The sequence below is a fragment of the Xyrauchen texanus genome, chromosome 28 (assembly GCF_025860055.1).
Source record: "Xyrauchen texanus isolate HMW12.3.18 chromosome 28, RBS_HiC_50CHRs, whole genome shotgun sequence".
Taxonomy (NCBI): domain Eukaryota; kingdom Metazoa; phylum Chordata; class Actinopteri; order Cypriniformes; family Catostomidae; genus Xyrauchen; species Xyrauchen texanus.
In genome coordinates this window covers 6,993,262-7,057,834 of record NC_068303.1, presented here as the reverse complement: position 1 = coordinate 7,057,834, position 64,573 = coordinate 6,993,262, and the positions used below count along the sequence as shown (strand labels likewise).

At 39.1% G+C, this 64,573-nt stretch overlaps 1 protein-coding gene across 1 annotated transcript; it reads right to left on the bottom strand.

Moving 5' to 3' along the window:
• Nucleotides 1–10,648: 10,648 nt before the first annotated feature.
• LOC127622443 (plasminogen-like) lies at nt 10,649–43,894 on the bottom strand. Its single transcript, XM_052096549.1, is given in 29 exon segments — nt 10,649–11,904; nt 12,739–12,884; nt 13,655–13,735; nt 13,738–13,760; nt 13,989–14,144; nt 14,284–14,361; nt 14,498–14,612; nt 16,325–16,455; nt 17,305–17,461; nt 17,599–17,723; nt 17,819–17,984; nt 18,065–18,183; nt 18,289–18,409; nt 18,860–18,999; nt 19,131–19,245; nt 20,383–20,489; nt 21,352–21,478; nt 28,995–29,161; nt 30,618–30,765; nt 30,908–31,032; nt 35,294–35,456; nt 35,542–35,660; nt 39,946–40,066; nt 40,159–40,298; nt 40,421–40,535; nt 41,368–41,474; nt 41,916–42,042; nt 43,698–43,727; nt 43,846–43,894. Coding segments are annotated over 29 exon segments (3,486 nt in total). The 3' UTR covers nt 10,649–11,736.
• Nucleotides 43,895–64,573: the final 20,679 nt, after the last annotated feature.

The following is a 64,573-nucleotide window of genomic DNA, read 5'->3' as shown; positions in this document are numbered from 1 at the left end:
ACTCGGGTGGCTGGAGTCTCTGATGATCCTCCGAGCTTTTTTCACACACCGCCTGTTATATATGTCCTGGAGGGAGGGAAGCTCACCTCCGATGATGTGTCTGGCAGTTCGCACCACCCTTTGCAGGGCTTTGCAGTTGTGGGCGGTGCTATTGCCGTACCAGGTGGTGATGCAGCCAGTCAGGATGCTCTCTACAGTACTGGTGTAGAACCGTGTGAGGATGTGGTGGTTCATTCCAAACTTCCTCAGCCGTCTCAGGAAGAAGAGGCGCTGGTGAGCCTTCTTCACAACGGCCTCAGTGTGGACGGACCATGTGATTCTTTATGTAGTAAAGAATCTGTTTAGCTTCTCCTGTAAGTCTCCTACCTTTTGTGTTTTACCCAGCCTGTTACGTGGCATTCAGTATCATTTGGAACAATATAATCCTTTTTTGGCAGGCAAGCAAGTGACACATTATCATTAATTATTGCAGGCCTGAAATGAGACACTCTTCATTGCGACTTTGCCGTCATGATCTTTCAGATTGTTTGTTTATATGGATTAGAATGCAATAATTTAAAGTTATAATTTTTGGAGAAAAAAATCTTAATGTCACAAGAATAAAGACAAAATTAGGAGATTAAATTACTATGCGATAACTCTCAAAATATTACGACTTTATTAAAAAAAAATTTTTATGTTTTCAAAAACTCTGTTATTTTACCCAAAGCAGATTTGTGGAGTCAAATAATATTAAATTATCCTTTTGTTTCATGAGATTTTGAGGTTATCAGCAATTGCTACAGTACAAGTGCTACAATTACAGACATCAAAAATAAACAACAGAAGACACTCTTACCTACCCATCTTGAGAAGAGGAATGTCAGCCTTGGATGGTCCCATAATAATCTTCTAAACATCTCATTCCTGTTTGGATGATTCCCTTGCATATTTGGTGTGGATTTCAAGAAAATTGCAAAGGCAGATGGACTCTGAGAACAATTATGGCTTTTGCTAATGGTAGATACACATTTAGCATTGAATCATTTATGGGAGTCAAGCAAAAAATAAATAAATAAATAATCTTTTTTTATCCCATTTTCTATAATATCTATTTTTATCCCATCCAATAGTAAGGTTAAAATTTAAAAACAGCTACTCACCTGCAGATAGGACCCACTGCACATTAAGTTCCACCACAGATATGTTGTTTGTTAGAGCTGTAAAAAAAAAAAAAAAAGGAGTGACATTAGGCTAATAACTGAACTTTTTGTTTTGTATGTAGATAATTAGTGCCTTAAACTGCGATCACACTGCCAGCTGATTTGTCACTGCATGTCGCCAGTGGCTGTCAGTTAGGTCGCTGTGGTTTGTATGGAGAAACCATACCATGTATCTAAACAGCACTGTTTCTTTACAATTAATATTATTATAATATTATCGTGGATCACGTGAGCTCTACCATCTTGTCTCGTATTGGCTGTCACTCCCGAAAGTCGCTCTTCATTTGCATAAAGTTAAAAATTTCTCAACTTTGCCGTGTCGCTAAACACTCCCACATCTGTTTGAAAACGGTCACTGTCACTCGAGTTGCTGGAAGTCGCCAGCTCTCATTGAAAATGAATGAGATGAGGTTATTTTGTTGCTGGCAGTGTGAACGCAGCTTTATGCATCATAACTGTAAATGAGCAAAGAGGCAGAGGGGGGAGTTTGTATGCCTTGGCCTGATACTGATCTGCCATGGCCAGGAGTGTGGTTTTCGAAACGCATCGTCCAACAATTTGCCCATAGCATCGTTTAGATATTATCGCTGGTTGTCCACGTTTCAGGCCCTGTGATGTAACATGCATGTTAGGGATATTTGATGGTTGAGCCCGTATAACAACAATTAGTGAATTAAACTTGTGAATTTCCATGCGGAGTCAACCTTTTCCAAGAGGAATATCAAAACTCTTTTCCACAGTCTGAAATCTGACAGTAACTCCACTTATATCGATCTGTTGTATAACACCATGCTCCATCTGCATCATTATCTGGATTTCTACATTGCTAACATGGTAACCAAGTAAACTATGTGAACGTGTTAGTTCCTTTAAAAAATATACTTAATTAAATTACAATTTAACTTAATTGAAAGATTACATTTGACTGCAGAGTAGGGTTGCACCTTCTGTGTGTAAGTTCTCACGTAAGGGTGGACCTAAAGTTCACACTAAGGGTTTAGTAACAACTAGTTAGTTTGTAAATAAAGCAGTTCTTCATTTGGTTGCACCACCTCTTCTTAAGGCAAGACTTAACTACTAGGTCATAAGCTCTCGGTAAGGTAATGTGTAGTTGCATAATATGACTTTACTGTATTGATCCAGCCTTCAAATTTGTACACAAAAGTGTTAAAAAGCCATGAACTTCAGTTTGATCTTGTTACGGTTGTTGTATAAACCTTGTTTGCTATTTGTGCAGTGCTCAAATATTTTGTAGCATGTAAATTGTGACTTAGTGCCCATTTACACCACAACTAGGCTAAGTTGTAACTTAGTCTATGTACAGCTCGTGCAACCGGCCCCAGGCCCTTGTCTCTGGGGTAAAACTGTAAGGATGGGCGGATCTATACTAAAGTATCGATACTTCCGATATTGATGTGGTATCAAGAATATCGATTTTCGCCTAAAAATATCGATTCAGAAGTTGTTTTTTTAAACTAGTGATCTTATTATTAAGATAACATGAATTAACGCATCTCATAAGCTTCGAAGAGGGAAAAAATAATTATATTAGCGAATTGTTGCATATGGCACCAGAACTATTTTTTCTTCCGCTGATCTTTGAAATGCTAAAATACACTAGCAGTCACAGCACTCATTCAAAGAGGAACAGTGCTTTCCCGAGGTAGTGACAGAAAAACAGCATCTGAAGTTATTCACACTAAGTAATGCCAAACCTAGACGTGACATGTATTATAATGTACTTGTGTGACCATTTTTACAGGTTTATTTAAATTCAGAGTTGTTAAAACATTGATAACGATTTTTAACCCTCCTTAATAAATGATACCCTTATGAAAACTACCAAAGGATTTACAGTAGTAATAATGTATTAACCATGACTAGTAACCACAGTTTTAATACAATTAATCATGGTTTTACTACAGTGTTTTTCTTTATTTTTTTTTTAATTTCAATTGTTTTGTTGTAAGGTGACCTTGGGTGGTTTGAAAGGCGCCTAAAAATTAAATGTATTATTATTTTATTATTATTAGCGTTACTGTAATAGTATCCATATTGTAACTTGGTTTTAATAATAGTAATATCTATGGTTAATTTTGTGGTTTTATATGTTGCTTATACTTACTGATTTTTAAAAGATAAACAAACCAGCCTAATAATTTAACAATTTAAGTAATAATTTAAGTTACTAATTTTATCCAAAGAATGCATAAAAAATACATTTATTAGAGGTATCAGTATTGTGTCTACACTTATATAGCGCTTTATTTATTAACCTCAGAGGTTACCAAAGCGCTTCACATTGTGTCCCAATCACCCATCCACGCTCACATTCATACACCAATGGCGGCAGAGCTGCCATGCAAGGTGCTAGCCTGCCATTGGGAGCAACTTGGGGTTCAGTGTCTTGCCCAAGGACACTTCGGCATGTGGAGTCATGTGGGCCGGGATTCGAACCGCCAACCCTGCGATTAGCAGCCAACCCGCTCTACCATCTGAGCCACAGCCGCCCCATTGATTGATATTGGTATTGATATCGGCGATACTGACATAAAAGTACTTGGTATTGGATCGAAAAGTAAATAAGTGGTATCGGCCATCCCTATAAAACTAACACGATGATGGGGGGATCATACAACGCCACGCTTGGCAGGTCACTCCCATTTTAGTTGTATACAAGTATGTGGGACCCAGGGGTTGCCAACCTCTTAAAAAAAAGACAGAAACCAAACACGTTGCAACTCACACACTCCCTTGGGCAATATTATGACACAGTTGGCTTTTTATATACTTGATTAGCTTGTATGTGGATGGTCTTGCTTCTGCAACTTGTGAAGGCTTTGTAGGAAGTGTAGGTTTGGGTGTGCCCAGTTTGCCGTCATACTGTTTAATGTTGTTCAATAACAAAAAGGAAACTTTTTTATGATGCATAGCTGTGTGTTTTGTGTCAGTGTTGAATAAACATGCATGTTATCACAGGGAATTTAAAAATTAAAGCACAGAATGCTGATAATTGTTGAAATCATTATGAATTGTTCATGAAATGTTCGCTTGTTCTCAGGGCCCCATAGTCTCGTCTGGGCCTTAGGTGGCCACCTGTACCGCCTTATTGGACGGGCCGGCCCTGGAAAACGGCAGTTTGCCAACTTTGGATACCAGGCTGGAGTGAGATTTTGATGTCATGGCCAGGGCCGCATTAATGAACAGGCAAATCATCGTTCAAGCCCAGGGGGCCCCGTGCCCCTGGCACCTTGATGTGTCCCTGAACATAAGTGTGCATACTTGATACTACTAGGCCTTCTATCTTTAATTTCTAACACCACAGCAAGACCTAATCCAATCCTACAAGGCAATTATTATTATTTGTTTTTATTTATTTATCTTATAAAAAAAATTAAACAGTGGTTTGTGCTATCTACCTTGTAACTGTTCACATAGCAAACCAAAGCTAAATGGCTTTGGTTTTACATCACATTAATTTGAACACTTGAATAATTTCCCACTGTATACACAGTGTTAGGGAGTTACGGAATACAAGTAACGGGATTACATATTTCAATTACAAAATATAAGTAACTGTATTCCACTACAGTTAAATTCTGATTGCATACACTTTTTGTTTTTTGATATTCATTTGTAGGTTAATTAGGAGTGGAAAGCGATTAAAAATACATAGGCAAAAAGGTCAATGAGAATGAAAGGGTGAAAAAATATTTATTTATTAGGCATGTTATGCCAGCAGAGAAGGCTTTGCTGGCCCTGAGAAATCCCGACTGGCACTGGCAGAGTTCAAAACAAGTGAAAAAATCTACCAGTGCTGAAGAAGTAATCCAAAGTATTTAGATTACATTACTGACCTTGAGTAATCTAACGGAATACATTAAAAATGACATTTTACAGCATGTAATCTGTAATCTGTAGTGGAATACATTTCAAAAGTTACCATCCCAACAATGACTGTATACAGAACATGTTCAGATATTTCAGATTGAAATGCTGCATTAAAAATGATAAACTGATGATTTTTTTTCTCACTAAAACAACCCAATGTCACAAAACATCAAGACACAAATAACTAATAAAAAAGAAGTTCATTCATGTTAATTGAATGTGTTCTTGACACGAACTTGAAAACCTTTCATAGGAAAAGTGTACTTTATGTTAACAAATTAAATTTAATTAAAATGATTCGTTAGTCACGAAACGCCTACTACGTAATGAGACCTTGTCCAAAAAGAATGATTCTTTATGGTAGATCGCGTAAACCCTGATATTTGAACATGATTCGACAGTAGAGGTCATTGTTGCCTCAATCATTGCAAATGTACAGTTCTATCCTTCTAATTCTAACTCATCTTGTGACCCAACAGACAATGATCTGCGACCACTGATATTTATCAGTGTCCGTGACCCACTTCTGGGTCGTGAGTGGTGACCCAGTGGTTGAGAAACCCTGCTTTAGTCATGTGTTTCAATATACTTTATTTTAATGTCAACATTGATGTGTTGATCATACTGTATTAAATCACCTGAAGGTTCATGTTGATGAAGGAGAAATGGGCATTTTTAGCAGCTGAGAATACTAGTGAGATTCTACTTGTCCTAGGAATTATATATATATATATATATATATATATATATATATATATATATATATATATATATATATATATATATATATATATATATATGTTTGTATGTGTGTGTGTGTGTGTGTGTGTGTGTGTGTACATTTGAAGCCAAAAGTTTACATACACCTTAGCCAAATACATTTAAACTCAGATTTTCACAATTCCTAACATTTAATCATAGAAAACATTCCCTGTCAGTTAGGATCACTACTTTATTTTAAGAAATAATTTCTGTCCATATTTCCACATTGATAGAGGGCCTAGAGTTCTACCAGCATGATGGGAGAAAACATGCAACCCCTTCATATTTTTACATCATGGAAATACACTTGTGATTTATGTTTCTGAATTTGGGAACAAAGACACCATTCAAAGATTAGACCATGCTTTCTCATGACTGTTAATTAAAATTAACTTGATGTCTCAGTGTAACTTTTAACGCACATTTAAACAATGTCATAAGCAGCTGTTTTGGTGAGCTCTTTTTGTTAGGAATAAAGAATAGAATATATTTTCCTTCCTCTTTGTATTTTTATGTTAAAATGGTTCAATGTTTCTCAAATGCAAATGACACCAAATAAAAGAGTTTGGTTGGAAGTAATCCCAAAGTAATCTGATTACATTACCCTCAAATGTAATCTGAGAGATTACATTAGTGATTGCAATTTTTTTTTAATGTTTTTAAAAAGCATGCATGCTCATGGTTGCCACATTGCAAAAATAAAGTATGATTGGCAGAATATTGTGCCTCTCCGGGAACCAGCACCTTATCGTGGTGGAGAGGTTTGTGTGCCCTTATGATCCTGAGGGTTGTGTTGTCTGGAGCCATGTGCTCCTGGTAGGGTCTCCCAAGGCAAAGTGGTCTCAGGTGAGGGGCCAGACTAAGAATGGTTCAAAAATGACTCATGGAAAAAACGGCAAGAGGAGGAGTTACCCTGCCCGGAGGAAGCCCGGGCCCCTGTCTGGAGCCAGGCCCAGATGGAGGGCTCGTCGGCGCAGCCTGGTGGCCGGGTTTGTCACGGAGCCCGCCGGGCACAGCCCGAAGAAGCAACGTGGAACCCCCTCTACATCCCTTGGGCCCACCACCCATTGGAGGAACCGCAGGAGTCGGGTGCGCTGCCATATGGGCGGCAGTGAAGGCCGTGGGCCTCGACGGACCAGACCCGGGCAGCAAAGGCTTGCTCTGGGGACGTGGAATGTCACCTCACTGGGGGAAGGAGCCGAACTAGTGAGGGAGGTGGAGCGCTACCAGTTGGATCTGGTGGGGCTTACATCGACGCACAGTTTTGGCTCTGGATCCATACTCCTGGATAGGGATGGACTCTATTCTTCTCTGGAGTTTCCCAGGGTGTGAGGCGACGGGCGGTGTGGGGATACTCACGAGTCCCCGGCTGACGCCACTACGCTGGAGTTTACCTCAGTGGATGAGAGGGTCGCCTCCCTATGCCTCACGGGTTGTGGGGAAAACTCTGACTGTTGTCTGTGCATATGCACCTAACAGCAGTTCAGAGTATTCGGCCTTCTTGGAGACCCTGAATGGAGTCCTGAATAGGGCCCCAGTAGGGGACTCCATAGTGATGCTGGGTGACTTCAACGCACACGTGGAAATGACAGGGACACCTGGAAAGGCGTGATTGGGAGGAATGGCCTCCCTGATCTGAACTCAAGTGGATGTTTGTTATTAGATTTCTGTGCTAGTCATGGATTATCTATAACAAACACCATGTTCGAACATAAGGATGCTCATAAGTGTACGTGGTACCAGAGCACCCTAGGCCGAAGGTCGATGATCGATTTTGTAATCGTGTCGCCGGATCTGAGGCCATATGTTTTGGACACTCGGGTAAAGAGAGGGGCAGAGCTGTCAACCGATCACCATCTGGTGGTGAGTTGGGTCAGGGGTGGGGAAAGACTCTGGACAGACCTGGGAAGCCCAAGCGAGTAGTGCGGGTGAACTGGGAACGCTTGGAGGAGGTCCCTGTCCGTGAGATCTTCAACTCACACCTCCGGGCGGAGCTTTTCAGGCAACCCTGCGGAGGTTGGGGACATTGAACCGGAGTGGGCAATGTTCAAAGCTTCCATTGCCGGCCGCGGTGGAGAGCTGCGGCCTCAAGGTTTTAGGTGCCGCAAGGGGTGGTAACCCTCGAACACCGTGGTGGACACTGGTGGTCAGGGAAGCCGTCCGACTGAAGAAAGAGGCCTTCCGGATTTGTTGTCCCGGAGGTCTCCGGAGGCAGTTGCAAGGTACCGGACGGGCCCGAAGTGCTGCGGCCTCGGCCGTGAGGGAGGCAAAGCAGTGGGTGTGGGAAAAGTTCGGAGAAGCCATGGAGAAGGACTTTCGGTCCGCACCAAAGTGCTTCTGGAAAACCGTCCGCCACCTTAGGAGGGGAAACGGGAACCATTCAAGCTGTATACAGCAAAGATGGGACGCTGTTGACCTCAACCGAGGAGGTTATTGGGCGGTGGAAGGAACACTTTGAAGAACTCCTAAATCCCAACACGCCCTCTATGGTAGAGGCAGAGCCGGAGGATGATGGGGGATCAGATTCTATTTCCCTGGGGAGGTCACTGAGGTAGTCAAACAACTCCGCGAGTGGCAAAGCCCCGGAATTGATGAGATCCGACCAGAAATGCTGAAAGCTCTGGATGTGGAGGGGGTGTCATGGATGACACGCCTCTTCAACATTGCGTGGAAATCTGGGACAGTACCTAAGGAGTGGCAGAACGGGGTGGTGGTTCCCTCTTCAAAAGGGGGATCAGAGAGTGTGTGCCAACTACAGGGGTATCACACTTCTCAGCCTCCCTGGTAAAGTTTACTCCAAGGTGCTGGAGAGGAGGGTTCGGCCAATTGTCGAACCTCAGATTGAAGAGGAACAATGCGGTTTTCGGCCCTGGTCGTGGAACGACGGACCAGATCTTTACTCTCGCAAGGATCCTGGAGGGGCCTGGGAGTATGCCCATCCGGTCTACATGTGTTTTGTGGATCTGGAGAAGGCGTATGACCGGGTCCCCGGGAGAGACTGTGGGAGGTGCTGCGGAGTACGGGGTGGGGGGTCCCTTCTTAGGGCTGATCCAATCCCTGTACGCCCAAAGCGAGGGCTGTGTCCGGGTCCTCAGCACAAAGTCGAGTTCATTCCATGTGGGGTTGGTCTCCGCCAAGGCTGCGCTTTGTCACCAATCCTGTTTGTGATATTCATGGACAGGATATCGAGGCGTAGTCGGGTGGGGAAGGTGTGCGGTTCGGTGGGCTGGGGATCTCATCGCTGCTTTTTGCAGATGATGTTGTCTTCATGTCATCATCGGTCCGTGACCTTCAGCTCTCACTGGATCGCTTGGCAGTCGAAGTGTGAAGCAGCTGGGATGAGGATTAGCACCTCTAAATCTGAGGCCATGGTTCTCAGCAGGAAACCGATGGAGTGCGTACTCCAGGTAGGGAATGAGGTTTTGCCCCAAGTGAAGGAGTTCAAGTACCTCGGGTCTTGTTCACGAGTGAGGGACAATGGAGCGGGAGGTTGGCCGGAGAATCGGGGCAGCAGGGGCGGTATTGCACTCGCTCTATCGCACCGTTGTCACGTAAAAGAGAGCTGAGCCGAAGGCAAAGCTCTCGATCTACCGGTCAATTTTCGTTCCTACCCTCACCTATGGTCATGAAGGTTGGGTCATGACCGAAAGAACTAGGTCAGCGAGTACAAGCGGCCGAAATGGGCTTCCTCAGAAGGGTGGCGGGCTTCTCCCTTAGAGATAGGGTGAGGAGCTCAGTCATCCGTGAGGAGCTCGGAGTAGAGCCGCTGCTCCTTTGCGTTGAAAGGAGTCAGTTGAGGTGGTTTGGGCATCTGGTAAGGATGCCCCTGGCCGCCTCCCTAGGGAGGTGTTTCAGGCACGCCCAGCTGGGAGGAGGCCTCGGGAAGACCCAGGACTAGGTGGAGAGATTACATCTCCACACTGGCCTGGGAACGCCTCGGGTCAGCCCAGTCAGAGCTGGTTAATGTGGCTCGGGATAGGGAAGTTTGGGGCCCCCTGCTGGAGCAGCTGCCCCCGCGACCCGACTTCGGATAAGCGGTTGAAGATGGATGGATGGATGGATGGATGGCAGAATATTTCAAAACTGTGCAAGTGTAAAGATCTGAATGGGGGATTGAATATATTTATATCTGGCAACCTCAACCACGTCTTAACCTAAATCTATGCGGCTTGGCTAATTGCCATTATTTTAAAGTCTGTTTTTTATTATAAATGTACAGTAGATAATTAAAATATTTAACTTGCATGATTTGTTCTAACTAATGCATGACAAAATTTATCTAAACGGGATGGTAAGGGTGCAACCAATGTGAAAACCCAATGTGGCAGCATAGCTTATGCTCCGCTCATGGAGTATTTGTGAATCAGCTGTTAAACAGGCAGGCAATTTTTACAACAAATTATTTGGAGATGTTGATGCGCAAGGAATAACGCATTGTATTTGTGTTCAAGTAAAACTAGGATAGGTTTGCCAACTGGCCCATATTATCTGAGATGTCCTGTATTTTCAAGAATAGGTCTTAGCAGGACAGTAATGGATGTTTTCAAATCTGTGGGCGTTTTCAAACCGGGATGGGTGTTTCTAAACCATCCAATGAAAGTAGGGAATCTCAGTGGTTTGAAAACACACACTGATCGGGAAAAGCCCATTTTTGTACTGCAGAGATATAAGTCTTTGTATTTTGGCAGCAAACCTGCTTAAGTGTCCCATCATGATCATGATACAACAAACATTTTAAAAATATGATAATAAATATATTTACTTAAAAAAAAAAAAAAAACTTGCAAGATATCTGTTAGTCATCATTTATTTTGATTAATCATATTTGTAGGCTATATGGTAAATTGTTCATTTTTGTTTTTTTGCAGAAAAAGACATTTACATGTATAAATCTTTGATACAAGTACACAAATCATTGGACATGCAGTAATTAAAAGTTGGGAAAAAAAATATTCTGCCGTTTTAGAGTGAACTTTTAAAAATATAGAATCACATGGGCAGATTACATTTATGCATTTGGCAGACGCTTTTATCCAAAGTGACTTACAGAGCACTTATTACAGGGACAATACCCCCGGAGCAACCTGGAGTTAAGTGCCTTGCTCAAGGACACAATGGTGGTGGCTGTGGGGATCGAACCAGCAACCTTCTGATTAACAGTTATGTGCTTAGACCACTACGCCACCACCAATCCATATAAAGATTAAATTAATCTCTAGCTTTATTGGCAAGAGACACTTAAACGTCATTGTTGATGCATTATTAGACACTATACAAATATGATATATATTGAATGCTGAAGTTTGATTAGCTGAAGTTTATCATCTCAAAACTATTATTTTCTCTAGCTGCAGTTCAGTCTCTACAAGTATATCTGGCTTGCTGAATGGCCACGTCCTTTTCTGTCTCTAACGGGGTATACGCTGGATCTCCCTCGCACAGTTTTGCTTTTGACACTGGTTCAGATGACAGTGAGTGAGCATTTTTGGGTGATGCGTAGAGATACGGCAGCTTGCCTGCCTCCCACATCTGCCTCGATGTGATAGATTTGTTTACTTTGAGATGTAAGGTGCACAGATATAGTGTCTGATCTATGCCTCAATGGAATTTGAATTTGCAAAATAAACCATATTTACTGGGGTAAGCCTCAAAATAGAACCCATCTAGCTTGTGCCTATGAGAAATGTAACTGTACAATGGGCAGATAATTTGTAAAGCATAGAATAGATTACCTCTATTAAGCAGGAATTATTAAGATATCACTTTTGAACAGGATTACTTAAAACAGCCTACATATCAAGATTTCATTCTTACACACCAGTTTTACAATTAAATTGCATTGTTAACCATATGCTTGTGTTTACGTTGAACATTTACATTCTCAATTTTCTTTCATGCTTTGTTCAATCCATTTGACAAACTTGGAGACACGGGTGTACAATCCTGGTTTAATGCCAATGGTCCTGGCACAGCCAATATCCAATGATGTCACTCCCTGGAGAACAAATTTGTTTTGCATTATGCAGACGAGAGGCCCACCACTCTCACCCTAAACAAGAGATGACAAGAGAGAACAGAAAAAACACTTGTATAAAGAACTGTAAGGTCTTACTATCATTGAAAATACAATACAAATCTAAGTATTTATAACCAAAACTTCTTAAAAAAGATGATTCCGTGTTTAGCTCTATTTAGTTGAGACAACGTTTTGCAGACATACTTTGCAATTTGAATCTCGCCAGCGTTGCATGTAGTCTTCCAACTGACCCGATTTACTTTCTTAATGCATGTTCCTGGTATTATTGTGCACAAGTCAACGGTACAGGTAATACCAAGGAAACATTTTTAGTCTTTGATTTTGTTCATCAAAATGTGTAACTTGCTCCACTTCTGAAATTATGCTATTTGCCTAACCCCTCCCCTCCAACTGCTTGGCTACATTCAGTATGGAATACCAACTTTTCACAAGCACTGTCTAATTTGGATAAAACGAGTTGTGTTTTAATAATAATATATTTTTAAAAGCAATCACATTGGGAGTGCTTCTATGATGCCTAGATTACATTTACATTTATGCATTTGGCAGACGCTTTTATCCAAAGCGACTTACAGAGCCCTTATTACAGGGACAATACCCACGGAGTAACCTGGAGTTAAGTGTCTTGCTCAAGGACACAATGGAGCGGTGGCTGTGGGGCTCAAACCAGTGTCATTCTGATTACCAGATTACCAGTTATGTGCTTAGACCACTACACCACCACTACTCCACAAAAGATTAGTAGTCACTGAATATAGAGATTCTATAGTCCTGTATAATCCATGGGTAGTGTTTTTGATTTTTAAGCAAATCTGTGGAAATGGATTTCACTATTAACTCCCTTACCTGACAACTGTTAATTCCACCATCTCTGAATCCTGCACACATCTCATGGTCCTGCACACGGCCATCTAAATAGAGTTGAAGGTTGCAAACTTTGTTCTCAATTACTTGGACGCTGGTTTCTTTCAGGTAAAAGGAATCACCAGTTTCTGAGAAACAGAAAAGCTTGAATCTTTGAAATCTTTTATCTTTAAAGGGTTAGTTCAAACAAAAGGAAAATTCTCTGATCATTTACTCAGACTCATTCCATCCCAGATGTGTATGATTTTCTTTCTTCTGCAGAACACAACAAAGATTTTTAGAAGCATACCTAAGCTCTGTAGGTCCGTACAATGCAAGTGAAAGGTGATCATGTCAGTAATCCAGTTGGTTTTGGGTAAGAACATACCAAAATGTAACTCCTTTTGATTACACTTCCACCACAAGGTCCACCTCTGTATAGCACCACAGAGGGCTCTGAGCATGAGTCAAGCACTAGGAAGTGTAATCAAGCTTGAAATCATAATCGTAAACCTAGAGACTGCAGTGGCAAGAATTTCTGTGAAAAAAGGAGTTACATTTTAGTCTTTTCTCAGCCAGAACCAACTGGATCACTACAGAAGACATTGATTAAACCACTGGAGTCAGATTGGATTATGTTTATCCAGACTTTATCTCCATTTTGGTGCTTCAAAGACCTGAAAACAATTTACTTTTATTATATGGACCAACAAAGCTGAAATATTCTTCTAAAAAACTTTATGTACATAAACTTTGTTCAGTAGAAATAAGAAAGTCATACACATATTAGATGGCATGAGGAAGAGTAAATGATGTGAGAATGTAAATTTTTGGGTGAACTATTCCTTTAAGTCTGTAGTCAGAAATGCTATTTAACAATATATTTGATTAAGAACCTGTTTTTCTCCTAAGCACCTACCCTGTGTGTTTTCCCAGCCTGTTACATGGCATTCAGTACCGCTGGGTACAATATAATCCTTTTCAGTAGGCAAGCAAGCGACACCGTATCATTTATTACTGCAGGCCTAAAATGAGGCACATTTTGAGTTTGCCATCTTAATGTCATCAATAAATGTTGTTAACATGATTTGCACTAGAAAGCTAGAATTGCTCTTAATTTTACACAGTGTAGAAGTAAAAAAAATACTTAATAAGTATTCCTTTGTTTTACAAGATTTTGAGGTAATTAGTGTTTAATTTTTCAATTGCTACAATTACAGACATCAGCAATGTACAACAGAAGACTATCTAACCTATCTAACTTGAGAAGAGCAATGTCAGCTCCGTCTGGTTCCATAATAATCTTAGAAACATCTCGTTCCTGCTTGAATGGTCCATCCGTATCTTTGGTGTGGATTCCAAGGAAGATCTTGATGAGAGATCGACTCTGAGACCAATCGTAGTCTTCTCTAATGATAGATACACATTTAACATTTCATCATTAATGAGACTAGAATATAACAGAAAAAAAGAAAGAAAACATCAATTGAAACCTTGCATTTTCTATTCTTAGGAAAGCCAAATGGTAAAAAAAAAAAAGCCACTCACCCCTTAATACAATGTGCTGCGGTTAGTACCCACTGTGCATCAATTAGCGTTCCACCACAGACATGTTGTTTGTAAGTGCTATGACAAAACATTACTGTTAATAACTGACAAAAGATGCCATAAATCAAATAACAATGTTATTGTTTGTATATAGAATTTATAATGTTTTATATCTGTAATTAATTATAAATGCAGATAATGGAAGTTTGCAGACCTTGTCCTGAGACTGATCTGCCATGGCCAGGAGTGTGGTTTGGAAATGCATCCCCAAACATTCCGGCCTAAGCAGAGTTTAGGTTTTATCGCTTGTTCTCCACATTTAAGGCCCTCTGATAAGAAGGAAATTAACGTGTCATGTATCTTACATAGCAAGAAAATTTCACTTATTGTGCAAGAATAATTGCACTTTGGAATTTCTATGACATTTCCAAGTGGAATATTTAGAATCTTTACCACAGTCTGGAATCTGACAATAATGCCACCTCTGATTTGGGTCTGTTGTAAAGCACCAAGGTCCATTCTCGTCATTATCTGGGTTACGGCATTGCTAACAGAATAACCCATTAAAACCTTGTTAAACCATGATATTTTGTTCTTTCAACTTATAATTCAACATAAACTAAGACCTACATTAGACTCCAGGCCCTTGTCTGGATGTGTCTCAGGGGTAAAACTGTTATGCCGATGAGGAGTCATAGAACTCCATTCTTGGCAGGTCACTCCCAATATAGTTGTAGACAGTGGCGGCTGCTGGTCTTTCAAAGAGGGGAAGCTCATTTTCGGCCTACATTATAAACTTATTTAAAAGTAAATTCTGCCCTACGTTCCTTTTCGAGAAAATGCACTGTGACTCTGTCGTACCAACTAGGCGTCTTTTCCAATGACTTGACCAGTGTCTTCTTAATGGCCAGCAGAGCTAGGCTGCTTAAACGATTTTTTGCACTAAATCAATCTTAGGTGTTGATCTGCCCTGCTGTTTAATTCTAATTTTTTCCTTGTAAGGAAGACTTTCAAATGGCTTCGCCAAAATCAGGTCGACAATATTAGCACCGTCTGCCATCGTGCGCAGTTTCACCCGTACGCCGCTAGCCTAGCCTACTGTATGTATGAATGAATGAATGAACGAACGAACGAGCGAGCGAAGCGAACGAGCGAACGAACGAAGCGAACGCTCTAAAACAAAATATATTAAACTTGGTAAAACTGAAACAAGGAATGTGGTGTATAATTGTGTGAAATGTATTATGCAAATTGACTAGCAATTTCGCCAAACAAATATAAAGAAATGGGTTGCAGCAGTTTGTCTTTCAACTACACTTGAGAAATTCGCGATGGGACTGAGCGCGAAATAGCTTCAGTGACGACTTCTAGTACAGATTCGCTGTCAATCAAAAGGAGATGCAGTCTTTCGACAGATCCTCCAATCATCACGCGGAAGCCCGGAGTCCGGGCCAGCCCACTCCTCATTCACCCCCAGAGACTCTGAGCGTCCGTGGGCGGGACATAATCGCAGCATTTATCCAATGACCGTCTATTTTCGGAGCACTGAAAAAAACTGTTCAGAGCAGCCCCATTGAAGTCAATGGACGCTCGGCTTCAACAGGGAAATGCACTGACGCTACGGGAATGTATGAGAAGTAAATCGAGTCAGCCGACCTGCTATATGTAATGTAGCTGATTCTGAACGAACTCGTCTTCGAGATGAACGTGTTCTAACGCATTTTTGGTCAATAAATTGTTTACACAATAGTACATATTTGACCATTATTTTTTTGACATTATAGGGGAAGCTGAGCTTCCCTTGCAGTCTTAAAGAAATACCCACTGGTTGTAGATATGGGACCCCTGTAATCTGCACCATTTCCAACCTTACAATCTTAAAAAAGAAACATTGCAACTCACATCCTCCCTTGGACAATATTATTGCACTGTTGGCATTTTATATAAATGATTAGCTTGTAACTTGAATCTCTTTTTAAAGAAGTCTTGGATTGCTCGGTTGGAGGAGATGCAAAGACTGATGTTCTGGAAGGAGGCTCACCTGTGAATATGCTGGGTTTGCTGTCACACCTCTCAATTTTGCAATACTCCCACCGAACAGACGGGTCAGTGGTGTAGCACCAAGGGGCTTTTGCACCATCTGGGTTCCTGCACAGGTTCCTCCTCAGATCTCTGCATAATGGTACAAAACCATAAAATCAGAGGGGAAAATTGCTCAAGATTATGCTTTTTATCTTTTTTTAAGATCACCACATAAATTCAAATACTGATTTATAATCTCTATGTGTGATTTCAAAATAAAAATAATAACAATAAAAAAAGCTTTAGGCCCCGTTTCCAACTTGTATTAAGCTTGAAAGAAGAAGAGAATTTAAGATTGTTTTAGGTGATCCAATCAAATGTGGTCAGCCCTAAATACAGGTCTAAACAGAGTCTAAACCATTTTGTGATCATATCACAAAAACCACAAATGAATGTGGTCAAAAACGCATGTGTCCACCTTTGAGGTGTAAACGCTAATCCGTCCTGTTTGCATCCCAGCAGCAGTGAAGCCCCACCCCTCACCTGTCAATCAACCACTGCGCTAAAACAAGAGTTTAAAATTTGCCGTTTATGAACGGCTTTACAAGGAAATAATCGTCCAATTGGAACATTTTAAAAATTACAAAGAAATGATTACGAGAGATTCACAGAGCTTCTTTAGTGTGTCTGATATCAACACAGATGACAAGCACAAACACCTGAAGCTACTTTAATACGTTTTTTTCACGCATTCTTTGTCTTTTCTAACTTTATTGTGCTTTAATATCCTGTAGTAACACAGTGACATAGTGACTGTCGTCAACGAAACCGAGACCCTCCCCTCCAAATCCAAACACAAGTGGTCACAGGAGACGCATTTAAGTGACCAAGTTTAAACAGTGATGTGTCTCAACTGACCACATGTGATCGGGTCACCTGAGATGCATCCTAATACCAGGTGGAAATGGGGCTTTAAAGGCATAAAGTGATTTGTCTTACGATCCTGGGAACTCCTCAGGTTTATAGAAAGGTTCATGAGGTTCTCTGGATGTCCAGAACTGGCATTGTTTTCCACTAATGGTCTCTGATATGGCACCACGGTATGAGCTTCCATCACCTTCATAACATTCCTTCCCCTCAGGAATAATGGGCTCATCTGGGAATCACATTTTTTTGTTACATATGGCACTTTTCACCAGTTGTAGTGGCACAGGAAATAAACAACAAAGAATAAAAAACAAAATTTAAATTTGACAAGTTTTTGAGTCATGTAATGACTTCTTTCAAACAGACCAGGTCCTGGCTGATCTCCGCAGGTGGGCACATTGCAGTACTCCCAGCGGGTGTCAGGGTCAGTGGTATAACACCAGGGACTTCTTTCATAATCAGGATTCCTGCAGTAATTCCCTTCAAGGTTTCTGGAATGGAAAGGTTCTTCTAGTTAAAGTCAAATGCATGGATACCTTAAAAGCAACCAAAACCAGTTTATCAAAACCGCTGCATCGATGCTTACGTGCATGGGTAGTTCACTGGAACTCTGCTGTGCGTGTGAGGAGATTGAGATGTCCAGTTCTGGCACGTTTTCCCCGATACCGTAACAGAAATAGTGCCGCTGTAGGTGCTGCCCCGTCCAGTCACACAGGTAAGCTCTGGTACAATCGTGGGTGCTTCACTTGCCTCTAGAAAAAATAACCAATAAATTATTAACTAATTATTTTATGCAAAACTTAGTTGTAGATTGACAAAAAAGGCAGTTTACGGCATAGAGGAATGGAGCAGTAATTCCAGCGGATGTCTGGATTGGTGGTGTAGCACCATGGTGTGAACTCTCCTTTTGAGGACCTACAATAGTTCTCCTCCAAATTCAGTTCAGGATGGCTAAAAAGAAATTTAAGTGTATACTTGAACACATTTGTAAATATATCAGTATTTCTGAAACATGCAATATCTTATTTGTGCAATAAGTCAGTGATAATGTCTCACTTTGAAGGAGAGTAACTGTGTTGATGGGGCCTCTGAGAGTCCCAGCGTTGGCAGATGTATCCACCTGCAGTGGTGAATTTCTTGCCTCTATACATTTCTCCATTGCATTGTATGCAATCCTCTGCAGATAATAAAGAGCAGATTCAAAAGCAGTGTCCGAAATAACATTTTTAGCCTAAGATCTTTTTTACGAGCCAGTCAAATTGCTTGCCGACGTTTTCATTTTATTTTATTTATTTATTATTTTTAGTTATTTTATTAGTCATTAGTTCAGGAATCGGACAACACTGGTAGCACTGTAGTTGTTGATTCTCTCTAAAAAAAAATTATAATAATAATTTAACAGTAATGTTTTTGGAAACCAGTTTTTGGAAACTGGTCACTCTTTATGTCTCACCCTCTACAATTTGTAGCATTGTTGCAGCACAGAAAAACACTGTATGAATATTTTAGTCCAGTTGTACCGGCATTTAGCACTTGGAGGGTCTTTATTTCAGACCCTGTTCAAGCGTATGATATCCGAACAAACTATGTGACACACGTGAACAGTTAAATGAACTGTTGAATGTACCTGTGCAATTTGTGATATCACAGTGCTCCCATCTTGTCTCTGGATCTGTAGTGTAGCACCAGGGACCCTCTATGTTTCCATTTGGGTTTCGACAAAAGTTGGACTCCAGGTCAGCTTCAGGATATTTCTTTGGTGTCTTTCTGTGAGATAATACTGTTGAGGTTAATAAGCGGTTTGATACAGTAATTCTGTTTTTCTTAATGCCGATTAATTTTTTATATAAATACAGTATCATAAATTAAAAGTCAGATTAGGACATGAGGACGTATACTTTGGCAAATGGGGGAAAGTTCCATCCCACCGCTGGCATGTTTTTCCTGATTTTGTTGTGGATTTTGTCCCTCTGTAATCTGTGCCAATGCCATTCACACATTCCCGTAAGTACACTGTATAAAGAAATCAATGCATGAACACAAGTCTAAAAACCAATCTTAACATTGATATTAAAACATAAATGCTTTTTTTACAAATGTACAAAAACTTTGTTTGGCCTGCAAGAGGTTTATTTTTTCTTGTTTTTGTTTTGATGCATCTGTAATTTTTCTCAAGTGTAATAATTTTTATTTCAAATGATAAGTATAATAATTTCCTCATTAATAGTTTTCATACATTCCTATGGTTCTTTACAGCAGTGGATCTCAATTAGTGGGTCACAACCCAAAATATATCCTTTTTTTTTCTTTTTGATGGATGGCAGCAGGGAGAAAGCAATAATTCATTTAAATAATAAATGAATCTAATGATGCACACTTAGGAACAGGGGCATCTCTAAGATTTGAAAACAGCAGGGGCTATATACTCACAAAGCACTTTATAAGAACACCTGCACACCTACTTATTCATACAATCATACATATACGGGTCAGGAGCTTCAGTTTATGTTCATATTAAACATCAGAATGGGAAAAAAATTTGATCTCGGTGATTTCAACTGTGGCATGATTTTTTGAGCCAGACAGGCTGCTTTGAGTATTTCTGTACTGCTGATCTACTGGGATTTTCATGCACAAAAGTCTCTAAAGTTTACTCAGAATGGTGGCAGTTCTGTGGACGGAAATACCTTGTTGATGAAGGAGGTTATGACAGAAAGACAGAAAGGCTACGGTAACAATGGTAACGGTGTACAATTGTAGTGAGCAGAATAGCATCTCAGAATGAACAGCACATCGAACTTTGAGGTGGATGGGCTACAACAGCAGAACACCATAGTGTTCCTAATAAAGTTCTCAGTTAGTGTATATACACAATTATTATATTATGTTATTTTCATCTTTTCTTCAAAATATAATCAAGTGTGTTTCTTCAAATGCTTGTGTCTAATGGAATTTCTAGTCATATGTCACTCCAAGTAGTCTTATGGGTCGGCCGCCACAGTGGCGGGTAGATGAGCAAAATTACCCACCACTACGCATTAAATACAAACATTTGGTGGGTTGGTGGGTATTGCTTGAAAAACCTGGTATTATTGTTCCCAAAATTTCAGGGGAGGATAGAGCAATAGTAGAATAAAATAAGACCCTTACCCCTTTTCTCATACAGGACAGTATTCCTTGTTTTTATGACCTCATCAGTCTTAGAGTTGGCAGGTAGTGTTGCACAATTCCAATTCCTCTTATTGTATGTAAATGACCTGCAAATACACACATGCATAGTATTTTTATTAATAATCTAAATAGTCATATAATTTCTTTAATATTATTTGTAGCAAAGAGTCTGGGCCCAGTTGCAAGTAACCCCTTGAGTTGAGAAAACCCTTAGTTATAATTTAGTTCAAAAGTTAGAAGTATTTTTTCAATAAGGGTTTTAACAAGGATTTTTGTGCAACCAGCTGCTGGTTCATAGTGCGGCTTATTCGGGCCACATTTAGACTGAAGGACCTGACTGACCGACATGTCAAGCGATCAGTCACTGTTTGTATTGTTCCAACGTGCCATCTGGGCTTATCCAAGTTATATTATACCACAATAATAAAAACAGAAAAGACACGAAACTAAATGGTGAAAGATACATAGAAACATCATGGTTACTGTTGTAACCTCCGTTCCCGAGGGAAGGAACAAGACGTTGTGTCAAATTAAGTGACACAAGGGACCTTACTGGACACCAAACATACCTCTGAACCTGAGAAAAGGCCAATGTCAAGTTGGCAGACAGAATTTGCTGTGGAGCCTGACCCCAGCACAGAGCACCTGTGACTCATAGTGGGTCTGGCCGTGAATTGCTCCACTGAATTCGCAGGCCAGAAGGCTAGGGAGGAAAACATCCAGAGAACGACACTTTGTGGCTAACCTGGGATAGAAGGCACACTGGATCAACTTGGTGAAGGGTGCTGTGTGCAAGCGGAACACCCAGTCGGTTATGCCGCATTACCGAGTTCTACCGGCTAGGACCTGACAAAACACTGGACGAGACTGACTCAACCCTGAGATTGTAAAATCTGGCGAAGGTATTGGGTGATGACCAGCCTATGTTAGATGTGGTGTGGACTGTACCTGCATGTAAAAGACATCTCATTGTTACATCTGGCAGCACATGTTTCTGCTGATTTCACAGTATACTGCCTGCTGGTGCTTTTCACTATCCATGCATCTTCAGTTTTAACATATGCCTTTAGAACATCTGTAGAATGTAAAAAACCATTGGAAATGGGGTAAGCTGAGTTTAAAAGAGTCAAAATACTCTGCACAATGACAATAAAAATAAATCGTAATCTTAAACACCATGAATCTGATTCCAAAAAATAAAAGTGACACATAATAACAGAAATTAAAAGATGAAAAAGTTATTTTAAATACACTGATCACCATTTTAAATCGTGATGTATGAAACAATTACATTAGGCAGGCATGGGAAAAGTAGTTTGGTACATAAAGCTACATCACGTTTAAAAAGGAATAATTCACCCAAAATGTAAATTCTCTCATCATTTACTCAAACTCATGCCATTCTGGATGTGTATGAATTTCTTTCTCCAGCAGAACACAAATTAATATATTTAGAAGAATATTTCAGCTCTTTTGGTCCATAGAATGAAAGTGAAAATATTGAAGCTCCACAAATCACATAATCCACATAAAAGTAGTCTAATCCATGTGCCTCCAGTGGTTTAATCCATGTCTTCAGAAGTGATATGATAGATGTGATGAGATCAATATTTAATTCCTTTTTACTATTATTTCTCCTCTCTGCTCAGTCAATCTGCACTTTAAATTTCACATTGTTCTTCTTGTGTTTTTGAAGATTCACATTCTTCATTCATATTGTCATCCACTGGGCAGAGAGAAAGATTTATAGCAAAAATCAACTTAAATATTGATCGGTTTCTCACCCACACCTGTCATATAATTTCTGAAGTCATGGATTAAACCACTGGAGTTGTATGTATTACTTTTATGATGCATTTATGTGCTTTTTGGAGCGTCAACGTTTTGGCACCCCTTCACTTACATTGAATGGACCTACAGAGCTGAAATATTCTTCTGAAAATCTACATTTGTGTTCTGAAGAAAGAAAGTCACAGACAGATGGCATGAGAGTGACTAAATTATAAATTAATGATAAATAAATAATTTCTTGAAGCACATGAGTGGCCACATTGTCCTGCTTTTGAGATGCAGTGTTCCACATTGATTTATTTCTTGTATTTTTAAGCCCAGGAATAGCTGTGTTCTCATTCTAATGCATGATGCACAATTTTCTGAGGTTTGTGACTGGTGGAATGTTCTGCTGAAGTATTGCTCTGCAAGTGTTGATATTTAAAAATGCTAGGCATAATTATAAATTATTTTATCATCTCTACTTACCTGGTAATGTATTTTACCAATTAACACACTCTCTACATCACGGGTCGGTATTCTTAAAAAAAACTAAAGATTTTTTTTATAAATATAGTAATTAAAAATGTCACTGTTTTATTCTATTACATTAATACTTTTAAAGCTACTAAAGTTATTCGGCCAAAAGTAGTGAGTGGTTTTCTTGTTTCCTTGTTATTGTTGTTTGATTAACAGTCTTTATATGACAACTCTACTAGACAGTGCTCAATTCAATTCCATGTACACTTCAAGTCTGACATTTTGATACAAATACACTTTTTGTCTCACTGTTTAATTTCACTTTAGACATAAACAACTGCATTTACATTAAATCTTCACCAAGACGGGCAATGGTGGAATTATTAAGTGTATTTGATCAAATAGCGCACAGCTACAGACGTCAGGAAATAAAAAGTCAATCTTTTATATTTTACCTAGTTCAACCAACCAGTGGTGCTCTTGCCATCGTCAATGATGTAATGAACACCCCTGTTCTCTCACAGCAGCCCAATAATCTCAGTGATAGTTCAGTTACAGGCTACATTATAGACACACAGAATCTAGTAAGCAGAAATATGAAATTGACCTCGATACTTCAAATTAAAGGCAGGATTAATGCTGATATCTGGCTTGAGCAAGTTAAACTCACATGACACTATCAAGCAATTGTCCCTTTTTATTGTGAAAATCCCTGCTGCTGGTTATGTTCAGATGTAAACTATGCTTGAGGCATTCTCCACATCCCTAACAGTTGGTACCAGATCTGCAGATGCTGTTCAAGTTTTTTTTACGTATGATTTGATCAAGACGTGCTTGCCCCGAATCAGTGGGAGAAACCTCCGCATGGCAAGGAGTACAGCCAACAACTCGAGGCAGTTGAGGTACCAACACAGGCGGGGCCCCATCCAAGAGCAAGCGGCTGCGTGCCCATAGCACACGGTGCCCCAACCCAGTTGAGAGGAGTCTGTGGTGACCCCGACACGTCTAGACACCTGCTGTAGGGGGACTCCTGTCAACAGAAATCAGAGGTCTGTACAAGGGTTGAAAGTCTGATGGCAAGAAGGGGTGATAATCACACGGTATGTGCCACAGCGCCATGCCCATCTCGGGACTCGAGTCTGAAGCCAGTGCCTGTTGCCATCCCCAAATCACCTCCATCTCCAGTCGGGTCGTCCTCAGTCCCATGGGAAGAAGGAGCAATGCGGGGGGCGGCTGGAGTGGCGTTCATTTTGAGAAACGAAAGCCGCGACCGCAACGTTGCCATGGTCATGTCCTCGCAGTAAGAACATGAGCCATTCACAAACACTGCCTCAGTGTGATCGCTACCCAGAGACACAAGGCCGTCGGATCTGGAGAGATTCTGGCCACATCCAGTAACTACACAGCGGCAGAAGGGCATCTTTAAAAGACGCCTCCTGACAAGGACGTTCAACATACGCTTGTGTATGTTGCTCTTTTACCAGAAAAAACTCTTTAAGAGGAGAATAAACTCATTTAGAGAAATCAACTCTTTTAGGAGAGTGCTGTCGAAGTGAAGAGAGGAGAAAGCCGTTGGAATGTGCCGTCAGATCGAACAGAAGCTAACTTGCAGAGGTGGGTGGAGCAGTTGTGACACACAGCTTGCTGATCACACAACCATTCAGCTCCGAAGAAAAAATCTGTCTGACAGAAGCTCGCCGGGATGAATATATTAGTTTAAATGCATCTACTCTCCCAGGTTACTGTAATAAACATGAGCCTCATCTCAAGGGTTGAGAAGGAGGTGTTGCTACTAGGACTGAAACGATTAGTCGATGTTATCAACAAGTCGACAATACATTTTTTTGACAAAAACTTTTTGATCTAATTTAATGTAACATGATATCACTTTAAACTCTATTGATGAGAGCAGCACTGCAGCTCACACTTGATTTAGGAGAGGAAGAATTATACAGCTCACAGTCCACATGCACTCTAAACTTTCCAAACAGCTTCAGGTGACGTAGATCGCAAAGTATGAGGGAATTATAATGCAAAAACACAAAGTGAGTATAGAAGCACTCTCGTTATGGAATAAATGGAGTTTATGCCGCTCCACTAAAGCAAAACTTGCATGTCTAGTGTCTTTAAAGGAAACACCCTGACATTCCATCTTAAATGCAGTTATATTTAATGCATTATAGCTTTATACAATTTTAAATAATATGGAAGCAGATCATGTAAATAACTACAAACTCCGAAACTGGCATTTTTTTGTGCGGTCAGCGCCTTTCTATGAGCGTGAATATCCCAATCTAAGGGGGAGAGACTGAAACTGCACCCGGCTGAGACACACTTTGTCATGGGGATGATCGTCCCTCGAGCACGCATGCTTAATGCAGCCAGATTATAATGTATTGGCTTGTGACTTATTGAATCATAATTGATGTGCTTTTCTTATCGTGAAGACAATTGGCAATACGTAGCTTTATTAATAAGAGAGAGTTTGTTTTTTGTGAATTAAAGGTGGATTGAAGTGAAGTAGTCTTCGCCCCATTATAAACTGCAACAAAATACGTTTATGTTTATTTGTTTTTGTTTTCCCATATAAATATGTACAATTATTTTAAAACAACATATATTTGTTTAGCAACTATACTGCAGATAGTTGTATGTGTAAACTAGGAATTGTCAAATCAAACAAAAGTTATGTATGGAGTGCCACAGGGATTGGATTTAGGGTCTCTGCTTTTCTCCTTATATATGCTTCCCCTGGGAGAAAGTTTCCACTGTTATGCAGATAATACCCAACTTTATATTTTTCTAAACCAGATGAAATTTCACAATTCTCCAAATTAGCATAGTGCATCAATGAAAACAAAGAATGGACCAGAAATGTACCAATTACTGGACCAAAAACCTCTAAAATGAAGCTGCTAAAATATAATTTGACTCTCGATGAATGTACTGTTACGTCATCTTCTACAGCAAAGAACTTAAGTGTTATATTTTATACCAATCAGTCCTTAGAAAATCAAATTACAAATGTGTATAGAACAGCATTCTTCCACCTCAAAAATATTGCTAAGTTATGACACTTGCTTTCTGTTGCTGATGCTGAAAACCTAATTCATACATTCATGACCTCAAGACTAGATTATTGTAATGCATTACAGTAGGATGGGAGGATGTCCAGCAAATTCAATAAATAAACTTCAATTTGTTCAAAAATGCAGCTACTAAAGTTCTGACTAGAACCAAGGAAATTATCATATTAGTCCAATTTTATCATTGTTACTTTGGCTACCTGTAAAAAAATGTATTAATTTTACAATTTTGTTAACTACATACAAAGTTTCAATGGTCTAGCTCCACAGTACTTAAGTGACCTTCTGTCATGCTGTATTCCATCACTTTCATTACGATCACAAAATTCTGGCCTGTTAATAGTTCCTAGAATATCAAAATCCACAAAAGGAGATGGATCCTTTTCCTATTTGGCTCCTAAACTATGGAATAGTCTCCCTAACACGGTTTCTCACTTCAGTTTAAGTCTAGACTAATGACTCAGGCATACACCTAATTTATCCTTCAATTCACAATTAGGCTGCTTTATTTAGGTCTACCGGAAACAGAAACATTTCTCAGAAACATTTCTTATAATCTGTAACTCTGCAATAAATTTAATGGAATCTACACTAATATTATTCTATTTGTTTCCCTGTCTCAACCTCGGGATTCATATCCCGAGGTTACCAGAGCAGCCAGATCCAGCTCAGTTCCTGCTAGGTGTCAGACTCCACTGCTACGTGTCACTGAGTGATGACAACAAACTACAGCCGGTGCCAGCCAGACATCACTTCAGCATTTTTCAATTGACTTCAGAGAATGAACTGATGCAACATCAACTGCCAGAACCTTGGATTTAGGATGGACCCCACCAAACCTCACCAAATTTTCCTGCCAGTTGAACTGCAATGCACCTCATTGATTTCTGCCTGCATCACCTTTGCCTATTGATGGACTACACTCTTGAAATGGAATGCATAGACTGTCAATATATTGCCAACAAAAACCTTAATCAGCCAACTAACAAAGGACAATGTATCAATGTGAACTTATGCTGTTAATCCAGTATGGACTTTAAAGACATTGGTCATTAATCTTCAGTTCATACAAAATCTTTGTTAAAACACTGAACCTTAACACTTGCAAACTCGGTTCCTGGAGGGCCACAGTCCAGCAGAGTTTAGCTCCAACCCTTTTAAACACACTTGAAGCAGCTAATAAAGGTCTTCAGGAGTGCTTGAAGATTACAAGGAGGCATTTTGGAGCAGGGCTGGAACTAAACTCTGCTGGGCTGCGGCCCTCCAGGAACAGAGTTTGACTTAGTTTACAAATTTTAAACCACAACTTGCACTGCACACAAATAATTTATATTGGCATTATATTCATGCTGTTTAGCCAGAGGGCCCCCACAGTGAGCCCAAGTTTATTTTTCTCCATTAACCAATGTAAGGGGGTTACGATGGGCAAGGAGGAGGCAAGAACCGGCTTGTCAATATAAATCATAATTTAATGAAAACTTAAACCAAATGCACAAACATAAACACACACACACGACGGACATGCCCGTAATTCTCTCTCTCTCGAACCATCGTCACCGGCCGCCTTTATCCCTTGCGTGCCCTATCAGGCCAATTGGGGACCGGGCATGCGACATTCTAGCCCGGCCCTGCCCCCCTCTGCTCCACACTCCTCCCGGCGTTACCTCAGGCCGGGGTGCCACCAGCATGACCTACACCCCCCCCCCCCCCTCTTTCCCTGGGGAGGGGCGTGCTTTGTGCCCAGTCAGGTCATCCCTGCCTTCCTCGACCTGGGAGGAGACAGGAGGGGTAAACAACAACAAAAAACACTAAATCGGCGAGGGAAAAAGGCCAACATGGTGCGAAAGAGAGAGAGAGGAGAGAGAGAAAAAGCTCACTCACCGGTTCTCTGATGTACCGTCGCGTGGTCCTTGAAAACTCCTCCACACTCCTCAGAGGACGACAGCCGCTCCTCTCCGGGCAAACCGGAGTCAAACCTCCAACCCCCAGCGGACAGAACGCCCCTCCGCTTTTCTGGCAGCACCTGGGGACATTCCTCCGCCCCTGGCAGCGGCCCTACCGCTCCAGGCGATTGGGGAGTTACTTCCCTCCTCTCCTCGTGGACGGCGGTCTTCCCTCGACCCCTCCGCATTTCTGGGGGACGGCAGGGCACTCCTCTGCCCCTGGCAGCGGCTCCATCGCTCCAGGAGGTCAGGGAATCCAGTCCCCACTCGCCCCGCGGACGGTGGCCGTTCCCGCATCCGGGCGGTCAGGCTACTCCGTCACCCGGCAGATGAAAGCGGCGCTCCCCTGGGTGGACGGCAGTGTCGAGGACTCTGCGACGGGCATCCCTCCTCCTTCCCGGGTTTTGGCACCAATGTAAGGGGGTTAAGATGGGCAAGGAGGAGGCGAGATCCGGCTTGTCAATATAAATCATAATTTAATGAAAACTTAAACCATAAACACACACACACACACACACACACACACACGACAGACATGCCCGTAATTCTCTCTCTCCCGAACCATCGTCACCGGCCACCTTTATCCCTCGTGTGCCCCATCAGGCCGATTGCGGACCGGTCATGCGACATTCTAGCCTGGCCCCGCCCCGCCCCCCTCCGCTCCACAACCAACATCTCATGTAGTTTTGTGTTCCGTGACACAGTCGCCTTCGGCTTGCACACTGGAGTTCTAAATACAATTAATATTTAATTATTTCTTTTTATACACAATTTAAAATATATTTAATCAAACTACACAATGATGACTCTAAGACTTTATAGATATTACAGTTACATTTTCTGTCAATGCATCATTTTCTGTAAAGCTGCATTGAAATGATGTGTGTTGTGAAAAGCGCTAAACAGATAAAAATTGATATTACACAAGCTAGGCTTTGAAGGCTGTATTATTGGTGCATTAGGACTAAACCTAAATCATTAATGAGATGAAATGTCTTGAAGAGGTGTTTACTTTGCTGGCTGTTAATTACTGCTGTCAACACAAAAACACTTTCCAAGAAGTTGCGTCTTTTAATTATTAAAAAATTGTGTCCCTCGTTAAAATCACCACTGCTAAATATATTAATGTTGTTGGATGACTAGTCAATTAGTCAGCCACCTTTGGCCGACCATGCCTAATTGGTATGGGAAGAACACTTTTTCTAAATAGTTTGATAGGTCACCCAAATATGGAAATTCTGTCATCATTAACCCACTTTATTAGCTTTCATTTAGAAATTAGATTAATGTATTATCTTGTATGTGCATAAACCTCTTTCTCCATCTTCTGAATAATCAGTAGGATCAGGTGTGGATATGCTGGGTTTGTCATTACACCGCTTAATGTTGCAATACTCCCACCGAACAGATGGGTCAGTGGTGTAGCACCAAGGGGCTTCTTTATTTAATGGGTTTCTGCACAGGTTCCCCCTCAAATCTCTGTATGACAAAATGACAAAATAATAATTAATAATTAAATCAGAAGCCAGAATGAATATAAGTGAAATCAGTTGCAACAGCTCTAGATGAGGCAGTCTGGCATAGACTTTCGAGATGACCACAAATACTGAAAATTTTGAATGTCTATCAGCCCTTTTCCATCGAAATGGCTATGTTTTAGTACCGAGTTTGTGCTTGGCTGGTTCATGGCTGGGGAAATCTGGAGCCTATCGCAAAATGGCAGTGCTTTTCCAATGACTTGAGAAAGGTAGTAGCGTGGTAGTTTTACGTAACTACCTCACCTGCTCAAAACAAACTTGCCGTGTCCCAGCGTTTGTGTACAGCTTTAACTCCTGTTTTTGTGGACATATTTAAACATACAGAGAACTGTAATCCAATGTTGTTTCCTTGCTCAGCAAGATTGCCAGAGACGACATCAAGATGACTGGTAATGTGATCACATATTTTGTATAAAAATGTTAATGTTGTTTAACTTGTACTATAACCTGTAACAGTGGAATTGTTATTATCATTGGAGTAGAAGATGGTTATATTAAAATTTTTGACATAGCAAATAATATTATGTTTACAACTTTATTGACAGTCCCACTGGTTTACTTAATAGATAGCTGCAATCTCCTTAAATAAGTGGGTAGAACTTACTGAACAAAAACAATGCACAAAATAAGATGAAAAGAGTGTAAGGAAAGCTAACAAAGTTGGCAAATGTAATAACTTACCAAGATCAGCTACAGAGGACACCGGCAATTCAGTGTTTGTCTCAAAACACCAACGAGTATCATTTCTTGCTGTATATCCTTGTAGACTTTTCTTGTCCTTTGTGATTGCTCTAGCTCATTTTGGATCACTGTAGAAGACCATATTGCAACTAGATTGCTCGTTTCGTCTGTGTTTCCTGAACGCTTTTGATGTCTGACATTTTTGTGGGTTTTTTATTGTTGTTGTTTTAGAGTGAAGAAGTACTCCTTGCTGCAGAAGGTAGCTAATGTTGTTTTTTGGGAAAACTTTACATTTACATTTATGCATTTGGCAGACGCTTTTATCCAATGCGAATTACAGAGCACCTATTACAGGGACAATCCCCCCAGAGCAACCTGGAGTTAAGTGCCTTGCTAAAGGACACAATGGTGGTGGCTGTGGGGATCGAACCGACAACCTTCTGCTTAACAGTTTGGTGCTTTGGCGCCACCGCCACTCGTGTTTACCTGTTGATGATACATTAACCCGACCTCCACTCCTTGACATAATCAGTTTCTGCGCAGGGATGAGCAAGCTTTTCTGGCTGGTGCAGAACCAGTTTTCTGCCCCAGAACAGCCTTTTCTTTTTCAAATTTGCAAAACCATGTCAGAGGAAAAGGGCTTTGTGTGTACCCAATTAACAAAAAAAAAAAAGATTTGACAACACATCACACAAAATAAAAGTGATATGCCTTACAATTCTGGGAATTCTCCAGGCACAAAATGAGGTACATTGGATGTCCAGAACTGGCATTGTTTTCCACTAATGGTCTCTGATACATCACCACGGTACGAGTTTCCATTACCTTCATAACATTCCTTGCTCTCAGTGATGATGGGCTCATCTGGGAATCACATATTTACATTACACATGGCACATTTAATAGTTGTAGTGGCACATTCAAATAAACAACAAAGAAAGAAAAACTAAATCATCATTTTATGTGATATGTTTTTTAGTCATGTAATAATTATTTTAAAACAGACCAGGTGTAGGCTTATCTCCACAGCTGGGCACAGCGCAGTTCTCCAAGCGGGTGTCAGGGTCTGTGGTAAAACACCAGGGACTTTCATTAAAATCAGGATTCCTGCAGTAATTCCCTTCAAGGCCTCTGGAATAGAAAGGTTCTTCTAGTTAATGGGGAAAGTGTTTATTTTTGTATTATTGAGCTTTTTTATTGTTCCGGTTTAAAAACAGAATTTTTAGCAACTAGGGCTGGGCGATAAGGCTAAAAAAAATTATACCTCGATTTTTTCAGCCAATTGATGATTTTCAATGTATATCTCAATAATTATGTATTTGCTCTGAAATAGCTCAAAAGAGGAACCATAATTTCACCCAAACTGTCACGTTCCTCTGTTGTCTGCCCTGTGTCATCATCACTGCCATTTTGTAAAAGAACTACTACTAAAGAACTACACTTCCCAGTATCCACCTGTCATCATCACTGCCATTTTGTTCATTGTTCTCACCTGTGTCCTATTTAGTCATCACTCCCTGTGTATTTAAGCCCTGCTTCTTGTTTTCTCCTTGTCTGTCATTGAATGTTGTTAGCCTGGTGTGTGTTCCCTGCCCGTTTTCCTCAGTCTTGTGTTCATTTCCCCATCGAGGGTTTTTCCTTTGTTCCCGTGTTTTCCATGTACCTGCCTTGTTTGTTCCTCAATAAAAGTTGAACTGCACTTGGATCCGCATCTCCTCGTCTGCCTTCGCTGCCCATTCGTAACACAAACAGTCATTGTAGATTCAATTTATTATAGGCATTGAATAAAAATCTATTTTAAATAGGCATGTTAACTCAGTTTTTCACTAAATGAACTCAAGGGAGAATGAGTTCTAATAATTTCCATTGATATGCATATTTATATTAAATATAATGTATAATGATACATAGTAGCTTTAAAAAAAAGCTATATTTACCTTCATTTATTTTTACTTAAACATATTTTGTGAATAAACAAGCTTTTATTTTGACATGTCACTTTAACCTGGAGCATTTATTTTGACATGGAAAGTGTTTTGTGTCATTCACAATGTTCTGCATCTGGTGAAACAATTTCATCTCTTCCTTTTCTGTTATACAGTTCCACCTTTGTAGATTTGTATCATAACATGTTTTGAATTGCTAATGTTTAAAACCTGCAGTACTTTTATTTCACAATGCACCCAGTCTGCTCTAAAAGAGCTAAAAACATGAGCCCCATGCATACACAGAGCAGTGCAACTTCTGAAGTGAATACAGACAGGTTTATCTGTCTTTCGCTGCAGCCTTTTGCAGTTTTATAATCTCATATTAGTCAACTGATGCTCTTTATGAAGCTAAATGACCAAATAAAAAGCATTTTAACATCATTGTGATATATAAACGATCTTGCTTAATTTCTTATCGTCATCAAAATCATCAAGATTATATCGTTAATATTCTATATATATATCCAACCCTAGAAGCAACGTCACAAAAATATAGATATATGTGTAACCGGCCCTGTTCGCCACGCTCCAAACAGGACTCGAACCGGCGTGGGAGGCGGGTGTGCTAACAAGGAGGCTAAAGGCTACACACTGCACAGCTATCTACCAGCTGGCTGCCCTTACATATGCATGAACTCTTGTTAAAATTGGTAGGACAGTACACATGTACGTTAGTAGATTCTGAGCATTTGTTCACATTATTCATGAGTAGAAATGCATCCAAATGAGGCGCTGCCTCATGCATGAGCTCACATCACAGTGGAAAATTCAAACTCATTCACAGATGACGAACAGCTTTTCCAGGCAGGCACAAGACTTCAGGCACTTGGGTAACAGTAATATGAGGTGCTTTTACCAAAACACCATGGTGATTTAATAGATGCATAAATAGGAGGAACCCATACACAAGAACATGCAGCTGAAATGATGCAGTGTTCCAGAAGTAGACGAAACGACGACAGCTGCCTCATTAGAGCTCTACTCTTTCTGTGCCGGTGGGTTGGCGGCGGCCAGGGAAGAGATGGCAGGAAAGGGGGGAACTCAGAAGCAGTCACAGGTAGTGCTAGCGGCTGGGGAACGGCCTCCATGACCTTCGAAGTGCCTCCAGGGCAGCTGCAGAAGTGAGGGCTGATGCCTCCTAGGGAGCTGCTGTGATGAGGGCAGGTGCCTCCAGGGGGCTACAGCAGTCCTCCTTCTATAAAGACACTTGGCTCATGGTGAACGCGAGGGAAAGCAGACAAAGAGGAGTTATCCGGTGTGTAGGTCCTTCCCCTGGGAAGGCCTCCATCACTATTAGCTGGCAAATGTGGTTCACAACTCCCCAATAGGGCTCCTCCGAGCTGTGAGGCCTGTTAATTCTGGCTAGGAATAGATGTTTGAGGAAACTCTCATGCAAGCACAGCTCCTTGGCTGCATTGAGGAGAGCCACGGCATACTCAGCAATGGATCAACCATCTTTGGGGCAGTCCAAAAATTTGGTGTTTGGTGTGCTTCTGGAAACTGACTCCTGACGGGAGCTGGGGCGGAGAAACAGACCCATATACCAAGTGCTGACTGTCTGCTTGGTTCAAAGTTTGCTGGATTCTTCTGTCAGGTTTTCAAAATCAAATCCCTTTATTGTCACTCAACCATATACACAAGTGCAACAGTGGGTGAAAGTCTTGGGTGCTGTTCCAAGCAACACAGCAGTATGACAATTACGATAAACATCTGATTTACACATAACAAAGTTTACACATCTGTTACACAACACAATATACACCTAATAATATAAAACTTTAAAGGGGTCATGACATGGTTTTTTTTATTGTATTATTATGTTCCCTTAGGTGCAATTATAGTATTAATATATATTTTTTTAAGAAAAACTTTTAAAATCTAGTGATTTATGACCTTTTCCCACCCTGTTTCTCATCCTCTGATTCAAACAGTCTGTTTTGGGGGCGTTTTCCATTTAAGACTTCAGTGTTAACGCCCACTGTTATGATTGGCTAACGTCAGTGCCTATGTATCAATTATTGACGCCCCCAGCCAGAACAATATGCAAGTAAACTAAGTAAAAACACTGTGATTATTCATAATGAATGAAATTGCGCTTTAAAAAGTAGTTTAAAGTTTAAAATAGATTACTTACAGTTTGCGCCGTCGTTGTTCCCAGAATAGTCGGCACGGACTTATCTTTGAGCAACAGTTTTCTGGCAAAGCCAGCATCATATTGAGATTTGTTCTCAAAACAGTCATCCTTAAAATGTACAGAACAAACGCTTAAGTTAACACTGCCGTGACTGGAACGTCCGCAAAAAATAAACTGCAACCATTTTTCCCTGACGCCTGGATCTTTCGGCAGCTTATTCAGAGGTTTTGTTTGACCACAGCCAGGAACAGCACATCTGTGTGGCATCGTAATTTTCCTGTGCACAAGTAGTCTCTGTCAGAGCTCGCTGTCCATCGACTGAACACTTGTGAGGCGCACGGTGATACGAAATGAGCGTAGTTGTCTTGCGCTTATAGCGTAGTTATCTTGTGCTGGAGGCGGTCATATGCAAACGCTGTTACGTCACTTCTAACCGACACGTCACTTCTAACCGACACGTCACTTCTAACCATGAATCCAGAACGAGCTGTATTTTGAGCTTGATTAAATAAATGATTCGTTTAGAATGGGGAGGACGTCTTAAAATATTAAACTTGCAGGACGTTTTAATGATACAAAGACCTCTTATATACCAAAAGATCAAGGCAAATTTGGTTTCTCATGTCATGACCCCTTTAAACTAAATAACCCAAGTGCAGACAGTAAAAATCTTTAAAATTTTAATGGGAAAAAAATACAAAAGCAAGATACAAAAGAGCAAAAAAAGGCCAAGACTGTTGCCAAAAGGTTAGTAAATGAAAACACCCATAAGAGGGCAAAACCAAAAAGAAAAACCAAAAAAAATTGCAAACAAAACTAACAAAAGGAAAAACAGAAGGAAATGGACCATAAAAAAAAAAATCTGAAAACAGTACCAAAGAAAATATCCAGATAGATATGGACAAAGGACAAGGAACAGCAAGAAATATTCTAGCACAGGACAGGTAAACATGAAGGACAAGGAACAGAGAGGAATAATTCAGCACAGGACAGAGTACAGCAGGGGAATTTAAATCAGGAGGCAAACGAGCAGGTGAGGTAAATAAACAGAAAAATTAGGGAAATGAGGGGGCGGGGTCAGGGAATGAAAAGGAAAGAAACAAGCAGGGCAGTGAGCATGATACACTACACAGCAGAAGAAAAAGAAACACAGTATAACAAGAGTGTCAGGATCCTGCCACTAAAGTGAAAAATAAAACGAGGCAGAGATGGTAGGATCATGACACAACATCCCTCAAAACCACTTTATCATAATAATATTGATGCTTACTTGCATGGGTAGTTCTCTGGAGTTCTGGAATGTGTGTGAGGATATTGAGATGCCCAGTTCTGGCAAGTTTTCCCTGATTCCGTCACAGAAATAGTTCCCCTGTAGGAGCTACCCCTTCCAGTCGCACAAGTAAGCTCTGGTACAATTGTGGGTGGTTCAGTTGCTACAAGAAAAATATGACCAATGAATGATTAACTAATTATCTTATTCACAACCTAGAAGTTCAAGGTGACAGAAATGTATCTTACTGCATCGAGGAATGGAGCAGTAACCCCAGCGAATGTTGGGGTTGGTGGTGTAGCACCAGGGACTGGGTTCTCCTTCTGAGTACCTACAGTAGTTCTCCTCCAAATACATCTCAGGATGACTATAAAAACACACTTCATCAAAATTTGTATTTGCCTGCATTCAGTAATAAGAACAAAATGTAAACATTTAAAGATTCTTGAGGCACCATTTGGGGTTCCTAAGATGCCACATTGGTGGCACATGCTAAGGAAATGCTAGGCACCCTTACAGTTCTATTAGAAACATTTTTTTAGCCTGCTAGCCTACTTAGCATTTTCTATTTTTAGCCTTCTAATCTTTAATCTCTGCTATTTTACTTATGTTACCACTTTTCTACTTTCATCTGTACGTGCATCCATTTATACCGCTGCGTTTTTCACACAGATTATTGTATTGATCTCAAATCTCTGATACTCAGGAACCTGTACAACAAAAATCTGTGGTAAGTCATGGAACCAACACGTTATCACTGCTGCATTGCATGCCACACGTTTATCATAGCTTCATGCATCACCAGTGATGAATTTGCATGTGATAAATGTAAAGAATTAACTAGGCAGGAGACGATTATTGAATTAGAGACACACATCCGAACGCTAGTGGAGGTCAGTGAGAAGGTGAAGCCGCTAGATACCTTTTCAGATGTGGGTAGTACAGTGAGCCATGCTCACACTTCGGTTCTGGCAGTAGAGCCCCTGCAGCTGGGCAAATAGGTGGCAACCAGGCCGCATAGTCATTGGACAAAATAGTCATTGGTTATGCTATGGCCCCTAGTTATAATCATCGATTAAATGAAAGTACGACACCATCATAAATACAGTAATATTCTTAGCTAAACTATTATTATAAAAATGAGTTAATAACATACCTGTAACAAAATGTTCATTGCAAATGTTGTGTTGGAAATTATCCAGCGGCGTAGCTCAACATTTTATTTAGCTTAACCAGACAATTGAAAGGTAAGAGATAACTTTTTGAGGATTGTTGGGTCAGCTAACTACAGGTTTGTTTTACTATTTGCACAGGTGTGACACCAGTGTTTTTGCAACCACTTCCGACTGTGATGTTGTCAAAGAATTGGTGTATACCCAATCTCCTGAAAGCGGTGTTTCCTGTAATCTTAGAACCTCTTTTCAGTGTTATTAACTCCTCGCTATAGTCAGGATTTAAGTCCCATCATAGTACAAAGACTACACTTATCAGAGTTGCAAATTACTTGCTCTTATTATGCGGCTGCATCTCTCTTCTAGTGCTATTAGATCTAAGTGATGCCTTCAGCACCATAGATGACAACATTCTCTTGGATAGGCTTAAGTATTATGTTGGCATTTGCAGACAGGCATTAGTATGGATAAGGTCCTATTTATTCAACCACTACCACTTTGTGTAAACGAGTAGAAGGAAAGTATGTAGTGCCAGAGGGCTCAGTATTAGGTCCTCTGCTTTTCTTCTTGTATATTTTTCCCCTGGGAGACATTATCAGAAACCACAGAACTAGTTTTCACTACCAATGACAATCAGCTTTATATTTCCTTGAGACTAGTGATAGACTGATTTGTTTGTAATGGCTGATGCTATATTTAGAGAGCAGGATGGCTGATATGCTGATATAATGCAGACACAAAGACAAAGATCCCCCATTTAGCCTTAACAGTCTGTAGGGGCAAGTGCTGTTAGCGAGCACCTATGATATAATGCAGACACACACACACACACACATATATATACATATATATATATATATACACACACACACACTGATCAGCCACAACATTAAAACCCCCTGCCTAATATTGTGTAGGTCCCCATGGTTCCGCCAAAACAACTCCAACCCGCATCTCAAAATAGCATTCTGAAATTATATTCTTCTCACCACAATTGTACAGAGCGGTTATCTGAGTTACCGTAGACTTTGTCAGTTCGGACCAGTCTGGCTATTCTCTGTTAACCTCTCTCATCAAGGACTTTCTGTCCACAGAACTGCCCCTCTCTGGATGTTTTTTGTTTTTGGCACCATTCTGAGTAAATTCTAGAGGTGTGTGAAAATCCCAGGAGATCAGCAGTTACAGAAATACTCAGACCAGCTCTTATCTGTTAATAGCTATGGTTTGTCTATATTTTTTGACATTACACATTTTAGCCTGCAGGTGGTGGCAAAAGATAATTTTTGTGTGTCATATGAACCAGTTAGGAGATGTGAAGTGAATCCGCATCAGCCGTTTACACACAACAGCTCTTTGTGATCGCTTACTACACTTACTACACTACACTACTAAAGATAGGGAATAGCTTTAAACGGCTTTAAACGAACATATTCAGCATTACGGTCTCATCACATCTGAGAGACACAACAGACTGATTAATTACAGGAGTGCTGTTTAAAATGGACATTGCGGTTTCTATATTGATCGACTATTGTGCACCGGCTACCTCGAAATAGGTAGAATTATCCCCGCTTGGATGCTATTTTTCCACTGAGAAAGCTGATCTTCAGAAAGCTGACAGCATCTCTGCTTGGGTGTGGCAACAGGTGATCGCACATGATCCATCTCTCTCTCTCTCTCTCTCTCTCATTCACATATACACACACACACACATCCATCGTTGTTTATACAAAAATGTGTTAGAAACAGCACAAGCCGTGAAACTATTTCTGAAGTGACAATTTTGAATTACTAATGGAGGCTTGGTCGTATCATTCAGATTCAACCAGCAACATCAGATTCTGATCGTCATGTAAGAACGTAGTTCCATGCACAAATGCATTTTTTATGACCATACATTTTTTTTTATTTAATTGTTGTGTATATAAGCAATATTGCACTCGCAATCGTGCAATAAGGCCCTAAATCAGCACTGCTGTGATTACCTACGGCCGAATCACAGCAGTGCTGATGTAGGGCCATATAGCACTCTTGCTCGTGTGATATTGCTTAAATATTAGGGATATTTCAAAAATATTGCATCGTACGATACGATGCTCACCATACAATACCATATGTATCATACGATACATAAACACATTACAGTGTATATAAAACCAAGCAACGCAATATTGAGAGCTGCGGATGAGTCTCCTCCCTGACACCGAGTGTGACATGCACAGCAAGACGCTCATAACTATCAAAAAACAGCTTATTCAAAAAGAAAAGTTAACATAAGAAACCAGCAATTACACTTTGAAATGTGAACAGCTTCGAGAACAACACTTGCACACATGTTATAAACCAGTAGTAATAACACCAGTAAAGTTTACATGCAAAGTGAAACCGGGGGAAGAGGGCAAAAAAAATACATGTGTGCCGATCGGTGTGCACAAACTGCTAAATAATACTGGAACCAGATGACAGGTTCCTCTCAAGTTTTTTTTTTCACCACTAAATAACATTGAAAGGATTTTTTCCTTGCTACAATCACTGCAACTTGTTCACAGGGGGCTTTCAGACAATGTCTACAGTGTAGACAAACTTCTTTTCTCAAGAAAAACATGAAAATTGTAAGTTCAGTATTAGTTTTTCTCAACAATTAAATAAAATAAATGCTGTGCAACTGTTTAAGGTACTTAGATCTCAGTTGTTTTGTTGCCAGTGTCAGACACTTTTGTGGCATTTATGATTTAAAAAACATTTATGTAGAATTCTTGAATAAGTTTGAGCGAAACCTTTGTGGGTGCTCGTATCGTAATGTATCGTGAACTTTGTGTATTGTTATATATATATATATATCACACATTGTAAATGGCATTTACATAAAATTACTAAAAATGTAATTAACTTTTAGAATAGTATTAACACTGTTAAAAAATGTGGAAATAAAATCTGTAAAAAAGGCTGTTTTAGACAGATAAAAAAATCTAAAGCTCAGTCACGGGCATAGAATTGGGAGGGACAGGGTGTAAAATGATCACTAAATTGACTTTTTAGTGCAATTTGTTTTTACAAACCTCAGGGAAGATAATAAAAAAATGTATTAAAAAAATAACTTCATAACTCCTTTAAACCACATAATGAGGATTTTTAAGACATTACAGCATAATGTTCTTTCACAGCATGATTTTCTGTAAAGCTGCTTTGAAATTATGGGTTTTGTGAAAAGCGCTATGCAAATAAAAATAACTTGACTTACTCTTAGATTCTGAAATAACTCTTAACAGCCTCTTCAGTAATCTCATCATAAGGGAAATGTTTCAAGGCACGTAATATTAAAGTTCCTTCCGTAAACAGCATATTAAGATTCTTTTAAAGGGTGCAATAAGGTTCTTCTGAGTGTTCTGCCAGTGTGGGATCTGAGGAACTCCAAATGGTGTTTACAATTGAAATATCTCATTTATGCTACATAGTCATAATATAGTCATAATGTCTCACTTTGAAGGAGAATAACCATGTTTGTGAGGTATCTGAGAATCCCAGCGTTGACACGTATAATCATGCTCAGTAAAGGAGATTTTGCCTCTATAGTTTTCTCCATTGCAGTGCATGCAATCCTCTGCAGAAAATCAAGAGCAGATTCAAGAATATGATGCAGTATCACACCCAACTATGCAACACACAGTTGTTTAAATGGACTGTTGAATGTACCTGTGCACTTTTGGATATCACAGGGCTCTATTCTTGTCTCTGGATCTGTTGTGTAGCACCAGGGACCCTGTTTGCTTCCCTTTGGATTTCGACAAAAGTTGGACTCCAGGTCAGCTTCTGGATGTGTCGTTGGTGTTATCCTGTGGGATGTTACAGCTGAGGTTAATGAGGTGTCTGATCCAGTATTGTTTCTGTCATTTCAAAAGCTATGTTCTCTTCACAATAAATACAGTATCATAAATGTAAAGTCAGATTAAGACACCTTGGCAAATGGGGGGAAATTTCCACCCAGCTTTGGCATTTTCTTCCTGATTTTGTTGTGGATTTTGTCCCTCTGTAGTCTGTTCCAATGCCATTCACACAATCCATTAGGTGCACTGTATGTAGAAATCAATGCATGAACACAAGTTTACAAACTTCTCTATAGACTGATACAACAACATACATTCCTAGGGCTCACTTCAGAAGTAGTTCTGACTTGGTGGGTTGTGACAGCAGGGGAAAAATCAATACTAATTATGAATAATGCTATTTAAATAATAAATTTAAACTTACCATATAACTAACAGTGCATATTTAGGATAGCAAAATAAAAGGCTCATCAGCTTTAAAATTGAGATAAAATAATTACCGCATCTTTTGTTCATAGCCTATATGCTCATTCAAACTCTATATTGGTTCAAATTCACCTGCCGCTTTGTAATATTGCTAATTCTAAAGCAATATTTGGCCCAGTGTTTATTTCGTGGTTCTGTAAATCTGGTAAATCACACTTCATGTCATGTTAACTTTGCAATTTTATATGTGAATTTAGCAAATTCAGCCTATACTGTTTGAATAACTACACTTCCTACACTTTGCTAGTCTTCTTTCTGGGGTCCACATTTTACAAAAGAAATTTTTTACAAAAAACTGCTTCAAGCAAATCACCCCAAATACTTGTTTTCATATAAACATTATAAACTAAACATAAAACACATAACAAAATTGAAACAACGAAATAAAGTACTTGAAATGCCAAGCATCAAAAATAAATAAATAAACAACAAGAGCAAAAGAAAATAATACGATTTACATCAATAATCCTGTGCTTTTGTGAGCATAACTTTGCATAGGACGTCATTTGATCTACGTATTATTTACTTTCGTTTTTGTCATTTTATTTTTGTTGATGTCTAATGAAATTGATTGGGCTATAAAGTCTCTTACCCTTTTTCTCATACAGGGTAACATCAGCTATTTCCAATACCTTGGCAGTCTTAGAGTTGGCATAAAATATAATACACAAAAGATTCCTGCTATTGTGTGTAAAGGACCTGCAAAGCACATACAAGTACACAGTCTTTCAATAATAGATTAATAGACTTTTGCAGCTCATACTGGCCGAGAACTGCCACATTTCAATAGCAGTTGTATTGTATTGTTTCTATGTTCAGTGTAATGGAAGGCTTATCTATATATTACACAACAATAATAGACACAGAAAGAGCATTCATGAATAGCAGAAAATGTGTAGAGACTCTCATAAAATGAAGTTCAGACTATTTCATTCATGATTTCACAGACAAACTTAAAAAAGGGTTTTAAGTTTAGTTTCAGTTAGTAAACAAACTGCACATGGGTGTCTGAGGCTGAGACTAGTGCAAATCACCATCTGCCATAGCTCCGTAACATTAGATCAGTCTATAAAAATACATTTGTGACTATATGACACAATGCATATTAATAAACTGTTTTAGCTGTGGTGTGAACTGCACCTGCATGTAAAGGACGTCTCTTCGATGCACCTGGTGGCACATTGTTCTGCTGTAACTACAAAATAGAACTTTCTGCGTATTGTCACTATCCTGACACCTTCAGTTTTAGTAAACTCCTTTAGAACATCTGTAGAATGTAAAAACCATCATAAAAGGAATAAGCTGAGTTTCAATTTACACAAATTAGTGGAGGAATCAGTTTCAAGTGTTGGATGTTGCTCTCTGCTATTTTCCTAGAATCGCTAAAACCATCAAAGCCCCACTGTATGATTTCTAAAATACAACCCCTGACAAAAATGATGGAATCATCAAATTTAGAGGATGTTCACCCAGCTTTTTTACTTCATAAAATGAAATGAAAAACAATATTCTCCATCAAGCTGGTTCCAACTTTCAAAAAGTTTTTTTGACTGTTGAGGTAATGATTGCCATCTCACCTGGTCCTTTACCTGACATGCAACCCCATATCATGAATGACTGGGGAAATTACATTTTCTTCTTTATATGTTCAATTAGAGCGGCTCCATACAAATGTTTCAACATCATCGCCTTGGCCAATGTAGATCTGTGATTCATCACTGAATTTCACTTTCATCTAATCATCCACACTCCATGATTGCTTCTCTTTAGTCTTGTTTTCTTCTGTTTAGGTGTTAGTGCTGGTTTTGTTTGGCTTTTCTATATGTAAATCCCATTTCATTTAGCTGATTTCTTACAGTTCTGTCACAAACATTGACTCCTTTTTCCGCCCATTTGTTTTTCATTTGTTTTGTTATGCATTTTCTATTTACAGGGCATATTGCTTTGAGTTTTCTATCCTGATGCTTTGACGTCTTTCTTGGTCTACCCGTATGTTTTCCTTTTATAACCTTTTATAACTTTGCCATTTTGTTTATACTTGCACCAAATTTTAGACACAGATAACTGTAAACAACCAACTTCTTTTGCCACACTCAGCATTGGATTTCCTTCTTTAAGGAGTTTTATAATCCTTTCCATTGTTTCAATTTACAACTCTCTTGTTGGGGCCATGTTTCCTTTCACGAAGCCAAGTCCTAATGCTGGTTAAGGTCTGTAAGCACTCTTGTTACGACAACAAGGGAATCGTGACAACTCTCTTTTAACTGCAGACTAATTTGCATTTTTAGATTGTGCCGGTATTTGTTTTAGAAATGTAAATGACAAATTTACAAACAAATATGCCATTCTTTAAAATGATGTCATTTAATTTGTTTGAGGGAAGATTCACAAAGCCAGAATGTTCAGCTATTAAACAAAAATGTATTTGTGTCATATCTGTGATTTGTTAATTTGCTACGAAGTAAAACCTCTAAGTGTGATGATTCCAAATTTTTTGCCAGGTGTTGTATAAACAAGTTCTGCATGTAGACACTCATACTAGGCAAACAGTCATACTGTATTACATTATGAGACTTGATCAACAAAACTCTCTGTATCAAAAGACTGCTAGGAATGGGATGAGCACCTTTTATTTTAAGAGATAGATCCCCCAAAAATGACAATTCTATCATTTACTCACCCTCATGGTGTTCCAAACCCTTATGACTTGCTTTCTTCCATGAGACACAAAAGGATATGTTGCATAAAATGTTAGTCTCCGTCAAGAATCACCTTCAATGCACTTTTCCCAAATACAATTAAAGTGAATGGAGACTTTATGCTAACATTCTGCCAAGTTAGTAAATGAGCCAAAATTTGTAATTTGGGGTAAACCATCCTTTTAATTTAGCAGATGACACCTCATTCCTAAAATCTTCTTACCTGTGCTTTCAGTCTGACCCCTTTGGAAACCTGGAGGTAAAAGAATTAATAATATATCAGAATAATTTAAATGATAGCAGAAAAAGACTAATAAGAAGAAGAATAAAAATAATAAAATAAGTATTATGAATTAATGTTCAATGAATACCTGTAAAAAAGAAAAGACAAACTAAAAGCGCTGCATTTTGAACATTCATGTTGGAGCTTTGACTAACTGAGTGGTCATGGACGTTCTTAATCTTTTATATGTCAGTAAAACAAACATTTAAGTGCGCTCAGTAATCAATAATTGTCCTTACATGGACAGGGACAATCAGTTATCAGTTAGTTCCGGTGTATTGAACTCACTATTACTGTATATGATCACATGATTTATCCAATTTAAACGTTTGTTTAGTGCCAAGTGGATTTTGCACTCAAATTGAAAAATTATTTGACCATGTGGGCCAGTGGTGGCTCAGAGGTTAAGGCTTGGGGTTACTGAATGAGAGGTCAGAGGTTCAAGCTCCAGCACTGACAAGATAACACTGTTGGGCCTTGAGCAATGCCCTTCACCCTATCTGCTCCAGTGGCACTGTTTCATGGCTGACCCTAGCTTAGTTGGGATATGTGAAAACAACTGCATTTCATTGACTCTGTACTCTGCACAAGTTGAATTTATTTATTTATTTATTTATTTATTTATTTATTTATTTATTTTCAAGCAAAAATAGTGTGACAACAGAAAAGATACACAATAATAATAACTTATACACTTATGCTTGAAAATGGAGTGGGAAGAAGTAAAACTTATTAAACCCCACCCCAGTCTATCAAAGAATTTATACAACCAAAAAATAGCTGCTTCCTTCATCAATAATCTCAAAGAGAAAATAATAATAATTTAAAAAAAAAAGAATAATAATAATAGCAATAATAATACCTCATTTAGAAACAGTGGTTGCACAAGTCAAAACCACACATTCATACCATACATATTAATAATATACAGATATTTCCACAGGTAACAATGATAATCAAATACCAACAATGGTAGACGAAATACCACAAGGGTACATAACAATGATTTTCAAATACCGACAATGGTAGATGGAATACCACAAGAGTACATAATGACGAACAACTACCAACAATGGTAGACGGAATACCACAAGGGTAACTAAATAATAACTAATCCAACAATCCACACAACATGAATACAATCAAAGCACAATGTCATTGTAATGGAACCAGACCTTTCGTTTGTAAAGACGTTTGAAATTGTGAATGCCTTGACACTGCTTTAATTCAAGCCCCAGATTATTCCACAAAGTAACCCCACAAACAGACATAGAAAAACTCCTCCTGGTGGAACCCGCCATTGGGACCACAAAGTTTCCTAATCCTCTCAAACTGTACGAATGCTCCTTATGAGAAAAATATTTTGAATGTTCACAGGTAATAAATAGTGATACGCTTTGAACATGAACTGTGCATTATATAATTTTACAAGATCCTGCATTTTTAATAGCTTGGATTTAAGAAAGAGTGGATTTGTGTGTTCGAAATAGGCGGCCTTGTGTATAATTCAGTATAGCTCTTTTCTGTAGCAAAAAAAGTGACTGTATTACATTTTTGTAATTATTGCCCCATACCTCAACACAGTAGGTTAAATATGGCTGTATTAAAGCACAATACAGGGTATGGAGTGCATTATAATCAAGAATATGCTTAACTCTACTTATTATGGCAAGGCTTTTGGAGACTTTAGTTGTAATATGTCTGATGTGGGCATTCCAACTTAGCTTGTTGTCTATCGTTACACCTAAAAATTTTATTTCCTGAACATTTTCAATGTGTACTCCGTCTATCTCAACCAGTTTCTGCGAATCAGCTTGATACTTTCCAAAAAACATCACTTTGGATTTATCTAGGTTTAAGGATAATTTGTTGCTTTCCATCCATTTTTTTAATTTACTTAGTTCTTTGTTTATAACGCTAATCAGTCGCTCCAAACTATCATTACTATAAAAAATATTTGTATCATCAGCGTACAATACACATTTAACCAATTGAGAAACATTGAAAATATCATCAATATATAAATTAAATAATTTGGGGCCCAATACTGACTCCTGCAGGACACCACAAGCAATGTCAAGACATCCAGAAGAGAGTTCACCCATTTGAACAAACTGTACTCTGTCGCTCAAATAACTTTTCACCCATTTCCCAGCAACCCCCGTATTCCATATAGTTCTAATTTCTTAAGTAATATATCATGATTAATGGTATCAAAAGCTTTTTTGAGATCTATAAAAATTCCTATTGCATGTTTTTTGTTTGTTAGAGCCTTCGATATTTCTTCTGTAGGCGTCAATTATGGCCATCGAAGTAGATCTATTGGGTCTGAACCCATATTGTCCTTCATTAATTAGCTTATGCTTATATGTAAAATTTCTAACCGTTTGTCAAAAACCTTTTCAAGGATTTTTGAAAACTGGGGAAGGAGAGAAATGGGTCTGTAATTAGTAAAGTGATTCCTATTTCCATTTTTGAACAATGGTATGACCTTAGCAATTTTCATTTTTCTTGGCACACAGCCGTTTTTAAGCTGACAGGTTACAGATATGTGTTAGAGGCTTTATGATACTTTTAATTGTCTTTTTTATTAGTACCATATCGATGGAGTGACAGTCTGTAGAGAACTTGTTTTTGGATTTTTGAACAATATTCATTATTTCACACTCACTGACAGGAGAGAGAAAAATAGTACGGTCATTCCTTACAGTGTTCAACTTCAATTCTTGGTTAGGAATTTTAGCTGCTAAATCAGGACCAACATTTACAAAGAAATTATTAAAATCATTTACTAATTTATTCATATCATTGTTTTCTCCATTAGAGTCATCAAAATATTCTTGATATTCCGTTATATTCGATCCTTGCTTAATGACACTATTTAATACTGCCCAGGTTCTTTTTATGTTAGATTTATTAGCAATTAATAGTTTTTCATAATAATGTTTTTTCAGCCATTCTCATTATAGCTGTCAATTTATTTTTGTACAGCTTGTATCTGTCCTCAGCATCTTTGGATTTTGATTTGACAAACAATTTATAGAGGTTATTTTTTTCTTACATGCATTCAGCAGGCCTTTGGAAATCCAGGGGCATTTTAGATTTTTTTCGGTTTACTAAATACTCTGAAGGGACAGTGCTTGTTGTACAAGGAAGTAAATATTTCTATAAAATGATTGTAAGCCACATCAGTCTGCATCTCTCCATGAATAGTATTCCAATCTTGTGACCTTATTTCTTCATTAAATGCATTAATAGCTTCCTCAGTTCAGTACTGTCTATAGTGCACATTACAAGTTTTAATATGTTTAGAAACATTACAGTCATATATAGTAAAGACTGGTAAGTGGTCAGTGATATCACAGATCAATAGCCCATTAACTGTTTTGTTTAAAAGGTTGTTAGTAAAGATGTTATCGATTAAAGTTGCACTGTGAGAGGTAATCCTACTAGGCTTTGTGATGGATGGAAATAAGGACATACTATACATCCTATCAACAAATTCACAGGTAGGTTTGTGGTTGTTTGAGTTCAAAAGGTCAATATTGAAGTCCCCACACACAAATAAGGGCTTATTTTTATCTTCAGAAAACAATTTCACCATCCATTCATTAAATAAGTCTACACTTGATCCAGGTGACCTATAGACACAGCTTATAATAATATTCTTTTGCTTTTCATTTTTTAGTTCAATAGTTACACACTCCAGGACATTATCAAGTGCTATTGACAGACTATTTACTATTGAGAAATGTATTGTTTTATGGACATACAGTGCAACGCCACCTCCCGTCTTGTTTTGTCTGTTAATGTAGTTGAGGACATAGTCATTTATTTCAAAGTTGATTCCTTTGTCATCTTTAAACCAAGTTTCGGATATTGCTATGACACTAAAAGGATGAATAAATGACTCTAAGTAATCACGTATTTCACTATAATTGGAGTACATACTTCGACTGTTGAAATGGACAATAGACAATTTACCCTTTGTAATCAAGTCAGTATTATACTGTGCATTAGTATAATACTTACAATTAATATTAGTAGAGGAAAAAAATTATTGTCCGGGTCAATGTCTGTTTCGGTGTCATGATTATTGAATTCTGTATAACTAAACATATTCAGGTCCAACAGTTGGAGTTCATGGACTCTCCTCAATAGTTCAGTATTAATGTCTTTTGGATTGGACATACTGTATAGTTATCATAGTTCAACTGTACGTCAAAAATTACCTTGATGTATTCACGTCGGCATAAGCGTTTACTCATTGCATTCACTGATACTTGTCCAATTCCTCCAAATGTCTCACGGTGAGAATCTTAGCTTCCTCCGCCGAGCCATTCAACTTAATAAGGATTTTACAATTGGTTACCCATGTATATTGGATTTTATGATGTTTCTTGAGGTCTCTTGCTTTCCAGGCTATTTCGGCATTCTTCTTTGTCAAGTGTTCGTTCAAGTAAACATTTGTTCCTTTGAGTTTACGTCCTTGCTTCAACAATGCTATCTTATTCTTCCTATTGACAAATCGAACAATGACAACGGGCTTGCTGTTGCTCTTCCTGGGTAGAGGGTGGCATGCTTCGATGTGATCCAGGTTTAGCTCCACTCCTTTACTCTGGAGAAAGCTTTCCACCTGTTGCTCCACCGAGCGTGACTCCAGCTCTGGCTCATCCCCATTGTCCCCAACCACTGCGCGTGCATACGAGCGTGGTTTGATCGGTAGACCAGTGATGACCAGGTCGTTCATCCGGGAGTACTGCTCGAGCTCGTTCACCCTCCACTCCAAATCCACAATCCGTTTGTCTTTGACTTCTATTTGGAGCCGTAGCATTTTCACCTCCTCCACTAGGGCCAAGAGGTTTTCCTGCTGCCTCCGGACAGTAGTTACTTCTTCGAACAAAAGATCGATGGACTTTTTTACGTCCTCGCTGTTTTCTGAAGCGTTTTTCCTCTGCCGACTCATACTGAGAATAAGGCGTTTGAATCAGAATTTGGAATCCGTAAATCATCAGTCCAAAGGTAATTAACAACAAACACTCAACGCCGTGAGAACACGCGTGCTTGATTCAGTGTGAGGAATGAATGAGTAGGCCTCATTCCTCATTCAGTATTAAAGTTTTAAATGTTTAAAAGTACAACAATATCGACATGAAAATTACACGTTATGATTCTGAGTATCTTCCAGTCATGATCACACACAGGCGATGTCCAGGTAAGCTGAAATCATGAATCTATCTATTAAGTTATTTTTTGTAAAACTGCACCAATAAAAAATAAAACAATAAAACAGGGGACGAACATAAAAAAAGATAGACAAAAATAAATTATTAATTTTAAAGCAATTTGTGAATTAAGTGAATTATTCACTGAGAGGCCAAGAGCCATTCTAAGCTTACTCAAGAATGGCTCAAATAAAACAACCTTAAGCAAATAAAAAAAAATTAAAAATTGGAAAATATACATTATAATTTTGGGGTTATCTGCTGTTTAGAATGAGCTGATATTGTTGAACATGTAAGTACAATCATTGACATGCTTGCTGTACTACCAACACAGCGAACTGTCCAAAGGTCGGCAAAAAGTTTAAGATGGTCTGTGCTCTTTGCAAGCACTTCTTTAATCTTTACAGAATACACATTTTCAAATGTTTTAAAATGATAAGTATAGTGTATGAATGTTTTTATTTCTTAAAAAAAAAAAAATACATTATATGAACCTAAGTGATCTTACCAAGGTCTAAATATTTTATGATTTTCATTTCAGTTAGTTCTGAGAAGATATGGTATTTTTTCCAGTGTTCCACTTTGTCCTTTCTAATCTGTAACCTGTTAGAACAAAATTATAGAATGGTTAATAACATCCATTTTTTTTATCTCAGTACTCTGTGCTAAAGGTGTGTGATGTGCTTGATGAATTTGAAACATTAAGTCGCAAGCCAGGACATTTGTGTTTTTTGCTAAATTTTTTGACACGATGCAATAAACCTTTTTTCTTAGTAGTGCCTACTGTATATTAGCCTATTTGCAGCCTGCTGTATTCTAATTTAAAGCACCCAACAAATCTGTAGGCGTATTCCAAACAGCACAATTCTGCACTATTCCAAGTCATTTTGTCTTGTAAATAGTTAGAGAAGTATGCACTTAAAAAAATGTATTAACATTTATGCATTTGGCAGATGCTTTTATCCAAAGCAACTTACAGTGCACTTATTACAGGGACAATCCCCCCGGAGCATCCTGGAGTTAAGTGTCTTGCTCAAGGACACAATGGTGGTGGCTGTGGGGATTGAACCAGCAACCTTCTGATTAGCAGTTCTGTGCTTTAGTCCACTATGCCACCACCACTCCCCTTTAAATGATAATAATAATAATTTTGATCATTTGTAAAATGATAAAACAAATGTCACTGTCTTAAACACATTTATTAGTTACACATTAGGCACATAAGTGACAGTGGTTAAGGCTTGGGGTTACTGAATGAGAGGTCAGGGGTTCAAGCCCCAGCACTGCCAAGATAACACTGTTGGGCCCTTGAGCAAGGCCCTTGAGCTTATCTGCTCCAGGGGCACTGATTCATGGCTCACCCTAGCTTAGTTGGGATATGCAAAAACAACTGCATTTCATTGGCTCTGCACAATTTGTAGAGTTGTATCTATTAAGTTACTTTTTATAAAATAGCACCAATAAAAAATAAAACAGGGGAAGAAAAATAATCAATTTTAAATCAAATTGATTTTATAAGATCTCTTCCCAATAAGTACTACATTGTGAACATATAGCAAAATGAGATAAATTCCCTGTCAGTCACAAATCAATAAGTTAACTATTCACTGAGACTCCAAGAGCCATTCTAAGCTTAATCAATACTCAAATAAAACAAATAGTCTTGTCTTGTAAATAGTTAGAAAAGTATGTTAACACTAAAAATGCAAGAAAAAGAAGTGTACTTGAAGTACCTGGATGATGCACTTCTTCAACCCTCAAAACGGAGTATGTAATGTGTGACACTTCATGCACTTCAGTGCTCGCAGCTTGCTATATGTAGTGGAAGAGGCAGAATTACTTGGCTGTGTTGCTGGTCTGACAAAACAATTGTAAACTCGTGACTGTGTGAATTAATTTTGCTATATCTTTTCATCATGATTCACCTGCATGCTTTCTGGTGCTTGAATCCAGTTTTGCAAAGAAACACTTCTTTTTTGTGAAGGTGTGGTACTGAAAACAATGTGCAATAATTTGAACATATACAATATGCATAGCATAATGTGATGACTGATATGCAGATCTGGTGTCATTTAACATTATGCATTTAAATGTCATGGTTACTTCAGTGTTATGATCTTTGTCTTATTTATATATAGGACTGAAATAGGCTGTAAGGGGGTTATGATGGGTAAGGAGGAGGCGAGAACCGGCTTGTCAATATAAATCATAATTTAATGAAAACTTAAACCAAAAGCACAAACATAAACACACACACGACGGACATGCCCGTAATTCTCTCTCTCTCGAACCGTCGTCACCGGACGCCTTTATCCCTCGCGCGCCCCATCAGGCCGATTGGGGACCGGGCGTGAGCATTCCAGCCCAGCCCCACCCCATTCCACATAGGCTTTATATGTACTGTATTTACATTTACATTCATTCATTTGGCAGATGCTTTTATCCAAAGTGACTTACAAAAGAGGAAAACATAAGTGAATCATCTTCAGGAGACAGTGGTACGATAAGTGCCATATTACAAAGTTTCACTAGCATCAGAATAGTATACAAAACATATACAAGTGCAACAAGTATTATTAATATATATAATTGTTTTTAATTATTATTATTTAATATACTGTAAATTGTAGAAGACAGCTTGCTTGATATATTATGTTCATGTAACGATGTGTAGCTGACAATGGCGAGGACGATGTGTAGGACCCAAGTGCAGATTTATTACCAAAACAATGATAATACAAGAAACCCTATCTATACCTGTGAACATGAACTAAACACGTGGACTAAACTAGACATAAACTTGAAACTAGACTATGACCAGGGGGCTGTTCCATAAACCAAGATTAGAGGAGTATAAGCCAGGCTTATTTCGGTTAGTCAGGCTTATTTTTGGTAGATTCGGTTTCATAAATCAAACTTAAAAAAAGTTCAAACTCAGTTACCCCAGCAACTTATGCTGGCAAATTAACCTGGTCCGGGGCAGGCTAACTGTCAGGCTAAGTCTGAGTTCAGGCTTAACGAGCATACCATTTATACTCACCTGCTGGTATTTCGATGTTATTTTATTTTACTTAACCACTATTAATAATTTTTTTTTTAAAATAAATAAGGAAATGTACTTTACTAATAAATTATAAGGTATAAATACACTAAGAAATGTTCAAAACTTGTGGGTTTAATTGGAGTTTGGTTAATGAGTTTGGTAATTAAAAGTATATAAAGCATTGCACTTCGCTTTTTTGCCAGTGGAACATTTTTGTACACAGTTGGAGATGCAGAGAATATCAGTAAAGCATCAGTTTGCCGCTCTGTACGAACTGTGTACCTTTCTTTAAAAAGACTACTCAATGTGTTCAATCACATTCCCTGGCCACAAAGCTATTCGTACCATTAAACATGCCTTTTATGGAATAGCTGGTAAGTTCAAATAACTATAAAACATGGAAATATTTCTTGACTGTTGATTTTACATGGGACATATTTAAAACAAACAAATAATTTTCCTAGGTTTCCCAAATGTTATCGGTGCATTGGACTGCACCCATGTGCATATTAAGTGTCCGTCTGGTCCACACGAAGCGGACTTTGTGAATAGGAAATCAGTACACAGCATCAATGTACAGGTACAGTTCCACTGAGATGATATTGAAGGCTATGCTCTAGCACTGAGTGTTCTGTACTAAGCTGGGCACCAGCTTTTAGTTCATTGCAATTAAAATGTAGTGACCTACAGGTTTAATTTATTCAGATTGCATCACAAATGTAGAGGCCAAATGGCCAGGCTCTGTGCATGACTCCAGAATCTTTAGAGCCTCATCTCTCTACCAGCAACTAGCAAGAGGTATGCTAGTAATCACTTAAATCGCAAAGTCTTAAAAAAAAAAAAAAAAAAACTATATTATACATCTATTCATTCAGTCTATGCAGGAGAATTCTCAGGAGTTTTGCTGGGAGACAAGGGATACCCATGCCTGCCTTACCTCTTGACTCCCCATCAGGAGCCCCAGACAGAGGCACAGCACCACTACAACATTGCCCATGCACGCACAAGAGGTTGTATAGAGATGGCATTTGTGCTGATAAAGTCAAGGTTTGTGCCTGAAGCACCTCAGAGTGACTCCACCTAGGGCATGTGACATTGTAGTTGCTTGTGTAGTGCTCCATAACATTGCTTGTCTGAGGAGAGAGAGGCAACCAAGGATTGTTGAAGAGGAAGACTGGGGCAATGAAGCAGTATTGGAAGAAAACGAAACAGGCAGACTTATACGAGACACGTATGCAAATAATAATTTTGCTTAATATGGTTTAAACCATGTGTAGCCTTTAAAATTGTCCACTGGCCCCTCTTTTTGTCTTTTTTCAGAGTGAATCTGCCTGTTAGGGGTGAAAACACACAAATAAATGTTGTGGAAAGTGATCAAAAAGGTAATGTTTTTTTCTTTTCCTTTTTTAAAAATGGTAGTTCTACTTGCATTTTTCTGTAGCTGTTGAATTTCCAGCTCCAACTTCCTCATCTTCAGTTTTTTATACTGGATGTCGATATCGATCGCTTCCATTCGTTTAAGGAGGTAGCGTTTATACACTCCTTTTATGTTTTCTGGGTTCTGTAGCAACATAGATTTAAGTTATTTCATTGAATACTCTTGTCACATTGTTTTCATTTCTTAATACTCACTTTGTCACATGTGGTCCCAGACTGAGAGGGCTCTAGAACAGTGTCAGCATCCTGAAAACACATTATGATCATTTTATCACACAAGTACACTTTTTAATATTCAATACAGTCTAGCATGGAACCTGTGAGTACCTCAGGCCTCCTTGAACAAACAGACACAGTCTCCTCATCCTCCTCAACTGATGGGCATTCTCCCTGTGACCACTGATTAAACTCAGTTAAACTCATTAGCTTACATGACTGATTTAAAAGGTCTCATACTCACAGGCAACATGATGTCTGGTGGATCCATAATGCATACAGAATCTTGATAGAAAAAATATATTTTTTTTAACCAAAATGCACCATTACAGTAGCACAAGTACCTCTACGTGACATTACTGCTATGATGTACTTAGGCTTACAATGCCTAAGGAAGGAGGAAATCAGTTAGTCAGGAATGAATAATGATAAAACACGCACACCTTTTATATACTCACTCCTTATACTAAGTGATATCATTTTAGATGATGTCCCCCCCTCTATTCCCTCAAGGACGGGCCTCCCTTTATTAATTTCCAAAGCCAGCTCCTCTGCAGGAGTGAAGCTGGCTGGTGGTGGCCCTCCCCCAGTGCCAGCAACCTCAGTCTTTTTGGTCGCTGCAATTAAAAAAAATCTTTAAAAAAAAACCTGAATAGTTGTAACTTCAAGCTGGCATTTATCTAATGGTACGTACATATGTAATTTACTTACCATTCTGAACTATATTTTTATATTTTATTTTCACCTGCTGCCAGGTTCTTTTTCCTTCACTTAAGTTGCTGCTGCGTGAAAGCAATTAACGTTACTGTTATTCACACACAAACGTTGCAATGTATTGTGACACACATTCAATGTTGATAAAGTTTTAAATAGTTTACACCGCTACTTACGCATTGAGACAATCAGCAATTTCCTGCCAACCTTTCTCTCTTGCTTTATTGCCGCTGTATTGCCTTTTTTGGTGATGACATCTTTAAATTCTTCATATGTTTCCAATAGCAAATGCTGTTCCATTGCCGTGAACATCGCTGCTCTCTCTTTTCCTTTTGTTGCCATGGTAGCCCACAGTAAATCGATTGACCCATGCTCGACTTTTAAACAATGGCGTGCACGCGCAATTATCTAGACTATTTAAACTTGACTCAAATTAGTAAGATCACATGATCCTCAACTTACTGTTATGGAACCAATTTAAGCGCAGATGTTTAGCTCGGCTCATTCAAGTCAGGTTTTGGACTTTAATCCCCGCTTTTCTAAGCAGCTTTTATGGAACAGCCCCCAGGACATGACTAGTGCTCTGTTACACAAACTAACAACAATACTAGACAAGAGACAATGGAAACATGAGGGCTTAAATACATGGGCATGGGGAAACATAAGCCAATGAACAAACAGAACTCTAAACAAGATAACAAGGCAATGAACTAAAACCAATGACAAACTAGAACTGATAACAAAGTAATCAAACAATGAACCAATGAAAACAAGACACATGAACATGGAGGGAAAAACAGGACATCACATGGCTAGGAAACAGGAACTTAACAAGAATTTCAACATAAAAGTACACAAACAAAAGACAACAGGGAATGTAACAGTTCAGCAACAGTTGAAGGGCTCTTTATCATTTATATTATAACATTGTGATTTAGCAGATCAGCAATTAATTGGAGAGTCTTCATTTAAGTTTAAATAACAACAAAATGAAAGAAAATTATACATTTTTAGAGACTTACATTAGCTCTGCGATCTGATCGTTCACCTTATGAAATTGCAACTCTCTCACCGATGATCTGGATCTGATTAAATGTCTAGGGGAAACTACAATTAAATTAGTGATGCACATATAAATAATTAATTTTTATTTAATAATACAGAATATTACTCAAAAAATATTCAAAATCAGGGTTTAAATAAATTAAAAAGGAACATTTGGGGGTGACTACAATGTCAAGCACAAATACAATTAAACACTTTGAAACAAGACAGAACTCAAAAATATGTAATTTCAAACATTTAATTTTGAACATGAGAAATAAAAGAAATGGGGGACGAAAAAAAAACCCCAGCTGGGGATTTGAGTCCCTCATTGGCACATATGGTGTTCAGTCTCGTTCACGAAATCCTGGTGAAGTATGTATTTTGAAGCAACAAACAGAAAAGTTCAAAAACTTTGAGAAAAAACCTGATTTAGACTGATTTTGGGGAAACCCCTAATGAAGTGACAACTATGCAACTGTTTGAAAGGCAACTTGACTTGTCAAGCCCTGGCAGTTTACATATGGCTCTCACCCCAGAGGATGAGATATTCCAGTTCTCATCTCTTACCAGATTCCTATGAGGACGACGAGACAAAGCATCAGTGTCAACGTTTTGTATACCAGGCCTATACTTATGACTGAAGACTGAAAAACTTTGCTACATGGAGGTAGTCATGTACAGTAGCTTGTCTAAAACAGCCAACTCCAGTTTGTGTACTGGGTAGTTCTTTTCAGAAGGCGTTAGTCTTCTGCTGACAAAAGCTACAGGACGCAACCCCTGACCTTGGTCTTAGTACAACACACCTCCCAGACATTCACAGCATGCATCGATGTATAACACATATGGTAACTTTGGGTCTACAAAGGCACAATCATGCCTGAGTAAGCCTATTTTTTAATTCTGTGAAAGAAGCTCCACATTTATCATTCCACCTGTGGTCAAAAGGATCAGACACTTTGTAGAACACCTTTTCTGGGTTCATTTCCGTTTTGCTTTTTAGGTTTTTGTTTGGCAAGCTACCCTGTAACAGCTTATTCAATGGGTAAGATACTTTGAAATAATCTTTTATGAACTATCTATAATACCCACAGAACCCCAATAATGAGCATAATTCAGACACGTTCTGAGGTCTGAGCCAGGAGCTGATGGCTTCTATCTTAGAAGGATCAGTTGAGACACCATCCTGAGACACAATGTGACCAACATAGCTGGCAGAGGTTTGACAGAAAGTTCACTTGTCTAGTGATAATTTGAGTCCCTCACTTTTCAAGTGATCCAACACATTGAGGAGCCTTTCCTCATATTCCTCCAAGGTCCACCCAAAGATAATGAAGTCATCTAAATACACCAAGACTTCCATCAGGTTCATATCACTGACTGTCTTTTCCATCACTCTTTGGAAAGTTGAAGGAGCTCCAGAAATTCCCTCTGGCATCCGTTGAAAGTGGAGAAACCCAAATGGACAAATAAAGGCGGTCTTTTCTTTGTCAGCTTCACATACAGGGATCTGATAATATCCACTGCGAAGATCTAATAAGCTAAACCACTTGCTTCCATTTAGGCAGGCAAGAGCATCCTCAATGTGAGGGAATGTGCATTGATCTGGGGTGGTGTGGCGATTCAGCATTCTGTAATCCACACACATAATTATCTGCCCATTCTTTTTCCTCACTACTACGATTGGCGAGGCGTTAAGACTCCATGACTCAGAAATTATGCCAGCATCCTTCAGCTTTTCCAAATGCTGTCTGAAGTTAGGCTACCTTTTGTAAATTAATGTTTGGTTTGATTGTTCTAAAGTTGATATTTTATGTGTCATTTCATTTCTATATTTCGATTTTTTTTTAAAGTGTAGGTTTAGGTATTTGAAATTAGAGGTCAAACTAAAGATTTAGCCCTTGTAATTCATTTGTTCTTAGTCAACACAACCGAATGCATATTTCTAGCCATTTCTAGGCATAGATAAACTAGGCGGTCGCCTTAGGGCGCCACCTGCTGGAAGTATCAATGTAAATAATTGTAAATAGAACAATTTATGCATGAAAATTATAAACACGTAACATATATACATATATATATATATATATATATCAATGAATTTGGACATTTTTCAAAAGCTAAAATGCAACCAATATGATGAAAAACTGACAAAGTATAATTTGTCAAATTAATATTTTCAAATGGTATCTAGAAGGGTTACCTAGAAGGTCATTTCATAATTATCAAAAATAATTTATATTTAAGTTAAATGGACATTGTATCTAAAATATCAGTTAGCTAGATAAGACTTTTTAAAACTATCTGAGAGCAGAAATGTCTCAGGATTGACCAAACATATTTTTTGTATATTTTTTAATAATTTATTGCTTGAGCCAAATAATATTTGCATTTAAAAATAAAAGGTTAGCATGTTCCATCTAAAATGTTAATACTGAACAATATCCCCCCCCTCAAACCCAAATTGGTCAGGGGGCCCTAAAATTGTTTTGTGTTAGCTATGTAAGCTATGAAAAGCTATGTGGTGGAGATTTCAGATGAGATAGAGTGAATGAGAGTGAAAGCCTACATTGCATTTAAGGCTAATCTCATTTGACAGAACTCAAGGTTTGTTGTTTTAATCTGATTTCAACATCCATTGTTTACAGTTACTATAACTACTGACAGTTGAAGCTGTCAGCCACAGAGCTTGCATGTAACGCATGTGTACATTTACTTAAAGAAGATTAAAGAACTGAGCAAGGCAAGTATGATTCAATTTAATAGTTTTGTTCATTTTAAGGTGCATAAGAGTAACCAGAGGAAATTTGAATTTTCTTTCATAGCTCAGTAGATTTCAATGAGTTGTCATATGTTTCATTTTGGTACCATTGTATCACAAATGTTTCTCTTAATGGCTTAGGAGAAATAGACACAAATAAGACAATTGTTCCATATATTAAGGGTATAGAGCAATTAATTAATATGGCAGCATAGTTCCGCTAATTTGGTCATGGAATATTTTAATGTGATAAAGATATATGTGGGTATGAAAACATAATAGATCATTCATAAACCTTTAAATACACACACACACACATTTATAACATAAAATATTAATAATAATACTTATTATTATTAATGTTATTATTATTAGGCCTACTACACATGCATACGGTTCAAGTCAAGCCAGTAATACAATTAGTACCGTTATTCATTTTTTATTTATTTATATAAAATAAGTTTAAGAATGAACATAAGTTTTATATAAATTAAAACTTTACTTTATATAAGTACAAATATTTTAAATGAATTCCAAACTGTAAAATGTTATATATTAATCATAATCATATAAAAAATCATATTAATTACATAATAATTACTCATATAAATGATAGAAAACTGTATGTGTTGCTTCTCTCTTAAAACTGAAGTGTTTTGACACTGTGCCAACCAACCCCAGTCTCCCCTAATCAGTTTATAGGTATTTCATATGACCTCAGTATCGTTTCCCATCATGTTAGTCTTTTTCTAATATCCCTATAGCAAATAGAAGCCAGTTTTTTAATTACATCATTCTCCAGGAAAGTGACATCATTTTGGTGGGAGACTTCAGAAAGTCTTAACAATGGATTATGAGTTCTTCAATGTTTTGTAGTATTGCTTGGTTTGTCTAACTCTAAAACATTCCATCCTGTTTGAATCAGAATGATAATATCACAATTTGAAAAGATTGATATAAATGATCAAAATGAACTTCACGTTTGCACCTTAATGAAAGCAAACTCACAATCCTTCACTCAGCAATCACTAACATTAGCTCTTTCTTTTTCATTTGAAACCTCTTTTACAAAAGTTCTGCGATCAAATTTGAGGGTAATGTCTGCAGAAATACCCCAAAACCGAACTCCTGTAGAAAGCAGCACTGGTCAGATGAAAGACACTTTGGGGACCATACAGTCTGTTTGCTCTGTTGTCCAGTACCGTGAGGAAAACAAACCGAGCTGCCAGAAACCTCAGATGAGTGACCCCAGTTTCCCATCTCAGTCATTGAACCAGGAGGCATTTGAAGGAGGGCAGATCTCTGACTTTGGTAGAGGAACATGCCAACCTGCCCAACAGTTAATGTCTCAAAGATTTCCTCAAGAGGTTAGTCACGACACTTTTGATGTTTGGCAATTCATTTTTCAATCTTTTAATATGTATTGTTCACTGTAGTGTTTAAATGTGCCCTTTATGTATAAATATATATTGTCACAGGCTGGCTCATAGCCTGTGGCAAAAATGAGGGGACACGAACAACAGGTATAGGCCAAACAAAAAGGTTTTCTTTATTGTAAACCAAAGACTATTAACTTTAACACAGGAAAAGGAATGAGGTGTGAAAATGTCATAATGTAAGGTGTATGTAAAGTGCAGGGATGCGTGAATCTGTGTGTGTGAACATGACTGAGTGGAAACTAAGCAAAACTACAAAGGAACAAACAAAACAGGATCATACCTGGAGCAGAGAGAGAGAGAGAGAGAGAGAGAGAGAGAGAGAGAGAGATGTTAGTGAGGCAGTTTAAATACCCTGAGCCCAGGTGGCTCCAATCACTAACGACCCTCCTGTGCCTGCAGGAGGAACCGCCCCTGCAAGGCAGAGGAGGGGCCATGACACCCCCCTCCTTAAAATGAGGGTCCCACCCTCAGCCCAAAATTTGGCCCACCAGTCCTGGCTCCTAGCAGTCACCCCGCGTCCCTTGAGTGACTGTCCGCCCCTCCAACTCTGCAGCCCTGATACCTGGGAAGCAATCGAAGAGAAAGAGGTGCAGACAGCTAGCAGGGGTCAGCAGAGAAGAGACACAAACTAGGTTAAAGGAGCACGGGACAGGGCATCAGCAATGATATTATCCTTACCACTAATGTGTCTAATATCAAGGTTGAATGGTTGCAAGAACAAAGCCCAACGCATCAGGCGCTGGTTGGGATTTTGCAGGGACTTCAGAAAAATTAGTGGGTTGTGGTCAGTAAACACAGTTAAAGGGGTCAAACCGGAACCAACATAGACTTCGAAGTGCTGTAAAGCCCAAATGAGTCCTAAAGCCTCCTTTTCAATCACAGAATAATTTTTCTGATACTTATTAAATTTCCGGGAGAAGAAACTGACTGGACACTCAACATTGTCATCATTTTCCTGGAGAAGCACAGCCCCAGCACCGATTTGACTGGCGTCTACTTGCAATTTGACACACCCTTCCAGACCTGAGACCACCTGATTCATCAGCCTCTGGAAGGTGGCTGGAGCATTCCGCAAGCCGAAAGGCATCACTGTATACGAGAACAAACCAGATGGAGTTATAAAGGCAGCAATCTCACGAGCTCTTTTTGTAAGGGGTACTTGCCAATATCCCTTTAAAAGATCAAATTTGCTAACATACTTTGCTGACCCAACTTGATCAATACAGTCCTCCATCCTAGGAAGAGGGTAAAGGTCTGCTTTAGTAACATTGTTTACTTTTCTATAATCAGTGCAGGGTCTGAAAGTGGAATCAGACTTTTTGACCAGAAGGCAGGGTGAAGCCCAATTTGAACAACATGGCTCAGCAATACCATTGTCCAACATATACTGCACCTCTGTTTCCAATTGCAGTCTCTTCTCCTCAGATACACGATAAAATCTCTGTTTGATAGGCTTAGCGTCTCCGATATCTAGGTCATGCTCAATTAAGTGGGTTTGCGATGGGGTGTCAGAAAACAAAACTGGGTAGTTTCTAATAAGAGCTACCAATTCATCACGTTTCTCAGAGTCTAAATGATCTACCAAAAGCCCAAGGTTTTGCAAAGTCTGGGAATTTTTCAGCCGACCCTGCAAGACCTCATCCGAAACCATAACTACCTCTTCTTCCCCCTCCACAAAGCTAAAGCCACAAAGAGCAGTGACTGGAGCAGCAGTCAACGCTGACCTCACTGCTGGAGTGCCTTCAACTTTGCTTAGATCACGGGAATGATACAATTTTAACAGGTTCACATGGCATAATTTAGAGGACTTCCTATGACCAGGGGTTTCGATAAGATAGTTCAAATCTGACACTTTGCGCAACACAGTAAAAGGACCACAGTATTTTGCCTGAAAAGGTGAACTTACAAGAGGCAAAAGAGCGAGTACACGATCACCGGGACTAAACTCACGCAGCTCAGCCTGTCTGTCATGTATCCGTTTCATTTTCTTTTGAGAACATTCTAGTTTTTCTTTTGCCAGTTCACCAGCCCTATACAACTTCAGCCTAAAACCATTTACATAGTCAATAAGGTTCCGAGGTGGTTCCTCAGGCAAACAACCATCTTGCAGCACTGCTAATGGCCCACGCACCTTATGACCAAACACTAAGTCATTAGGGCTGAACCCTGTGCTTTCCTGCACTACTTCACGAGCAGCTAATAACAACCAAGGTAACCAGTACCTAGTATGCACGAAGCAAGGATTTTAAAGTTTGATGAAAACGTTCCAAAGCTCCCTGGCTCTGTGCATGGAACGCAGTAGATTTGTTATGTTTAACCTTAAGCTGTTTGAGAACCTGAGCAAATAAATGGGAGGTAGAGTTAGACCCCTGATCTGATTGGATGATTTTTGGAATCCCAAATATTGAAATAAATTGAGTTAACGCTTTAACTACTGATTTTGAAGTTATGGTACACAAGGAAAAAGCTGCCGGATATCTAGTTGCTTGACACATAACAGTTAATAAGTAGTTATGACCTGACTTGGACCGTGGTAAAGGCCCAACACAATCGATAATAAGATGCTCAAAAGGTTGCCCTATGGCTGGTATTGGATATAAAGGTGCTGGCTTTACAACCTGGTTTGGCTTGCTTGTGCGCTGACACGTATGACAAGTTTTAATGAACTGAGCAACATCCCGCTTTAAACGTGGCCAAAAAAAATAACGGAGTATGCGATCATAAGTTTTACGAACACCCACATGACCTGCCACATCACCATGTGAAATTTGCAACACCTTATTTCGCAAAGTAGTAGGTACAACTATTTGAAAAATTGGTTCTCCTAGACCCCGATCACAGTGTGGAACCCATTTCCTGACCAACAGCCCATCAAGAAGAAAATAACACTGAGCACTATTTCTCACCATTGAATCAGGAACAACTTTATCAAAGAGATCGGCCAAAGTAGTATCAGCCTTTTGCTCAGCCATCAATGAATCTCTAGAACTAGTCAACTGTTCTGTCTGGAGTTTAACTGGCAACTCAAGACTTTCTGGCTTACTCTCAACTTCCTTACGAGAGGCAGAGCGGGTAACAGCACAAACTGGAAATATCTCAGGAGACACACTGCTGCAATCTGGAGATACACTTGCAGGGGCAGCTGAAGGTTGCTTCTTCAAGATGTGTAGGTTGCCATCTGCCCACACCTTACTACCTGCCAAGTCATTCCCCAAAATCATGTGGACTCCCTCTACTGGCAACTGGGGTCTAACCCCAACAGCTACATCACCCTCTACCAGACCACATTTCAGGGTAACTTTATGTAAAGGAGAAGAGAATGGAACTAAACCCATGCCACGTACCATTACACAACTGCCAGTATCAGACTCCTTAGAGAACAGCAAAACAGATTCCAGAATAAAAGAATCTAAAGCGCCAGTGTCCCTTAGGATCTTAATTGGAACATTTTGATTGCCATCTACCAGGGACACTACACCGTCTGAAATAAAGGCTGAAAAATCACAGTGGGAAGACTGAGAACAAAACTCAACTAGTGGCTGAAAAAGCTCACCCTGGTGGTCAGAGGCTGTAACAGGAGCTGCCATTACAGCAGGCTTAACTTGACCTAACGTCTTTGATTTAAGTATAGGACAATCTTTCTTCCAATGTCCTTCAACTAAACAGTAGCGGCAGGTATTAGCATTAACTGCTGCGCTAAGTCCCCCAGAACCAAACTTCTGCTGAGGCCTTTGGAAAGAAGCTCCAAAAAAAGGTGACCTACTATTCCTAGGAGTAAAATAATTTTTATGGTGCATGTCACTGTTTGACTCAAAATGGCTTTTATGTGTTAGCCTGTACTCATCTGCAAGGACTGCTGCATCACTTGGAGACTTAACTTTACGTTCATTAATGTATGTAGCAACCTGGTCAGACACAGAATTTTTGAATTGTTCTAACACAATCAAATTAGACAGACCCTCAAAAGTGCTAACTTCAGAAGCTGTACACCAACAATTGAATGCAAAATTCAAATCACGAACAAACTCAGAATAGGTTTGTGAATCTAGCTTTTTCCTGTAACGAAAGCGTTGACGATATGCCTCTGGCACAAGCTCGTAGACCTTCAGAACTGCTGATTTAACTTTATCATAAACTTTACTATCAGCTACACTTAGTGCTGAAAAAGCCTCACGTGCCTTACCTGTAAGTACACATTGCAACAACATAGTCCTGTCCAAATCTGACCAAACTCTAGCTCCCGAAATACGCTCAAATAAAGTAAAGTATATATCTGGATCTGTCTCATCAAATTTAGGCAACAAACAAAGATTCTGTGAAACATCAAACTGTGGAGGTCTTTCTTCTGGTCTATTGGCACTTCGCCATCGCGCTATCTCTAACTGCATTTGCAACAGCTCCCTTTGCTGCTCGAAAGTTAATGAAGGGCTAGACTGAATGCTTGCACCCTCACTACTAGCAGACTGACCACAAAGAACACCTACTTCCTGAAGACCTTGCTTTAATCCAGCTTTCACAGTCTCTTTAAGTTTTCTATCAGCAATCTCAATCTGATAATGTTCAGCTATTTCAATTAACTGCTCCTTAGTACACAACTCTAAAGCTAACTCTGAAGGAACCTGAACAAAGCTTCTCAAAACAGAAGACATTTTACTCAACCAATACAACTATTACAAATGCCCAAAAAAAATATATTACACAACTCACCTGCTGCCAGTCTGGGTTTAAGGACAGGAGCCACACCCCACTATCCTCCAAATACAACTAACTAACTGGCCCCTGGTCTTCGTGCAGTCACATATGGTGGGGTTTTATGCACACAAAACCAGTGGAATGGAAAAGACAACCAGAAACTGGCGGCCCCCCATATCCACGGACGTGCTCCCGAGCCGATGTAAGGGAAAAAAGGGAAAGGGAAGCTCTGCCCACGTTCACTG